Source organism: Acipenser ruthenus, chromosome 52 (genome assembly GCF_902713425.1).
Source record: "Acipenser ruthenus chromosome 52, fAciRut3.2 maternal haplotype, whole genome shotgun sequence".
NCBI lineage: Eukaryota > Metazoa > Chordata > Actinopteri > Acipenseriformes > Acipenseridae > Acipenser > Acipenser ruthenus.
In genome coordinates, this window is record NC_081240.1 from 3,138,187 (window position 1) to 3,210,275 (window position 72,089).

Sequence of the window (72,089 nt, forward strand, 5' to 3'; positions counted from 1 at the left end):
CATGTGTGTAGGTTTATTCAATCTACTTTATTTTGTAAAATTAATATTTCACTTCTCAATATTTAAAAGTTGCTATTTATCTTCTGTTAATTAGTAACATATAGCCCTAATTTACACTGACTCTTCCAATTAAATAATAACACTGATCAGGTGTTCACACTGTCTGTGAACAGCTGGTCAATATTAATGATTTGAGTGGGAGAAGGTGATAAACTATTAGAAACTATATATATATATATATATATATATATATATATATATATATATATATATATATATATATATAGATGGTATTTATTTATTTATTTATTTATTAAATTTGTTTAAAGCTATTATTGTATTGTCGTGCTGCCTCGAGATAATTAATAAACAGAATCAATTTGGCAAAGGTTTAGCGCTCAATTCACCTGTTGATTTCCTTCAGTACTGTTAAAGGCAACTTCAAAATCCTGTTGTGTCTCGCAGTGTTCGGGAATTACAGAGCCAGGTGGCAACCCTAATGGGAGGGTATTTGTGTTGTTAAGTGTTGCATTCCTACTTACCCCCAAAGTTTTCGGTTTCCTTTTCAGAAATATCTTGAAAATGTAATCTTCATCATCATCACCATCATTCTTCACAGCTTTCTTTAAGTGAATGTTGCCCAAGACAGGCCGGGGCACGCGATCCTCTGGCAGAGGGTGCATGTCGATAGCGATCTGAACCGTGGATGACATGACCGGAGACTAAATAAAAGGGAATGCTGCAATAATAATAATAATAATAATAATAATAATAATAATAATAATAATAATAATAATAATAACCTTATTTGTACTGTGATGTAGGACATGTCCTACTAATAAATGTTGTGTTGCAGAAAAACACGAAATAAAATCAGCAAACAACTTCAAACCTGATCGAATATCATACAGGTAGTATTCCTCAATAATTCATCAAATCAGAAAATGTAAAAAGCAGAAAGGAAAATAGTAATAATAAATATAACAATAATAACTTACAGCAGCCTTCAAATACAACTCCTCTTTTTTCCCTCTGGACACTTCTCACTGTTCCTTAAATGCGCTTTACTTGCTCTTATCCGCCCCCTATTTTTTTGCATTTAATCCTGTACTTCAGAGTACTGTAATCTGTCAAGTGTTATTTAATCTGTAGTATTTTGTATTTAATTATATCCTGATGTAACTATCACTGACACTGTTATCTGCTCCGTTACTGAATCGTATTTTGTCATACTTGTACTTTTTAGAACTGAAGTCATTGTATTTTATCTTGCTCTTAATTGTATTATTACTTGTACTGTGATTCTTGAAATGTTTTTTTGTTTACGACTGTAAGTCACCCTGGATAAGGGCTTCTGCTAAGAAATAAATAATAATAATAATAATAATAATAATAATAATAATAATAATAATAATAATAATAACTGGAAACACGCAGGAAATATAACCAGGGTGATTAATCGACCCGTGGATGTTTATTTGAGGCCCTCAAAATAAACGCATGGCAAACAATTACCGTCACATCTCGAGTTTATAGTAAGCTCTCTATAATTCATATCACATTAAACAGTATTTATTATCAGTTGAATTATAAGCTGAAAAATGGTATTAAACTCCAGGAGAGAGTTGGAATCGAATGATACACATTCTACAATTGCGTCAGTTTAAATCTTCAATTAGCAGTATTTCTAAACTCTACATAACTTACCAAATGATAAAGAAACGGTACCGCGTTCAAACACAGGAGTTCTTTATTCTCGGCAGGTGACAAGAAGTCTAAATTCGGGTACGTGCTGAAGAGCGGATATTGAAGGAGATGGAAACGTGCATTTAACCACAGACACAGCTGCAGCAGCGGTGCGTGGATTTTAAAATGATTTATTCTGACACAAACATGTATTTTCATATTATTATTATTATTGTTGTTGTTGTTGTTATTTCCAGTATAGATATTGTCATGCTCCATTGGAACCCGTTACCCAGTGAAACAGACAACAGCAAAGTAAGCCATACATGTTACCATAACAAATAAAATAAATCTGAGGTGTTAAACATTGCTCTACGTCTTTCATTTCAGCGAGCCGTTATAAGTGGATATATATATATATATATATATATATATATATATATATATATATATATATATATATATATATATATATATGAGCCAAATAGTGTCGCACGATTGTGGTAATGTGCAATATATTGCATGATATATATGATGGTTGAATACTCAGCAACAGGTTCTTATACAGTAATTAAACATGGCGGAAAAAATAAACTAGGCATGCGCACATGAATTTGCCTGCGCGCTGACTACAATTGCAACAATTTTCTTCCCAGGACACTATTTGGCATAACACCTGGAGACGGGAAATCAATTTCTTACATCGCGGGTCTCCTGACGAAATAGGACATACTTGCCAGGTCCTTGAAACTTGTAATACCTGCATTCACGCTATGCATGTGTAATACCTGCATTCACGCTATGCATTTGTAGTACCTGCATTCACGCTATGCATTTGTAATACCTGCATTCATGCTATGCATGTGTAATACCTGCATTCACGCTATGCATGTGTAATACCTGCATTCACGCTATGCATGTGTAATACCTGCATTCATGCTATGCATGTGTAATACCTGCATTCATGCTATGCATGTGTAATACCTGCATTCACGCTATACATTTGTAATACCTGCATTCACACTATGCATTTGTGATACCTGCATTCACGCTATGCATTTGTAATACCTGCATTCACACTATGCATTTGTAGTACCTGCATTCACGCTATGCATTTGTAGTACCTGCATTCACGCTATGCATTTGTAGTACCTGTATTCACGCTATGCATGTGTAATACCTGCATTCACGCTATGCATTTGTAGTACCTGCATTCACGCTATGCATGTGTGATACCTGCATTCACACTATGCATTTGTAGTACCTGTATTCACGCTATGCATGTGTAATACCTGCATTCACGCTATGCATTTGTAATACCTGTATTCACGCTATGCATGTGTAATACCTGCATTCACGCTATGCATTTGTAGTACCTGCATTCACGCTATGCATGTGTGATACCTGCATTCACACTATGCATTTGTAGTACCTGTATTCACGCTATGCATTTGTAATACCTGCATTCACGCTATGCATTTGTAATACCTGCATTCACGCTATGCATGTGTAATACCTGCATTCATGCTATGCATGTGTAATACCTGCATTCACGCTATACATTTGTAATACCTGCATTCACGCTATGCATTTGTAATACCTGCATTCACACTATGCATTTGTAGTACCTGCATTCACGCTATGCATGTGTAATACCTGCATTCACGCTATGCATTTGTAGTACCTGCATTCACGCTATGCATGTGTAATACCTGCATTCACGCTATGCATGTGTAATACCTGCATTCACACTATGCATTTGTAGAACCTGCATTCACGCTATGCATGTGTTATACCTGCATTCACGCTATGCATTTGTAATACCTGCATTCACACTATGCATTTGTAGAACCTGCATTCACGCTATGCATGTGTTATACCTGCATTCACGCTATGCATTTGTAGTACCTGCATTCACGCTATGCATGTGTAATACCTGCATTCACACTATGCATGTGTAATACCTGCATTCACACTATGCATTTGTAATACCTGCATTCACACTATGCATTTGTAGAACCTGCATTCACGCTATGCATGTGTTATACCTGCATTCACGCTATGCATTTGTAGTACCTGCATTCACGCTATGCATGTGTAATACCTGCATTCACACTATGCATGTGTTATACCTGCATTCACGCTATGCATGTGTTATACCTGCATTCACGCTATGCATTTGTAGTACCTGCATTCACGCTATGCATGTGTAATACCTGCATTCACACTATGCATGTGTTATACCTGCATTCACGCTATGCATGTGTAATACCTGTATTCACGCTATGCATTTGTAATACCTGCATTCACGCTATGCTTTTGTAATACCTGCATTCACGCTATGCATGTGTAATACCTGCATTCACACTATGCATGTGTAATACCTGCATTCACACTATGCATTTGTAGTACCTGCATTCACGCTATGCATGTGTAATACCTGCATTCACGCTATGCATGTGTAATACCTGCATTCACGCTATGCATTTGTAATACCTGCATTCACGCTATGCATTTGTAATACCTGCATTCACGCTATGCATTTGTGATACCTGCATTCACGCTATGCATGTGTAATACCTGCATTCACGCTATGCATGTGTAATACCTGCATTCACGCTATGCATTTGTAGTACCTGCATTCACGCTATGCATGTGTAATACCTGCATTCACGCTATGCATGTGTAATACCTGCATTCACGCTATGCATTTGTAGTACCTGCATTCACGCTATGCATTTGTAATACCTGCATTCACGCTATGCATGTGTAATACCTGCATTCACGCTATGCATTTGTAGTACCTGCATTCACGCTATGCATGTGTAATACCTGCATTCACGCTATGCATGTGTAATACCTGCATTCACACTATGCATTTGTAGAACCTGCATTCACGCTATGCATTTGTAGTACCTGCATTCACGCTATGCATGTGTAATACCTGCATTCACGCTATGCATGTGTAATACCTGCATTCACACTATGCATTTGTAGAACCTGCATTCACGCTATGCATGTGTTATACCTGCATTCACGCTATGCATTTGTAATACCTGCATTCACACTATGCATTTGTAGAACCTGCATTCACGCTATGCATGTGTTATACCTGCATTCACACTATGCATTTGTAGTACCTGCATTCACGCTATGCATGTGTAATACCTGCATTCACACTATGCATGTGTAATACCTGCATTCACACTATGCATTTGTAATACCTGCATTCACACTATGCATTTGTAGAACCTGCATTCACGCTATGCATGTGTTATACCTGCATTCACGCTATGCATTTGTAGTACCTGCATTCACGCTATGCATGTGTAATACCTGCATTCACACTATGCATGTGTTATACCTGCATTCACGCTATGCATGTGTTATACCTGCATTCACGCTATGCATTTGTAGTACCTGCATTCACGCTATGCATGTGTAATACCTGCATTCACACTATGCATGTGTTATACCTGCATTCACGCTATGCATGTGTAATACCTGTATTCACGCTATGCATTTGTAATACCTGCATTCACGCTATGCTTTTGTAATACCTGCATTCACGCTATGCATGTGTAATACCTGCATTCACACTATGCATGTGTAATACCTGCATTCACACTATGCATTTGTAGTACCTGCATTCACGCTATGCATGTGTAATACCTGCATTCACGCTATGCATGTGTAATACCTGCATTCACGCTATGCATTTGTAATACCTGCATTCACGCTATGCATTTGTAATACCTGCATTCACGCTATGCATTTGTGATACCTGCATTCACGCTATGCATGTGTAATACCTGCATTCACGCTATGCATGTGTAATACCTGCATTCACGCTATGCATTTGTAGTACCTGCATTCACGCTATGCATGTGTAATACCTGCATTCACGCTATGCATGTGTAATACCTGCATTCACGCTATGCATTTGTAATACCTGCATTCACGCTATGCATGTGTAATACCTGCATTCACGCTATGCATTTGGTTTAAACGATTTGAACATCTTTAAAACCCTAAAAGTTTGCACTTTATTTAATTTTTTTTTTAAATCGCTGCTTCTTCAAAGACTTGTTTTCAGTATTGCCTTCATTCCACTTAATGCATTCTCTCCAAAGTTGGACGAAAGTGTAATGTTGAAGTATCAGCACGGAGAGACCACTAATGTCTTACAATAAAATACCATTAAAAATATCCAATTCACCTTTACCAAAATGTGTTTCACAATAGCGAATGTGAGACCTATGAAATGATGGGCACTTTTAATCGCAAGGTAAACAGATTGCACGTTCTCAGAGCAGTGCGCTGCAGTGGAGCACATCGTGGTCTGAAGTCTCATCTTGGTCACACCCCAGGGGCCTCGTTCTGTAACCAAACCGTGAAACTGGTAAACATCAGCTGCAGTGTGGTTTACTTGTAATGTATTCTTAACCTTGTCTTCTAAAACCACAAACAGCCCTAGAGGAGCATTTCCTATATGAGTTCAAGAGCAGGTAGCTTTTTAATTTTTTTACATCTCCATTGAAATAATGTGACACTTAGGAGTGGTTCTGCGTTCTGTTTCCATATTCAGTTAATATCATTGTTCTCTGTGTTTTTACCTGTATTTGAGCTTGCCTAACTGCCCCAATGAACAGACATCCTCATTCTATTCAAATCATGTGACGATATGACCTTTTAACTCTGCCAGTCCACTTACTCTTCTTGGGTGCGTTCACGGAGATCATTCATAGAAGATCATTGGCTAAATTGGCATGATCTCCGTGAACGTACCCTTTATACTATATAATCAAATTTTAGAAAATAGTGGAAGAGAAAGCAAAAAGGATTGCTATTGTATGTAATCAATTGGACCAACACACTTTACCATGCTTTTGTAAAGTAATGCAATTCTAAAGACAGTTTAGCAGGGGATTTGCAGGGCCAGATCATTTTGATTGGATCCACCTTGTAATATTAAAAAGAAAATTAATTTGAGATCCACGTACAAAGAGATTGAAGTTTAATAGAATAAGTAATCCCAGCCAAGGCAGTAAGTAATTCATGTGAACCCTGTGTTTGTGGTCTTTTAAACCGAGGCATCGTGTGGCTTTGTGTATTTCTGAGCCCGACTCCTCCTTGTAGTTTACTTTGTAAGAGTGCAGCAGTGGATGCAACTTATTGCAGAGTGTCGAAGCTGAGCCTCTCAGAGCCACTCCTATGAGTCAGGTAAGGGGTCCTTGTGTTTGTGTTCAGTGTTATATGGGATTTAGGATGGAATCCAATTGCCTGTCATACTGGTATTTGTTAGCTGAATACAATTATTACTAGGAAATTATTGAAGAACCAAATTTGAAAGCTTAATTTTAAAAAAGCAATCTTTAATTCAATCATTAAAAAATACTTGTGTGGAAGAACATGCTGTTTTTATTGGGATATTTGGGTAAATCTGCCCGTTCACAGTATTTTTCAGTATGGACTATATGGGAATCTTGACTACAAGTGCCTATGGAAGTTGTTTCACAACTGATCTTTGTCACCACATTCTTATTTCATGTGTATCAAATCCTATGTAGGCCAGTTTTGCTCATTTTAAGGTTCCTACTTTGCATCGTTTTTATTGTAGCGCCATCTTTGAACAATATCACCTTCAATTTTCATGACCCCTCATCATGCTGAACAACAATACTGAAGACTGAAGTCTATTAAAGATGGTGCTCACATTAAAAACGATTTGTTTTATTGATTTTCAAAAAGAGAATAGATGTACAAAAACATTATTATGTATTTGTTTCTTCCAGTACAGCTTGGGACAAACTGTGCCTAACATCATAACGTTTTTTCATTATCATCGTCTGGAGAGACGCTGCCGCATCTCCACCGTGTTTTAGTGAAGCGCTTTGAGATATTGTAATGAAAGGCGCTATACAAAATACATGTATTATTATTATTATTATTATTATTATTATTATTATTATTATTATTATTATTATTATTATTTCATTAAGTTTATAAACATGAGTTTTTAAAAATCGATAACATGCAGTGCCGTTTCCGTCTATATTTCGAATGTTTGTACAGCATGGCTGCCTCAGTCGGTGATACAGCTGTATCGATCCTCGAACACGACTATGAGACCAGCCAGCAAGATGCCTCCCGGTATTTTCTGAAAACTGAGCCTCTAGGGGTAAGTCTGTCATGTTTCTGCACTGTAGAAAATTTAATAAATTGATTTATCCCTTTTAAAAGTGTCTACTTGTGAATGCATTGGATGGGCAGTTGCACATATTTATTATATGCATACCATCAGGATTAAAGATGTTGGTTCAAGACAGAAAGCAGTGGGAGACTTCATAGAGATGACAGACAGGAATCTAAGAAGAGTATACGCATATTCAGCATTAATAACAATCCATGTATTCATTATCATTAATGCTTCAATTCAAATAAAAGAACACCATACATAGTTAATGCCGTTATCAATGTAGTCTACCCTGACAACACTTTCTGGAATGTTCTGATGGGCTTGGATAGATTTCTAATAACTTTAAATCAATGACCTTAACTTAACAAATTATCAGGATCAAGATATTCCTTTTTAATACACATTGAAATGTATTGATATGTTTATTAAAAGTATTATTAAATAGAACCTACTTTCATCTGATTCCCCATGTTGATCCCAATTACAGATACATCATTGAGCAGCAATATTATTGAGAAAAAAAAAATTAATTTGACAAACTTCTAAGTGCCTGTGGGTGTATTTTATGAACAGTTTGGTAACCCTTTCAAATAATTTATGCAAATGCATAATTATTTCTGTCTGAATAACAGCTGCACTTCATTTGCTACAAAGGGAATGAATTCAGGTAAAAGAATCCATATGAATTAACAGGGCTGAATTAAATAAATTACTTCTGAACTCGGAGGAAGTGCAGAAGATATTCAGGAGACATTAGCAGCTCCTGAGTAAAGGCTTTGTAAATGGAGACTATTTGCTCATGAGGAAAGATATGTTTCCTGTTACAATCCAAGTGTTCTTTTTCATGATGCTCTTTTCTTTTGAAGGCTGTTCAGATAATGATTGGGATTGTAAATGCTGTACTGGGGGGTATAATGTATGCGCATGGACACACGGCCAGCACAATATTCGGCTGGACCAGCGCACTGGTAAGAATCACAGAAAGCACTGTTTCATTTTAGTTTTTAATCTTATGTACTGTATAGAGAATGCATGCAGTTTGTTTTCAAATGAAATCTTGTTTTCCGATCTGATTTAATTGGTCTGATCTGCATACTCCGGTAACTGCTCTGGCTTGCTAACGGTCATTGTAAATAGAGATGTAGTAGATGTAATAACTGCATGAGCGGATGATTGAGTTTCTCACAAGCTGTATTCTTGTTCTAGTTCATTATTTCCGGAGCTCTCTCTGTTGCTGCATGCAAAGCTGGAAACGTATGTCTTGTAAGTACATGGTTCTTTTATTTATTTATATATTATACCAAAAATGTTTTCTCGCCTTTTGGAGTTACTTAACGGAATGCTATTGTACACCAAGTGACCGGTGACTCCTAGGGGTTATAGCAGCAGCTCTGGATAGTTGGCTGTACCTTTGCAATAAACTGTTTGACTGGAGAATGCTCTGCTGTATTGAGAGTGCCTGTTATTGAGCTCGGCAGACACAGCGCGTTTACTCACGGGACCCATACACAAGTGAGTCCAGTTCTGTTAAGAGCGCGCGTTTTTTGTCGTTTTCGGCGTTTGGGGTATAAAGAAAGTAATTGTCTTACTCATAGATGTCGCATCCTAAAATACTTCATTTTGCCATTCATTGCACGAAACAGAAAAAGCGTTATTTTTTTGCAACAAAAAAAATGTGTTAAATGCATTTCATATGGTCATGGATTTCACACGAATACTTGTGCTTAAACTGTACTGTAATAGGTGCGTTCTATTTCTTAATTGTAAATTATTAACAATGCCTTGATGTATTGATTTAAAGTGAATTGGTTTGATTTTTAAGTTGATTTTTTCCTGCTGTTTGTATATTTCTACTGGATAATTTAAAAAGCACAGAGAAACGGGATTGAGAATTAACTGCATTTGGCACAATACATGTATAATTTCAACAGAGACAAGTTGAACACTTACAACAATTGCTTTTAATGAACTAAACCTTTGTTTTATTAAATTTGTCCATTCACATTTTAGGTGAGGGCGTCTTCATGCATGAACACCATCAGTTACATACTGGCAACAACTGCAATTGCCTACTTAATATATATTGTTTCTGATGACCCGATCCCATATTGCAGATCTGAATCTTCACCCGAATGCCAGAATGAAATCATTTTGAAGAAGGTAAGTCATGTTTTAGTACACACTAGTATTCTGAGACAGATGCATATTAGTTAGTCCAATATTCTGATTTAAAAAAAAAAAAAAAAGAAAGTTTGTTTTTGAAAAATAAAATGTTGGCGTTTGTCGGTGAATGCGTATGTGATGATCAATTAAGAAGTTAGTTTGCCGATTGCACCACTAATATTTGTGAAGAATATTTGCTTAAGATTATTTTTTTATTATTGTTTTTGCAGACTCTAAGAGGGATCGAGATTCTGATGCTTATTTTACACATTATGGAGCTTTTCCTTCTCCTAGCCACTTATAAGTCCTGTGTCGGGACAGCTTTGTTATACTGGTATGCTGTGTGTGTGTCTGTCTGTCCTGCTAGGGTTTCTGCCTGTCCTGCTTGGGTTTCTGCCTGTCCTGCTAGGGTTTCTGTCTGTCCTGCTTGGGTTTCTGTCTGTCCTGCTTGGGTTTCTGCCTGTCCTGCTTGGGTTTCTGCCTGTCCTGCTAGGGTTTCTGTCTGTCCTGCTTGGGTTTCTGCCTGTCCTGCTAGGGTTTCTGTCTGTCCTGCTTGGGTTTCTGCCTGTCCTGCTAGGGTTTCTGTCTGTCCTGCTTGGGTTTCTGCCTGTCCTGCTAGGGTTTCTGTCTGTCCTGCTTGGGTTTCTGCCTGTCCTGCTTGGGTTTCTGCCTGTCCTGCTTGGGTTTCTGCCTGTCCTGCTAGGGTTTCTGCCTGTCCTGCTTGGGTTTCTGCCTGTCCTGCTTGGGTTTCTGCCTGTCCTGCTTGGGTTTCTGCCTGTCCTGCTTGGGTTTCTGCCTGTCCTGGTTGCGTTTCTGTCTGTCCTGCTAGGGTTTCTGACAACCCCTCAATAGATTATGCTGAAATCTTGTCTAGTTTGATGCTTTTATAACCGATATTAACATCTGTCACTGAAGGAATACATTTAAATTGTAGCCGCTACGCCACTCCCCAATCTTAATAGGGAGAAAAGGAAAATCTTAATTAAGGTTCTTTTCTATAGCAGCATCACTTCCCAAACACAGAACCCAGAAGCCAAGTAAATGTATACAAAGTTTATTAACACAAAGGCAATTCCAGTTAAAAAACTATTTGAAATGTAGCAGCAATTGTCTAGAGTTAGCAGCAATAAATGCAATGTAGAATATGGTTTTAATATAGCAGCAATGATATTAATGTATAAAAATGGTTTCAAATAGCAGTAATCACAATGTCACAGCAATAACTACATATAGCAGCAATAGTCAAATTACAAGGTCCAGCCTTTAGTAGCAGTGTGATAACAGGGCAAAACAAAAATCAATAATCAAAAGTGGTGATTAACACAATCCAAACGTGCAAGTGAAAATAAAATAAAGAAAGAAACAACAAAACAAGTCTCATATACAACTTGTCCCAACAGGGAAATAACACAAAGCAAAATACATAAAGTGCACTTCTAGTAAAGTAATTAACTGCTATCAAGCTCTGGTACTTTAAACTATAGACTATCACGACTGCCCGTGGTCTGTTAAATGCACAATCAAACAACAATCACCTTCGAATTACTAGTTTAAAACACACACATCACTGCGGTTGCAACAACCATAACAATAGTTAAAAGATAGACAAAAGCACAAACACACAATACACCTTCCCTAATACGGAGCGTGGAGGCTAGAGCTTCAGCTGTAGATCTCGAGGTCACCCATAACACAACCGGCAAAAACAGAGAGAACGTCTCTATGCAATCACACGGAAGCGAGTTTTCGAACACTCATGACAAAACCACCCAATAATCCTGGCGTCTCCTGTTGCCTCCACACTCCGTTCACACACACCAAAAAAAAAACTCTCTAGCATAATGGTTGATTTGGTTTAAAAACAATTAACACTTAACAAGCTGCCGGTATGTTCTCAATTGGTACTTGTGTTCTTAAAGGCATAGCGTGCATGTACATTAAATAGGTTCTTCACTTTATTATAGCCTGTTACTGTGACTCTATATACCAGGGGTGCACAATTACGGTCCTGGAGGGCCGGTGTCCCTCCTGGCTTTTGTTCCAACCTTGCCCTAAATTACTTAATTGGACCAATTATTACCAATTATTGGTCTAATTAAGTAATTTAGAACACAGTTGGAACAAAAGCCAGGAGGGATCCGGCCCTCCAGGACCGGAATTGTGCACCCCTGCTATATACAATGCCCTTACACTTGAGTTCATTATCTGTACCAACAGAAAGTAATCAGACAAACTCTTTCCATGTCTTCAGTGCTGTACATGCACAGTAAATGAATACCTTGCTCAATAAATATAGACCCGCCCGATAGCTGCTCTCCAGCCGGTATGATGCCCTCATGTTGGTAATTTTGGAAATGGATTAATTAGAGTGGTTTTGAGTACGGTTCTCGAGCTCGGTTATGTAGTGTGGACAGGGCCTTTGTTAAACTAAAAAACAAATAGATAGTGTCTGCGTGTGCATCAGGCAGTGGTATGAAGACCTGTCCAGGCCTGTTTAAGGACTTTCTGTTTATGGAAGGCAGTGTCCTTCACACAGGACGAGTCAGGTAGACAAACACTTGTCTTTATCAGTGTTCTTGATGACGGCATTAATATCTAAAACTTTTGTTTGAAAGCTTGAAAATGCAATATTGATGAAGTGATCTTGGTGTGATGGGATGAGGGGCTTGTCATAGTCTAGATGTATTTTGTGTCGTGTTGTACAACAAAGCCTTTCAGTAGCCTTCAATAGAATCAGCTGGATGTGTGTGTGCACTGTAAGATACTCAAGCTTTCATGGCTTCTTATTCAGGTGTCAGGTCAGCCTCAAAAAAAAAAAAATCATAGGTATCTTGAAAATAACACTGTTGTTATAGAGGTGTTGTGATACATGCTTTACCATACCTCTCTGTGCTTTACAATCCTTCTCTATGCTTTACCAGACCTCTCTGTGCTTTGCAATGCTTCCCTATGCTTTACCACACCTCTCTGTGCTTTACAATGCTTCCATATGCTTTAACAGACCTCTCTGTGCTTTACAATGCTTCCCTATGCTTTACCAGACCTCTCTGTGCTTTACAATGCTTCCCTATGCTTTACCAGACCTCTCTGTGCTTTTACCATGATTTCACTGTGGTTTATTGCACTTTGCTAGACTTACTGTAGAAGACTGTCATACAGGTTAGTTTACAATAGTGTTTTATATATATATATATGCTTTACCATACCTTTCTGTGCTTTACAATACTTACCTGTGCTTTACCATGCTGTCACTGTGCTTCACTACACCTTGCTGTGCTTTTACTAAGGGACACTTTTATAAGAGTAAACTCTCTGTAAGGTAAAGAAGGCTGTCTAGTTGCTGCTATAGATTTATGAAACGTAGGCTAGATCAGCCAGAGTGTCTAAGAAGTAAGATGAGATTTTCTCTTATTTTTCGGGCAGTGCACATATGCTGTTGCTGGTGCCTCCTAATATACTCTTCTGATCAAGCTTCCTAACAGATATCTATAGCAGGCAACCAGAGCTGAAGATCAGCTCCTGAACTCTGAGTCAAAGCTGCTCAACACACAAACAATTGCATTGAGAACCTCTCAGAATGATTGCAAACATCACAGAAAGGAAGACGGTTCAGTCCCTTCTCTGTGCAGCTTTCTTTTTTCTTTCACCAAGGGGAAGCCACACCATTCATCTTGCATCTAATTAATGACCCAAACCCTTTTCTGGTGTACATATATCGTACAAAAAGATTTACACATGATCTACATTGTAACTATGCATAATAGCATTGTAATTATGTTTAAGTGCACATGTATTTACTAAGTAACTACTATTACTATGTAAATACACAGTAATTCGAGGCACCAAATGTAAAGTGTTACCCAATAATGCAATCTGTCTGTTACCATTTATAAAATATGTTTGCAATAAATGTTTGATTTCACATGTTCTGCTGGCTGTTTTTTTTTTTTCTCTCACTTTTCCCATCATGTACTATAAACACTGAACTGCCTGGACTTACAATAGAAGTACAGCCAAACGCTTTTAATATGACTTCACAAGGACTGAGCAAAAATGACTTTATCTGGAGTTCACCAATACCCTAACCAATAAAACACAAAGATTGATACTATTAGGTTTAGCATTAATTACAAGGTGTATTTGAAATACACAGTCAACAGTGGACATGTACAACACATTGTAAAAGTTGTTAAAACCCATAATAAAATATAAATTAGCAATGTACTGCATCTTAGACAATGACGACGTCCAAGATATATTGCAGGTGTGCAAATCACCAATAGTCATAAATCATAGACGTGCACTAGATCTGAGCACTGAAATGTGACAGCAACAAAAAAACAGTGTATGCAAAAAGAGTCATTCATTTTATACAGAAGTACAGACCAAAAGTGCGTCAGTGGAAGAGTGAAAAAGTGCACACATTTCTGTCAACTGAAGAGCATCCTCAGTGCTAGCACCACGTACTGTATTGAAACCATCCACTGAATTAGGAGCATGTTAAACACAAGCAAAAAGAGCATGGATATCAGTGTTTAATCAATTACAAGTTAATTGTACCAGGATCAATATAATACATACATTCTCATTATACCAGAATTAATATCAACCAATCAATGGGAATGAGTACAATAGGATGCATATTGCAAGTTAGTTATTACAGAAAACATGAAATTCCATTTCAATCACACTAACAGTGTAGCATCACAGTCCCACCTCTACAGGCTTGACATCATTGTTGTATGGCAGAGCATTTAAGATCTAGGTGTTCGCATGTACAAAATGCCTAGCCAAGGGTGAATGTTCATCCCTTCATCAAAATCAACTTTTATCTTAGCACTTTTGGTCTGTACTTCTGTATGAAATAAGTGACTATTTTTGCATTAACTTGGCATTTTAGCAAATTCTTTTTAATAATATAATAATAATAATCTGTATTTTCAATATATCGCCTTTCACATGAATAAAAATATTGACAAATATTAATTAATATGAAATACAAGAAAAGCAAGAAAAACACAGAACAGTGAACAAGGCAGAGAATAAAAGAAACATCATTTTAGCATAAAAATGCTACATTATAAAAGTGTGTTTTTAATCTTGTTTTAAAAGCAGTGACACTTGGTGCTTCCCTTACAGAGCTAGGAAGATCATTCCAGAGTTTTTTTCTGCCACATTTCATCGTGTTCAGTGTGCAGATCCAGTATATGTCTAATAAAACCCATAATAATATATAAACTACCTATATGGTAACAGTAACCTGCTTGATTTTTTTGAGAATGCAATATCGACAATGGATAATTGCAAAGCATATTTAGATTTCCAGAAAGCTTTTGACAAAGTCTCGCATAAAAGATTACTTCTCAAACTGAACGCAGTAGTGATTCAAGGAAATGCATGCACATAGATTAGGGAGTGGTTAACATGTAGAAAACAGAAAGTACTGATTAGAGGAGAAACCTAAAAATGGAGCGAGGTAACCAGTGGTGTACCACAGGGATCAATATTGGGTCCTCTGTTTTTCCTAATCTACATTAATGACTTAGATTCTGGTAAAGTAAGCAAACTTGTTAAATTTGCAGACTTCACAAAAATAGGAGGAGTGGCAAACACTGTTGCAGCAGCAAAGGTCATTCAAAATGATCTAGACAGCATTCAGAACTGGGCAGACACATGGCAAATGTCATTTAGTAGAGAAAAGTGTAAGGTACTGCACGCAGGCAATAAAAATTTGCATTATAAATATCATATGGGAGATACTAAAATTGAAAAAGGATTCTATGAAAAAGACCTAGAGTTGACTCAGAAATGTCTTCACCTACACAATGTGGGGAAGCTATAAAAAGGCCAACAAGATGCTCGGATATATTGTGAGAAGTGTTGAATTTAAATCAAGGGAAGTAATGTTAAAACTTTACAATGCATTAGTAAGATCTCATCTTGAATATTGTGTTCAGTTCTGGTCACCTCGCTACAAAAAGGATATTGCTGCTATAGAAAGAGTGCAAAGAAGAGCAACCAGAATTATTCCGGGTTTAAAAGGCATGTCATATGCAGACAGGCTTAAAGTATTGAATCTGGTAGTGGTTAGGGCTCTGGACTCTTGACCGGAGGGTCGTGGGTTCAATCCCCAGTGGGCGACACTGCTGCTGTACCCTTGAGCAAGGTACTTTACCTAGATTGCTCCAGTAGAAACCCAACTGTATAAATGGGTAATTGTATGTAAAAAAAATAATAATGTGATATCTTGTGTAACAATTGTAAGTCGCCCTGGATAAGGGCGTCTGCTAAGAAATAAATAATAATAATAATAATAATATTCAGTCTTTAATATTAATTAAAGAATATTAATATTAATTCATTCCCACTTTGGGGTTTACATTTGGGTGGAAAATTAGCTAAGGTGCTCAAGTGAATTGTAAAAACTGTCTGAACTATTGTGTAAAACTGTTTGTGTAAGAAAAAAATGGTTCTGGCTCATGTGTCTGGCATTACACTGCTTTGGAAGCATATGCTATGGGGTGGTCTTCTTGAAATAACACTGCCCCTACACTCTTGCTGGAAGCATCAACACTCAGTCTCTCCGGTTTTGTTTCAGCATTTCAGTCACCAGTCATTGTAACTCATTAGACCGCTTGTCTTGTTCTTCAGTCCAGCACCACTTTCAAGAAGTTTCCTCAAGGTGGGCAGTAACCATTGACAAAGTGGTTAATAGTGTGCAGGTGCAGGTGATTAAACAACAGACAGACAATTGTAATCCAGGTGAAAAGGTTTGTTTTTATTAGTTGTTTTTGTCCAGTGCCTGACGGCGAAACAAACAGGAAATAATAATGCTGGTAAGTAATACAGCGGCGTGTATTACTTACATTTATAATCCCCCAAGCTGGTCCCGAAATAATAGTCCTGTTCTTGTATCCCCACATTAAACACAAAACACATACACAAGTGCGGTTAGTGTGTGAATTAGTGATTGTGGTGCAATACAGTTTTACAGTGGTACAAGTGAAGTGCTGTTCCAGTTTTGTGCTGGCCTCTGGCAACAGCTCCAGAACGTGTTAGCCATGATTATTTCACCAACAGTACGAGTCCTTCCAGGTCAATGTAACAACCAAATCAAAGGAACAGATAGCATTGCTTCGACCCCTATTTGTACCGTCACTCATGACCCCTTGGTAAACGATTGCAGCTGCTTTTTATGATCTGCAGCTGCCACATAATTTCCCCTCCGGGTCACTGAGTTAATTATCAATAATTTGTTTAGTGGCTAATACTGTACTGAAGTATTATGGATAATCTTATCAGCAGCAGAATGAATGTCTGACAGTCAGAAAGCTCAAATAGATCAGCGCCACTGCTGGAGAGGTCTTGCTTTGTTCCCAGTTTATCCATAAACGTGGGTTTAGATAATCCTGATTGCGCTGGGTCCAACCCTAACTGTAACTGCAGTAAACTAAACTACTGTTGAGCTACTTCTAGCCATGCATTGAGGATGCCATATTAACAGAGAAGCATAATCTAAGGTAGGGATGTTAGTGTACTGAAGCTCTGTCTCTTTTCTACGTGACCGACTTCCTTTTACCTCTCGGAACGAAGTGTCAGGCCAAGTAGTCCAGAGTACTCTGTTCCCATTACTTAGCGCCCTCACAGGTCGAGAGGGAGATTTACCTCCAAGAATCATTGTCTTTTTGTCACAGTCGTCCATAATTACTTCTACGCCTTCTAGGTCCCCCAGCATTTGTGTTATTATTCTCTGGAAAATCACTGGTGTTAAATGAATGCCAAATGGCATCCGTTTGTAGCGATATCTTTCAACGGGGCAGCAGTGTGGAGTAGTGGTTAGGGCTCTGGACTCTTGACCGGAGGGTCATGGGTTCAATCCCTGGTGGGGACACTGCTGCTGTACCCTTGAGCAAGGTACTTTACCTAGATTGCTCCAGTAAAAACCCAACTGTATAAATGGGTAATTGTATGTAAAAATAATGTGATATCTTGTAATCATTGTAAGTCGCCCTGGATAAGGGCGTCTGCTAAGAAATAAATAATAATAATAATAATAATAATAATAATAAATGTGCATAGTTTTGAGGTTTCTTCATCCAGTTGTACTTGCCAGTAACCACACTGGGCATCAAGGGTGCTGAATACTGTGGCTTTCGCCATTCTTGCTGTAACTTCTTCAGTTGTTCTCATTGGATAATGTTCTCTCTCAATTGACGCGTTCAGACCTTTGGGATCCATGCATACTCGCACTTTCTCACGTTCTGGTTTCCATATTGTGACCATGCTGTTAACCCATGCACTTGGTTCTTCATCTCTTTCCATTACTCCCAATCGTTCCATTCTGTTTAACTCTTCATCTACTTTCTCTCGAAGCGCAGCTGGAATTTTCCGTGGGGCATGAACAACAGGTCTTGCATCCTGCTTCACTCTGATATGCTGCTCTCCTTCAAGGCACCCCAGTCCATGGAACACATCAGCACACTTTTCTTGCAATTCTTGACTGTTCAGATGTTTTATCGTTGTAACAGACCCATTTGTGCACATGGTTTTAGTCCCAGGACTGGCTGTACTCTCTTTTTTTCCCAGTTCTCCCAGCTATTCCCTTCCATCTTCATCGGCTCCGATGGCTTTAACCCTTCCATTTTTTTATGTGGATTTTTTTTATCCTTTTCTGGCACCATGTCATATTTACTGAGACACACACTGGAGCTGCGATAACACATAGGCCTGTTTATTTCCGCTGAACATTTTTTATTTCAGTGCCCTCTACTGGCACTACCCAGAACTGCAACTACATACAATACCAGATAATGTATATCAACCTTTATAAAATGGGTTGGGAGATATCTGTGTCCTGACTGGCTGATGGGCATTCCAAGCCATTGAATTATTACAGTACAACCAACAGGAAAAAACAAGTCCCAGCAACTAAGACTTTTTACAAACAGATATTATTGCGCCGAGCGTTTAAAAAAATAATTTTTAATTGGCCGCCATTTTTTCCCCAATAAAAACAAAATAATAATACAATGTCAGACTTCCTCCATGTCAATTCTAACTTGTTTGGTGACTCCAATTTCCACACATTTCTTGAGGATTTAGACCACAACAGTCAGAAAAAAATGAACCTGTGAGTACTACAAGACAGCTCTCTCTCTCAGTGCTGCTGAAATCAATACAATTGAAGCCAATAAAGAAGAGCGGAATACTAAAATAAAAACTAAAAAAAAAGTAACCGCTTGGGCTGTGTGGCTGTGTCCGTTTTAATGATTGGTCAGCACAAACAAAAAATAATATGGACTGGAAAACTGCATATAAGACTGAAATAAACACAGTTTTAAGAATTTTCTTTGCTGAAGTGATAACATCAGCTGGCACACAATATTCAGTTAGCCGCTACACAAGCTGGCGAACTCCTGATTTGTTTTTTAAATTCTCCCACAGTGAGACAATCTTGAACCTAATTTCAGACACCCACTTTAAAACAGCAAACAGCGTCTTCATTTACACGCAACAATAAGACAAGTCACAACATCACCCTGCTGGATCCCAAACACACAGGAAGTCGTGGAGTTACATCCTGTCCGAAGTACCGTCGTCAACTCGTAAACAAAAGGCAGAAACAAACTCCCCTATTCACCAAACAGTGCCACCTACTGGACAATGTGTTCAACTGTGTAACCAGCCATTTAGAACATAAGAACATAAGAAAGTTTACAAACGAGAGGAGGCCATTCGGCCCATCTTGCTCGTTTGGTTGTTAGTAGCTTATTGATCCTAGAATCTCATCAAGCAGCTTCTTGAAGGATCCCAGGGTGTCAGCTTCAACAACATTACTGGGGAGTTGGTTCCAGACCCTCACAATTCTCTGTGTAAAAAAGCGCCTCCTATTTTCTGTTCTGAATGCCCCTTTATCTAATCTCCATTTGTGACCCCTGGTCCTTGTTTCTGGATTTTGAATGCTTGAATCAGATCACCACGTAGTCTTCTTTGTTCAAGACTGAATATATTCAATTCTTTGAGCCTGTCTGCATACAACATACCTTTTAAACCCAGGATAATTCTGGTTGCTTTTCTTTGCACTCTTTCTAGAGCAGCAATATCCTTTTTGTAAATTTAATTTAGAAAACTTTACATTCCCTGGTACAGTCAACTTCATGAGACAAATACTAAAAATATTCTATATTTAATTTAATTTATTTGAATTTATTTAATTTATTATTAAAAAAAATATTTGTTTATCTATTAAATCTATTGGAACTATTACATTTATTTGGAACTCATTCATTCAGTGCTGTCAGTCCCTGTAAGCACTGCAATCTCAAATTAACGAGGAGCCCGAGCAATTAAAAAGTTGTAATTTGTTTTTAAATCAAACATTCTCTTGCATAAACGCAGGAACTGCAATGGACTAACATTCTTGGTTCAGATTTGTTTTTTGTTAAAAGCTTCTTACAGCCAGTTAATAATAATAATAATAATAAAAAGACAGATCTAAAAGATGTATCCTTGTTCCCTGTACAGTGCACGTCACTTTATGAGGTTTCACATCACTGCTGAAGAAATGTACGACAGCTACCCATTGTATCCCACTCATAAACCACGCTTCTTATTAGGATTTATTTTTCGGCACATTAAAAGAGCGATGTGTTCTTTTATTTTGGCTTTGAATAGCATAAGCACTTAATATCTATGTTTTATCTTCAATAAACAGCATACAGGATTGTAATAAATTAGCACGATTCCCACAAAAAGTCTAGGATAATTACACCCCCTTAGTGTTTTACCTTTTTATTATTCCATCAAGATGCACTGTGCAATGTAGATAAGGTGACCAGATTTGTTAAGTCTTTAAACTGGGACAGTATGGAAACACTGTGAATAACTTCCAGCTTCCAAGCTATGGAGAAGCTCCAGGGTTTGTATTTTCACTTTGGATTTGTTTGATCTAATCTCATATTGAAAGTGAATGCAGAGGCTCATGGTGATATTCACAGTGGAATCTTTTACTTTGAGAAACTTTTTTGGTGAATAAATGATCTTATTGTCATTGTAAAGTCATTTCTACACAAGTATAATTATTACATTACACAGTAGCAATTCAATAATAACACATTCTATTGCTATTGCTGATTACTGCTGCAAATCTAGTCCATTGTCTGCCTAAAAAACGGCATCTTATCTCTCTGATTTCCACTTTCCATCTCGCTCTATCTCTATCTCTGTGCTATCCTCCAGTGTCCAATCTGCAAACCAGGCCCTTCCTGTATGAAAACATTACATATCTCAATATTTCTGTTTATTAAATGGAATTTATTAAATGGAATGTTACTTCATGGAATCTATTTTTTTCAAGACATTGAATTTCTTACTATTTAATATTACATGATATTTGATATTTGTTCTGTGTGTGTGTGTGTGTGTGTGTGTGTGTGTGTGTGTGTATATATATATATATATATATATATATATATATATATATATATATATATATATATATATATACTGTATATATTCAGTTTCTGTTTGGATCATTAGTGTGCCATGATTAATATATACTAGGAGCCACTTTCCACTAACTATTACTGTTAAAGGTGATGAAATGTGTTACATATCCTATCTTTTGACTGTGTGCAATAAACGAAGCCCACTAATCAGTTTTTCTGAGTTTTATTTTTAGAAGCTGCCCTGATTGCAGAAACAGGAGTTTCCCTGTGAAGTAGTTCAGTATGGTAAATAGTAATCAAGGTAGGCATACAGAAATACTTTACCGCGTCTACTTAAACATATACACATACAAATTAGTTTCAAAATGCTGTTGTGAAAAAAAAATGCATGGCAAGCGCTCCTTGGGAAAAATCTAAACACCAAGCTGGTCCCTGCATTGAAAAAGTCTTTTATTTTTTTATTTAAAAAAATTGAGGGGCGGTGGCATACCCTGGTAGCCAATGAAACATGTCAAAAATATGACAAGCACAGAACTGCCAACGAGCTAAGATCTATATTAAAAACATTAGCCAATCAACCGGCGGCTCACGTTGGCTGGCCGCAAACGACAGCCAATGACGTGTCTAGAATGTAAATTTCAAATAACCCGCCATCTTGTAAGTTGTTGAAGTGGAAAAGTTGCAGTTTAGTTTTTGGGACGGTGAATTAGGTGAGTGATTTACATTTTAAATCTTATAAGACACACAGGAAAAGGATCAAAATGTGTTTTATTTTGTATTGTTTCTTTCCAACGAATAACGGGGTTACATTTTGTTGGGGCCTGGTTTACTTAAACGTCTTAGTTTTGGCAAATAAACGTAGCGTGTTTGTAAACAACATGCATTCACCGTTATTATCTAATTAAATCTACCTTTTAAAATAAACTAACTACATTTTAGTAGCAGTTTCTTAATATGCAAGGCTATTTATGTCTTATACTGTAGCGTATAGTTTGTAGATAAAAAAAAATATTTGTTTTATCACACACTAATCCATTTAAAATGACATTGTTGTACTCTTTAAAACTATACGCGGTATATGTATGGTATTTACAGTATGAATACAAATTGGTTTTACGATCCTCTAGTTCCAGGTTAGGCCCTTTTAACGGTACATTGTACATAACTACTGTAAGTGTACAAATTAATATTATATATATTATTAATAATTGTTCCATTGGCATTGTATACACTGCCCTATCTCTGTAGGGTTCAGTTCGTCTCTGTTGGGTGTGAAATCGGCGTTGTCTGCGTTGTTCCAGAGGGCTCTATTTTAGGTCCTCTGTTTTCGGTACCTTTAGGTGACATTATCCGCAGACATGGGGTGAATTTCCATTGTTACGCTGATGATGCTCGGCTATATTTGTCTTGAAATCCAGGAGATACTTATGCTGGGGTTTTATTGGCTGCGTGCCTTGCTTACAATCATCAAGTTAAGTTGGATGTCTCAGAAATTGTTAATGTTGAATTCTGATGATGAAAAAAAAAAAAAGCTTATGCTACAGTAGTGGACTCTAGTTAGACATTGGCAGCCCTCATGGAAGTAAGACGTCTATTGCAAAGCAGTTTCACGTATTCCAGGTTTAACTACTAGCTTGATCAGCCCCGGTATGTATAGGTAACAAGCAGGTGTGTCTTGAAGTTATAGTATTATTATTATTATTATTATTATTATTATTTATTTCTTAGCTGACGCCCTTATCCAGGGCGACTTACAATTGTTACAAGATATCACATTATTTTTACATACAATTACCCATTTATAAACTTGGGTTTTTACTGAAGCAATCTAGGTAAAGTACCTTGCTCAAGGGTACAGCAGCAGTGTCCCCATCGGGGATTGAACCCACGACCCTCCGGTCAAGAGTCCAGAGCCCTAAGCACTACGCCACACTGCTATGCAACGCGAGTCTTATTTTCATCCCTGTAATTTTTTGATGTGTAAATTATTTTGTAAAGAAATAAACCATTTTTGCCACCAAGTACATTTCAAGCAGTTTGTGTGAAATAAGAGTATCCCAGTGCTGTTGTATGTTGAATGCCTACAAGGTGAACTCACACTTTTTTTTTTTTTCAGTAGTAGGAATGGAGCCGCCGGTGTCAAGATTTGCCAGTCGGTTTCGCAAGGATGCCAGCGTGGAGCTGCTGCGGGTGAAGATGGCCCGCAGACGCTCACAGTCTCAGAAAGAGAACAGGGAGCTTGCAATCGCAAAGAGCAGGGGGCTGGCGCTGCAGGACCCCAACATCTCCACTGTGAGGGAGAGTGAACTGTCTGTCCTGGAGGCTGAGGAGGCTTTCCAGGAGACGCGCTCCGTGCTGCGCAGTGAGTTTGTGGGAGTGGGCAGTGCTGATCAGGGGGCTGTCGAAGCCTCAGTGTTAGCTTCTTTTCTGAAGTGTAAATGTGATCCTTAGATAAGGGTTGTTGGATAGTTTAACTTCCTAAATGTTTAAACTTCAGGATTAAAACCCGTTTTTAAAGAATCCTTCAAGAAGCTGCTTGTTGAGATTCTGGGATCAATAAGCTACTAACAACAAAATGAGCAAGATGGCCCGAATGGCCTCCTCGTTTGTAAACTTTTTTTATGTTCTTATTGGGAAAAGACTTCATCTAAGAGTTGATTTAACCTTCCACTGTACACGTGAAATGTTTTGACAACGGTCAAAAGAAATGAGCACTTGGAAAACATTTAAACTGTATTAATAACTGTGAACACCCCTACCTTAGATTATGCTTGTCTGTTAATATGGCATCCTGAATGCATGGCTAGAAGTAGCTCAAGAGTAGTTTAGTTTACTGCAGTTACAGTTAGGGTTGGACCAAAGACTTCTTATCGGCTAATAACTGTCAGCGCAGTCAGGGTTATCTAAACCCACGCTTATGAATAAACCGGGAACAAAGCAAGACCTCTCTAGCAGTGGCGCTGATCTATTTGAGCTTTCTGACTGTCAGACATTCATTCTGCTGAGACTATGATTATCCATAATACTTCAGTACAATAGTAGCCACTAAACAAATTATTGATATTATGATAATTAACGCTTAAGTGTCGGTTGGGCAAAAGCTGAGAAATAAACCTATGCCTACTGTTGTAGGTATGAATTAATGAGTATGCCAAAATGAGAATTCACATTTAGAGAGGAGGGAGGAATACAGTAATTGGTATGCAGAACATGGGTGTTAAAAATCAATACATAAATAAATGTTACTGAATGCAGTTTGTTGTGGTAAAGTCCTGGCCTACTTTACGTTGCAGAACCTGCAGCCCTAGCAGGTGTCAGCAAAGCTGTGGTGGAGCGCAAACAGATGCTGGAGCGCTACAAAGAGGCCAAGGTGCTGCAGAAGATGAAGGAGCAGAGGGAGAAGGCCAAGAAGGGAGTCTTCAAGGTGGGGGTGTTCAAACCGGACCCCCAGTTCTTCCTGCCGTCTGTGCTAGGCCAACCCAACACCCGTGCACAGCACAAAGTCAAGGTAAGGCTTGCTTAGCCTGGGCATTGACCAAGTTACCTCTAGCCAATATAAATTCAGGTCAGAAACCGGGAGCAGAGGCACTTAAATGGGCTAAAGAGATTGCCAAGTCAAATATGTTTAGTAATCCAGTGGCTCCCGAGTGGCGCATCCGGTAAAGGCGCTCTGCGTGGAGTGCAGGATGCGCTCTTTAGCCCTGTAGTCTGGCTGGGCGCCTGCGGGCTTGCCTGTAAGCTGCCCGAGAACTGCGTTGTCCTCCGACGCTGTAGCTCTTGGGTGGCTGCATGGTGAGTCCGCAGTGTGAAAAAAAAAAAAGCGGTCGGCTGACGGCACACGCTTCGGAGGACAGCGTGTGTTCGTCTTCGCTCTCCCGAGTCAGCGCAGGGGTGGTAGCGGCGAGCTGAGCCTAAGAAATAATTTGCCATTCTAAATTGGGAGAAAATAATACAAAATAACTGGCAACGACTAAATAAAAAAAAAAAAAAAATTTTTAAAAAAAAAAGTTTAGTAATCCTTAGTACAGGGGTTGTATGGGTCATGGAATTTCTGAAAAGTCAGGGGAAAAATATTATATGCTTTCCAGACCTTAAGTTAGGGAATTTTCATGAATTCTAGTTGTGGTCGTGGAATGTCAGGGAAAATCAAATGGGAGGCGAGCTTACTACATAAATTGCGTGCAGTATAGTTATAGGAGGCAGCAGTGTGGAGTAGTGGTTAGGGCTCTGGACTCTTGACTAGAGGGTCATGGGTTCAAATCCCGGTGGGGACACTGCTGCTGTACCCTTGAGCAAGGTATGTTACCTAGATTGCTCCAGTAAAAACCCAACTGTATAAATGGGTAATTGTATGTCAAAATAATGTGATATCTTGTAACAATTGTAAGTCGCACTGGATAAGGGCGTCTGCTAAGAAATAAATAATAATAATAGCGGACTTCCGATTCGCCCCCTGTTTTAATGCCTTTGATCTTGAAGCCTGTTATTTCCCGCTATTCATGTTATGTGATTTTTTTTTTTTCCGGCATACAGTAGTAAGAATGAGGTAGAAATATTGAGCTTGTTGGTTTTCTGATGTAATGCTTCCACGGTTACCTGTAAACCATGACTTTCATTGGTTAGTACGTAATATTAACATGTTGGGTGAGAACGAGGTCTGCCTTATTTGTCATTCGATTGTTGCCATCGACTAAGCAAACATATTTTTTACATTGATCGGATTTATGCACGTAATAAATTATGCCTGAAAAGTGCAGGTTAAATTAACTTTGTCTGAGTGACGAAAGGTACGAATCATGGGTGGCCCGAGCAGACAGGCGCACCAAGTGTGTTGTGTGGCACAAAGGTAGATTTGTCCAACATGAGCGAGGGAGCGTTAGCAACCACGCTAAGAGCAGAAAACATCAATCTCTTTTGCAATGGCGAAATACAAAAAACTCAAAACATGGACATAACCATGTTTCTGAGTAAAAGCGTAAGTGTGATTCAAGGGCCAAGGAGTCAGGCAAAGTAGTCACAGCCGCGAACGGTCTCTCCACACCTGGGCCTTGGGGTGTCGACAAATCAGACATTGGAAGCCAAGATTCTCTAGTGCTTGAAAATTATTCAGTCACATTGGCCCTTCAAGTCGTCAGTCTACAGGTAGGTCTATGTAATTTGTACGATGGGGTACATTTTTTTTGTTTTGTTGAAACAAATTACCACTTTTTATTCAAATCCAGGTCGCACTTTACACACGGTCATCATTAAATTTAATTCAATTAAATTGAGTACAGAATAGTGCAAGTCAAAGGACAGTACTGTATTGTAGTTACTGAAACCAGAAAGCAGACTTAAGACTGTCTTAGCCTGGCAGTCTGAATATGAAGAGCAGTTATGACAAAGACTCTGAGCAAGATCAGTGACTATTTTAAACCAGCTCTCTGCCTCTGAACAACGCTGATTATGTACAGTATATATTTTGACCGTTGTTGGGAGGGACGTTCTATTATTTGTATTGCATTTTTTGAGTTTTCAATTAATAGCGCAGGGATTTCTCAAACAGTAAACTCAATTTTGGCTAATCCATGTGTTTCAGTAATTTAGGCTCAAATCAGCCCCAATCTGGATTCTAGGGCATGCTTCGATCAATTTATAATTGTTTAGAATAGTTAACATTTAAGTTATCATAGCGGACTTGAACAGGAGCTATACAGTACACAGTAATTGCCGGTAGTCATAGCCTACAATACTGGTTTATTGAAACGAGTACACGGCAAACTTCACGTGCATTTTTTGATAGCTAAAGCTTTGAAAGACAAATTGTGTACTGTAGAAAACAGAGTGCCGGAGTATGGGGCTTATGAATGCTGACTGAGTTTGAGTAAAACACGTCTGAATCAAAACTTGCAGAGCAGAAATGCAGCGCATTGTCATTTTGCTGCACAGTATAATCACCCCAAGTGCAGCCTCTCTGTGTTGTGTAGCAGTATGTATAGTCATTTAGGTTCAAGTTTAAATGTCTAGTGTTTGGCGATAGCAAGCTTTATTTTGTCATGGTACAAATACCAATAAAACATCTGCTTTAGATGTTTTGTGACAGGTGCCAGATTGCAGGTGCAGTGATGACAAGCAAGTGTGAGAAATAGTCGCCTTGTTTAAGATAAATTAGAGCCTGCAGTCTTTTCTCTTTTTCCGGTCTTGACACTTAGTTTATAAAGCTTTTGAAGGATCATTTAAGAAAGCAGTAAATTATAGCTACAGAATTGATGTCTGACGCTAATTAAGAGAATGAAAATTACACAAGTTACACACATAGTGAAGAAAAGTCTAGAACCGAAAAAGGGAGACAAACATAATAAATGAACTAACACACTGGTACTTTATTTACCGGTAGCTTTTTACGGTAATTGAGAAAAAAACCAATTTTGTTTATTTTAAAAGTAGTGCTTTCCTTTACTCAGTTTACTTTACAATAGCATTTCACAAGACAGAGTGAGTATTTTATGGATTGATCCAGAATTCTCTGATTTCTGGAACGTGGTCATAATCCAAAAAGTCATTTCAGTTCCCTGCAGTGATTTTATTTAATCTGTTTACTTGATCTGTTAATTAGAATGCATTAACCAGCAGCGTAACATTTTCAGTTTTGTTGTATTTTCTTTACCCCATGTGTTCCTTTTTGTTCTGCTTTGTTAGTGTCTGATAGACCAAATCCTGCCACTCATCCCTATTTCAGTCATGTGGAATATGTCCCTTGATGTGTAAAATGGTCATGGAAATAAGTAGGTCATGCAATTCTTTGAAGTGTACGAACCCTGTTAGTAACATCGTAAGCTTACTATTGGTAAAAGTTTATGTTTTTAAGCAATATCGCGATCATTTCCTGATTCTATTTACCATCAGCTGAACAAAGTTTATTTTATACGTTACAGTTTTTCTAACAAACTGCAGCTCCTCATTGTTTTGAGCAAATGGTAGATCTTAATACACTAATACATGCTATGGTAGTATAATGTTTTAACTTTTTAGGGTGTTTTAAAATTCTGATTGTCATAAAAAATAAATAAAAAAGTAAACAAACATTAAATTGCTGTACCTTTTTTCAGTGTTAAAATAAATTCCAAAGTTAAATCATTCCGTGAAAGTGTTTTTTTTTTGTTTTTTTTTTGTTTACCGTGATATTAAAGTTACCACAGTATTTTTTTGATGGTTATGTTACCGTGCACATTTTAATGGCTGCCCTTCCGCAGTGTGGAATGGGTTACCGCTGGGATGTTGAGCCACTGGGATCTTTAGGGTTTGACCCCCCCCTTTTTTTAATATAAATATTGCTTTTATATTAAATTTATATTTAGACAGTATAAAGACTGCAGACTCCCTTATAACCAGCAAAAGTCTTGACTGCTTCGAAGGTGAGTGCCCTGGTTTAAGTCTTTTGCACCCCTGACTCTCTGTGTGTTTGTTTCCCTGCTGTGTTTACAGGATCCTCCAGCTCCAGTGTGCGCAAATAGAGTAAACACACGATCAATGGCAAAGAAGCCAGACCCTCCAAAAAAGGTACCAGTGCAGGGCTTGTTCACAAATACTGTTAGCTTGGTTTTTAACCCTTGTCTGTAATGTGTCCAAAATGTGAGTTGCCTACAGGAAGTCTTTCCACTTTTAATGGAACTGCCATACTCCCGTCATATTTTTCCTACCTAACATTTAAAGGTCGGAAATTACCTTAATTGCTGAAACGGGCTACAGTAGGTGATGTATGTAGAAAAGCTAAAAAACCTGACAGTTTCAATGACAAGTCAACGCTTTTCTTCTTGCAGGGTGTTGTCAGCCAGCCATTGGAAGCTCCAGTAAGGAAGGCCACAGTGCTAACACGAGGCCAGAAACAAGCGGCAGCAGCAGCGCCCCCTGCTTCCACAACACACAGAGGTAAGACTGAGGAAAAGAGCTGTGCTCTGCAGCACCCCTCTATACACAACACAGATATGAGACTGAGGAATGGTGCTGTGTACTGCAGCACCCCCTGCTTCCACAACACACAGAGGTAAGACTGAGGAAAAGAGCTGTGCTCTGCAGCACCCCTCTATACACAACACAGATATGAGACTGAGGAATGGTGCTGTGTACTGCAGCACCCCCTGCTTCCACAACACACAGAGGTAAGACTGAGGAAAAGAGCTGTGCTCTGCAGCACCCCTCTATACACAACACAGATATGAGACTGAGGAATGGTGCTGTGTACTGCAGCACCCCCTGCTTCCACAACACACAGAGGTAAGACTGAGGAAAAGAGCTGTGCTCTGCAGCACCCCTCTATACACAACACAGATATGAGACTGAGGAATGGTGCTGTGTACTGCAGCACCCCCTGCTTCCACAACACACAGAGGTAAGACTGAGGAAAAGAGCTGTGCTCTGCAGCACCCCTCTATACACAACACAGATATGAGACTGAGGAATGGTGCTGTGTACTGCAGCACCCCCTGCTTCCACAACACACAGAGGTAAGACTGAGGAAAAGAGCTGTGCTCTGCAGCACCCCTCTATACACAACACAGATATGAGACTGAGGAATGGTGCTGTGTACTGCAGCACCCCCTGCTTCCACAACACACAGAGGTAAGACTGAGGAAAAGAGCTGTGCTCTGCAGCACCCCTCTATACACAACACAGATATGAGACTGAGGAATGGTGCTGTGTACTGCAGCACCCCCTGCTTCCACAACACACAGAGGTAAGACTGAGGAAAAGAGCTGTGCTCTGCAGCACCCCTCTATACACAACACAGATATGAGACTGAGGAATGGTGCTGTGTACTGCAGCACCCCCTGCTTCCACAACACACAGAGGTAAGACTGAGGAAAAGAGCTGTGCTCTGCAGCACCCCTCTATACACAACACAGATATGAGACTGAGGAATGGTGCTGTGTACTGCAGCACCCCCTGCTTCCACAACACACAGAGGTAAGACTGAGGAAAAGAGCTGTGCTCTGCAGCACCCCTCTATACACAACACAGATATGAGACTGAGGAATGGTGCTGTGTACTGCAGCACCCCCTGCTTCCACAACACACAGAGGTAAGACTGAGGAAAAGAGCTGTGCTCTGCAGCAACCCTCTTTACACAACACAGATATGAGACTGAGGAATGGTGCTGTGTACTGCAGCACCCCCTGCTTCCACAACACAGATATGAGACTGAGGAACAGAGCTGTGCTCTGCAGCACCCCTCTATACACAACACAGATCTGAGACTGAGGAACAGGGCTGTATACCTCGGTGAAACAGTCCAACAGCGGCACCTCCACGCAACCCTGCCATGCTGCTATTACAGAGGTAAATGCTAGACTCTCAGGAGGTGTTGGAATAAGGTGCTCTTCTGCTACTGCATGTAACACAAGCTTGTATAGAGCAGTGGTTTTCAACCTTTTCATCTCAAGTACCAGTATTTCCAGCAGGGACCACCAGTGTACCAGTAACTATGTGCAACTTAAACAGCTTGTAAAGCCAAGACCTACCCCATTACAACCAGGGGCTGTATTTTTGGAAGTCTTCTTAGGACAAAACTTAAAGTTCATAAGAGAATAGTTAAGCTCTTCCTAAGATTGTTCTTAAGTTCCATTCTTAAATTTGTCCTAATCTTTCTTAATTTAAGAACTTCTTAAATATTGTCTTAAGAAAAAAAAATCCTGAGTAATAGAGGCCTAAGGCTGGTAAACTGAGTCTAAAATACATTTTATTGTGATTTAGCTAAACACACTTTTACATTAATTATATGTATCTATTTATTTGTATACATATAACAGTGTATTACTAAAATAAATAAACCACACCAATCAATCCTTGTTTGCATAAATATTAACATGAATGCAGGCTTCTGTTCATCCAAGCAATTTATTTTGATCCTCTTATACATTTGGGCAAATCTAAACAGAAATAAAATGCCTATCAATAATTGTCGGTGATAGGCTTTAACTAAATGGGGATGCTGTGATTCGTGTTCTTGTAACTCAGCTTAATAGAAATACAGCTTTAAAAATATATATATATATAATATCTCTCGTGGCCCCCCAACTCCAAACAGCAGCACGGAGCCCCCCCCTTTTTTTTTTTTTTTTTTTTTTTTCTTTTAACTGATCGAAAATCGTTCTACCTGGGGAGTCTGCTCGCTGATTTGGTTTCCAAAAACGGAGATAACCCTGGTGACTAGTTTGTAGTGCAGTGAATAGATCATGGTCTTCTTAAGGGTAAAAACAGTCCCTGATGACTAAAAACCTTATAAATTAAAATGTATAATGACAATTGATGCTTAGGCCATAGTTATAAGCAAAGAATTTAATAAGTTCGTCCCTCCTCCTAGCACTGACCATTGGCTGCCATGGGTATTTATCAGGGACATGCAATACCTACCCTACAAAAATAATTAACAGTAATATATACTGATTTATTATTATTATTATTATTATTATGCATTTTACTTTTTGTAACTGCCTATAAAAGCAAAACAAAGGTAATACGTAAGTTGTGATTAGCTAGCTGCAGTAAAAGGCAAGGTCATTTCGCTGCATTTTTAAATCCCTGAAGTGATGCTGACTCTCATCTCACTCACCCGTTTGTCTTCTCTGCCTCTTCTAAGATCAACCACAGGGCCTCCATTCTACAAAAAGTTGCAATATTTTAAATAAAACCATTCATGCACATCTCATCAATATGTAATACACAGGCTGTGTGGTCCAGTGGTTAAAGAAAAGGGTTTGTAACAAGGAGGTCCCCGGTTCAAATCCCACCTCAGCCACTGACTCATTGTGTGACCTGAGCAAGTCACTTGTCCGTCTTTCGGGTGAGATGTAATTGTAAGTGACTGCAGCTGATGCATAGTTCACACACCCTAGTCTCTGTAAGTCACCTTGGATAAAGGCGTCTGCTAAATGAACAAATAATAATAATATTTTCATTACTTGATATTAAGGGTATCATAAATTAATCCTTAATGGTGAAATTTTTAGTTATAGCAGGTCTGTATTAACTGGTTATGAAATCTTAAAATACCAACATACCCATAATGAAAAACAACTATTTGGGAATTCATAAGATTCACAATAATTATTTCTTTATTAAACTATTAAAACCTTGGCAGGTATATTCTTCTGCATACCTGCCAAGAGCTACTTATTTTAAGACAAGGATTTAATTCTCTTTTTGAAGACAATTTTTTTAAGTTTGTTCAGAAAGTTATGAAGATTCCTAAGGAATAGCAGTTAACTTTTTTCTTAAGTCCAAAGTTTAAAAAATCTTAAATCCAACTTTCTTTTCTTAAGAACATTTCAAGAATATGGCCCTAGGTTTGTTGTGTCTGTACTCACTTGTTTGTTGCTCATTCTGCTGAATGGTTAATCTATGCAGCTGATGACTAATTAACTCTGCATGCTGCAGCTCCCGTGCTCATGTTAGTGAAGTCCTGATCTGACAGCATGTAACACAGACCGCTCTTATGATTTACATCAGTTTGTTTTTTCAGTAAAAACAAGTTTTAAATTGCAGTGGGTTTGTTCGTTCTGCTATATTTACGATATTAAATACACCACAGCAAGCACATATTTTCATTTAGTGAATGGCTGCAGTACATAGTATGCTTCCTAATTACAGTCCCAAGTATTTTTGTGCGTTCTGGTTTCACATTTTTTTAAATGGTAAGTTTGAGGAAAAAAACTTGTTTTCCCTGCAACAGCTGACCCTGCTTGAGTACAAAACTCGCACTACATTACTGTTTTTCATTATGGTGACGGTACTCTTAAATTACTGTGCCTGCTTCTTTGGCTGAAGAGAATTATCCAACTGGGGAATCTGCTGCGCAATTAAATCATCCTTGAACTCCCGACGGTGAACAATGTGACTTATGTCTGGGATGCAAGATGCAACAGACGAAAAAATATATGTTCATGTTGACTCAGAACTTTATTTAGGCACGCTACCTTCAAGGTCACAGCGTCTATACTGCAGCGGTCTTGAAGGAAAAATGATGACTGTTTGTGTCGGTGGTTGTTTATACCCTTGGGGAGGGCATGACTACGTCACAAGCACTATGTGCATCTTTGTTATATCTATTCAGGTTAGATGGTATTAAAGGATTAATACCTATGAGGTAATGGTTACATTTCTATTTCAGAGAACCAGGGTTCTGGTAATAACCCAACGTTATTCTTCATTCAAGAACCACTTGGTGAACTACAATAAGCTCTGTTGTGCTTTTGGTCACAATACATACCTTTAGTATGATCCAGGTTATATAAAGAAAGTATGATGAACTGTTACACCCCTAGTATTGAGAGGGCTGTTTTACATGTATTTGATACTTTCCACTTCCTGTGTCCTAGCAGTGCCTCAGCCAGCCCTGACCAGAGCTCCCGTCACTAGAGCCTCCAAACCCAGTGCCGCTCCTGTGACCGTGAAGACCAGGACCTCGCACCGAGCTGCCACAGGTACAGCAATTTCGGAGATGCAAATGAGGTTGATTCACATGTAATTTTGTGCATGGCGACTTCATATGGGGACAGATTTAAAAATAAAATAAAAAACTCTTCTAGTCTTTATATGGGGACATATGGAAGATTAAAATGCATAGTACCCTCATGAGGGTGCAAACTACTACTAAAGGGGACCTGAGATTATGTACAGGCATCGTATATTGAGGTAGTCCACACCTCCTAACTTCCAGTCGTGGTATTTGTGCCAACAATTGTCATAAATTGAATCAAGTAAACCTTCGACTAAGGTAGTATTAAGAAACTTTAAAAACCAAAACAAATATGTAACTGGTCCCTGTAGAGGTGTTTTTGTTAGCAGAGTTCTCTGGAAAGCTTGTACAAGAAGCAATGCAAGTGGAATTGCCGTTGGCGTACACCAGTAACAATTTGATCCCTTTCAGCTAAAGGGCAGACTAAAGAGACAGAGCTGAAAAAGAAACCAGTGAAGGATCCACAAGTTCCAGAAGAGGTAATCTTATGATATTCCCATTCTATGCATTTTACTTGCTGTCCTTATTTACAGTGTGTTTATTGCTTTCTTCTGCACTGTTACCAAAATGCTCTACATCACCTAGATTGATGCATATACCCCAAGCCAGTGGTTTTCAAACTGGGGGGTGTGCCCCTCACATAGGGGGCATAATGTATACTTTTTTGGGGGGGGGTGAGACTGTGTTCAGAATTTTTTTAAAGCAAATCTTACTGCTGACTCCCCCTGGCATGTCAGTTTGTAGATGGCGCTGTGCATCTGACTGGTGCCTTTTAAGCTTGCGTGTAATTAGACGAAGTCTGGTGATGTAGGTTTATAGGCTTACTAAGTGATGTGCATATTTAGTAAGAGTTGGACACAATCTGTACGCTATTTGCAGTGTTAAGTTTGCTCTTATTAATATGGATCAGTGGCTGGTTCGTGCAAAAGAACCATTCCAGCCTTGTTGAATGAACTTCCTGGGGTGACCATATACCTCCAGGCTCACTAGTTTTGAGACGGTTGAGGTTTTGTGATGCAAGTCGCAGTCCATTCTGCTTACAGCCCTACATCTTTCAAAGAAATAACATCTCAATGCTTTGGGATGACAACCGCAGACAAAATGAAAAGTTTTCAGTCCTTCACAAACTACCTGGCTCTATATTTAACAGATGCACTGAACCTCATTTTAATGCTGTAGCAGCCCTGATGCCCTGTATCCATTTACACCTGCACGCTTTCTTTTGCGGCTGAAGGCATGTTGAGAGTCTTGCTGTGTATAATTTGTTCGTAGAGTCGCACGGTTCCTGTGCCAAAGCTGAAGAGTGACGCAGTGGAGATGGGAGAACATGTCCTCAAGACCTGCCGTCAGACTTCAGAAAGAGAAACGCCAGCCAGTGTGCCTGCAGAGCAGAGCTCCGCGCCAGTGGAGAGCCAGCAGCCCCCCTCCTTCGCTCCCGACAACTACGTGTTCCAGCCGCCAGCATGGATCACTGCACACTGTCTCACTCCCATGAGCCCCTGCAGTGCCAGTGCCTTCCTGGTGCCCACCTTCCGCTGGAGCCCAGTGCAGAGGAGCAAGAGGTAACACGCCAGCCCCCTGAACTTGTTACACCTCGGCTCAAAACACAAGGGAGCATTCCAGCTTCTGCTCTTGGTGTGGGAGAAGTTAACTGCCCATGACATGTTGCCTTGATCTGGCTGGCTGGATCTGAGCATTTCAATTAATCAATTTAATTCTAGTATTTTGGCATTTCAATGTTCTTGCACTCATCCAGTGGCCATGTGGTTTGACATAATCACAAATCTGGAAAGCCTGAGAATTAACCATGTCTAGTATAAATGTTTGCTACCCTTGGTGTTTTGTGCTGTATATACTAAATTAAATTCAGTGGCAAATGTCAGCTAGAAGTCTTTCTCGCTGCTGAAATTAGTTTTGATTTCTTGTATCCCTGGGAGAGGTGGATTCCACCTTCAAATGGTAAAATTTGAGTGAGATCATTGAGACAATTAAGAGGAATGTGTGCATGTGGATTTTGCATGTATTGGTCATTTTGGCTTAGAGGTATGAATGGTTCAAGTCTCATAAGCAAGGAAGAAACCTTTAATTTCAGATGAATGGGAATAGCTGATATCCAAGCACAATACATATGGAGAGGAGCATGAATTTGTACTATAAATCACATTGGTTCATTTAAAAATTCTATCAATGTCACCAAAAGCATTAACTAGAATGTTGTCTACGTGACCTTTTCTGTACGTTTTTACTTTTTAGACCTTCATAAATACTTAAAAAAATTATATATATATATATATATATATATATATATATATATATATATATATATATATATATATATATATATATATATATATATAAAAAAAATAAATATGTTTGTGCGTGTGTTATGGACAAAATATCACAATTAATTGATTTGCCTGTGACTGTCAACTCAAGATTCCTTATTTCTTGCAGTTCACCACCTCTTTGTTTTCTCTCCCCCTCACCAGTGGCAGCTGCCAACCTACTGCAGTCACTGACTTCAGGAATGAAGTGCTCAGGCCTGACTGCAAGGCACATGAGCCTTCCAACTCCACAGCTCCCCCTGAGGAGACCCCTGACAGCGAGAGGCTTGATGTTGCCCCACAGTCTCCAGATAACTATCTGCATTCTTCTAAGAGTGAGAATCTAGCTCCCAGTCCCACAGCAGAGTCTGGGAATAGTATTCCAGACATGTTTTCTCCCAGAAAAGATGACCAGGAGATGGTAGATTGTCCCCTGAAAGAATATCAAGATATGCAGACTTCTTCAAGAAAGGAGGATCCGGCATTTGGGAGTTCGCCCAGGAAAGATGACCAGGAGATGACGTCTTCTCCCGTGAAGAATGAACAAGCAGTTCTGGGCTCTGCAAGGAAGTTGGGAGATGCTCCCCTGAAAGTTGACCAAGAGGTGGCAGGTTCTCCCAGGAAATGTGATCAAGACATGGAGGTGTCTTCTCCGATCAAAGCTGACTACCAGAAGATGTCTTCTCCAAGGAAAGATGACCAAGAAATGGCAGGTGACAATTCCGTTGTGTTTTGTCCCCATAATAAAGATGACCATACATTGGAAGAGACTTCCAGCAAGGTTGACCAAGCCCTAAGCTGTCCCAATAAAGATGACCAAACACAAGCCGTTTCTCCCAGTAGAGAGAGCCAAGCAGGGTTTGCTTCTTCCAGTCAACAGGATCAGTCTGTTCCAGCCCCAGGAGGAGAGCGTGAGGCCCGGAACGCTGCTTCCTGGGGAACGCAGGGACAACCTGCTGAGCCGCCACACGATGTGCCCTATTTCAGGTCAGTAACCTCCATGCTGTAAGTGGGTTTCATCGAAGCATTAGTAACATTGGGTATTCCAAGACTGGTGCTAATCTGGGTCTGCAAAAAAAGACATAATGTGTACTTCGTTTTAACCATTTACTAAATGTTTGACCTACACTCTTGCTTTATCAGTTGCACATTTTTTTGGAACCTTCTGGATTTTTTACTGAAATAGTAAGCACTGCTGGTTCAGCAATGCAGTTTAATTACCTGCATTTTTAGGTTTTCAGGGTAGCATCACGACCCATGCTGTTGCAAGCAGGAAAGAGACCCAGAGACAGAAAGCTGCAGTTTAAGCGCATGTGGACATTTATTAAACAAACAGGCACGAGGGCAAAAATAAGACTAAACAAAGCCATTTCTCTGTCAGGCTGGGTATTCGCCTTTACTGACCAAGCTCTCAAACAATACAAAAATCCAAGCACACTCATCCCCAAACTCCTCCACCAGACACAGGATGTCTCCTTCCTTTTTATACATGTGGCCACTCCCCAGTTAGCACCAGTTACCTAATTGGGGAATGGCCACACCTGTGATTGCTGGCAGGGATAGATTTAACCCCATCCCTGCCAATCTTGCATTCCCCCTACACACACTATTTATAGCAGCAGGGCTTCTGCCCTGCCACAAGGTCATTCATTACTCTATCAGGGTTTCCCAATCCTGGTCCTGGGGACCCCTGGGTCTACCAGTTTCCATGCAACTAAGCTCTCAATTAATTAACGGGACCCTTAATTGAACTGAATTTGCTTAGACTTTTTTTTATTGTTTTCAGCTCTTAAACTTGCAGAGTTCAAGTTACTTATAAAATGTAATAGCTAACTTTTAAATCTAAAAACAATTAAAGATCTAATTAAGCAAATTAGCAGTCCAATTAAGGGTCTAGTTAAGTAATTGAGAGTTTAGCTGGAATGAAAAACTAGCAGACACAGGGGTTCCCCAGGACCAGGGTTGGGAAACATCGCTACAGAGGATCCATTGACCACACTAGTTTAGCTGTTTACAGAACACTTGTGTATTTATTACATTAATTATTTTTTCCAGTGTTTTGAGTTTTGAGTTTTTGTGTTCTGTTACTTAATGTTATTTATAATCTGATTGTGGCAGTTGTATGTGTGACATGCTATACAAATGTGTTGTGGTTTTGTTCTCTTTTTTTCCTGCTATGTACTGTACAGTGCCTTGTGATTTTATTTATTTTTTGTTTAAAGTGTTTTTATAAATAAATAAATTAAATAAATAAAAAGCTTGTAGACACACAATGATACTTGTGATGGGCTGCATTGTAGTGCAATGAGAGAGCGTGTTCATTGATTATGGAGGGATCATGCTGGCTGGATAGTGCAGGCTTTGCTGTCAGTGGAATGTGACGGCTGTGTGTTTCTCCACAGAGGTGCTATAGAGAAGGAGACGGAGAGACTGACTTTCCTGTCTGAACAGTGGCAGTCCAGGACTGAGGAGGCAGGGATCCCTGAGGAGAGTGAGTGTCCCCAGTGTGCATGAGCTGGTCTCCAGCCCAGACTGCTAAACTTCTCAGATTCTCTGCATTGTCATTTTAAATGTCTTATTAGGAACATGAGGAAATGTTGCATTCCTACAGGCTCATGAAATACAGCTTTTTCAGCGTCCAAACTTAGATTCGATCCTCTAGAAGTGGACAATGACCTTGGAGTGGCATTCCCCCCCCCCCAAGATGAACCAAATCAATATGTTAACTCTGACTGGCGTAAGGCCAATATCGAGTCATTGGTGACATTAAAAAAAAAAAAAGAAAAGGCAATAGATTTCAGTGTAAAGTAGTGGTGCAATCAGCAACCTTATTTTCTTATTTGATCGCATAGGCATTTATCAACGATAATTGATGCATTGATCTTTATTTTCAAAATAAAGAACAAACATTAGGTTTTTAATCAGAAGATCCATATCCAAAAACACTGTTGTGCATAAGTTAGACACAACATTCAAATTAGAACACAAAGGACTAAATAATAATAATTATTATGTTATAAAATAATATGTGTGCGTACGCATCAGATGTCCCTTTAACATTGCAGTAATAATAAAAAAATACTGTATTTTAACAGAAATCATTTCTATCTGAACTATGGTGTCATTACTGGTAACATTTTATGTCCAATGTCCACATTTGAGGAGGAGGAGGAGGAGGAGGAGGAGGAGGGGGGGGGGGGGTTTCGGGGGTTGGTTAATCTGCCTTATTGATCCGTCACTAATCAAATATATTGGACTTCATGCAGGGCAGAATTGATTTCAGGTATTCATTTTTTTTTAATTTTTATTTTGAGTAACATACTTTAGTTATTTCTATAAGTGGAAACCCAGATTTGACTACCTTACCGAAGGCAGCATTAGGTAGTGCTAACTGGTGTCTTTAAAAGCTTAAGTACATGTTTTATCATTTAAGTGCTAAGCAGGTGCTGCTAGCATCCGCACTCTTCCCTACTGGTACAAACACTGAAGTGACAGAGTGAGTTTCTTTGCAGTTCAAGACCTGATGAGGACCACAGTGGGGCAGGCACGGCTGCTGATGGCTGAACGGTTCAAGCAGTTTGCTGGGCTGGTTGATGACTGCGAGTTCAAGAGGGGAGAGAAGGAGACGACGTGCACTGATCTGGAGGGATTCTGGGATATGGTCTACTTCCAAGTGAGCTGGAACTATTTTCAATGGATATTTAGAGCCCCGTGTTTTCTGCAAATATTAAAAAAAACGAAATGCAAATAAAATGAAAAATCTTTATGAAAATACTTTTAAATAAATCCTTGCAATCGTAGTTAAGGGAAACAGAAGCTGTGAGTAGCACTTGCGCAGATGTATAATTTAGAGCGAGTCATTAACTGTTTATTCCTTTTTTTGGGGGGGGGGGGGTATGGCTTGTTTTGCTTATTTTGTATTGGTATGCAAATTATTTTATTTAAAGTGGTGCAAACTTTGCACTGGAGCAAATGCTGTTTTGGATGAATTTGAATGAATGAATGAATCTGCTATGCTTAGTGTTATAAATACTGAAACCCCCAAGCTTGTTGTATACACCCTGCTTCAGTGCAAAGGGATTGAAATGCAATTCCTGTCGTTTTTTTGCAATTGACAGCCCCACAATAGCAGAGCAATGTAAATATATATTATCTTAATGTATTTTTAGAGGGCATAGGCAGTATTTACTATAAATAGTGAGTGGAAGGACTGTACATTCTCATTACTGCCACTAATGAGAAATTATGGTTTTCCAAAATGTTTAATAAATATGTATAGTTAAAACATGATGTATACTATTGATAAACATCACAGAGTTGTTTTATTAATGTGTATCTTGTAATAAAACAAATTGTGAAAAATAAAACATTATAAAAAATAATTTCACGGGGTTCTAGATATTAGTCGCAGTGCAGCGAAGAATACTGTGTGTGTGGAGAAGACTGAATGGAAAGCAAAAAAATAACGAAAGCCCTGTGAAATTCTATGAAATTCTATGTTCCTGTGAAGTTTTATTTTTCACATTTCGTTTTAAACACTAAATGTTTTTATTAGATACACATTAATAAAATAACTCAATTGATGTATATAAATGAAACAAAGTATACATGTTTTAACTATACATATTTATTAAACATTATCCATTTTAACAGACCTAGAATAGAACAATAATTTAGTTACCATAATTTCTCCTTAGCAACAGTAATGTACATGAAGTCCCCCAATATTTAACTCCCTATTTACAGTAAATACTGCCCATGCCCTCCTAAAAATACTTTTACTGCACAATGGACATCAAATCGGCATGAAGGATCATTCAGAATGTTGTACAATTCAGCATTAACGCAAAGCAGGTTACTGTAAGAATTTGGATATTTTACACATGTATTCATAAGGAGCTTCAATCTAGCACAAATATTCAAATGAAGAATTAAATGCAAGCATGCAACAGAACTCTCTTCTTTCTTCATGGTTTATCGTCTGTCACAACCAGTGAATACTTTGGGGGGGGGGGGGGGTTCACGGTTAACAGGAAACCACAGGGTACATGAGACAAGAAATCATGGTACTGGATAAACTGCCATTCTGGCCCAAACAGCATGTCGGTAACATCTACAGAGCCATCAAAAGTATTCTGAACTGCATCTTTCACACTGTCGCTTCATTTCATGTACCTCAACACTAAATTATATTTCATCTTCCCCTAGCAGTGGCACGTTCACAATACACTCCTTCAACATATTTTTATACACTGATGCCTGAGTGGCCATCGCCAGTGGATTAAACAGAGACATTTTTGCAGCGTTTTGTTATGCACGGTTTGGCATTTTAGAAACAAAAGTCTCTTCCACCAATTTGATTTCCTAAATGACTCGCTCCAAATTCTACATTTGCGCAAGTGCTAGTCAGAGCTTCCGTTTCCTTTCAGACCAGGTCTGTGGTAACGGCTGAGTCTTGAAAAATACAATTTCAAGTGTTTCAAAATAAAAAAAAAATTGTATAAACCTCCCAATTTTAAAAATGCTGTTCAATGTTTGCTTTATAATTTGCTTTATATTTGCATTTAGTTTTTTTCATTTTCTAGATTGTATTTAGTTTTTTTTTTAGTTTTTTTTTTTTTGTGCTATTTTCGTATTTGCAAAAAACACGGGGCTCTATAAACAACTTTGCACTGAGGCCAGCAATTATTTCACAAGCATATTTTGTGATCATGTTTAGCCAAAATTCTAAAGGACTAACAGTTTGGTAATTCTTTTTGTGTGTTTTAACCATTAAACTCCAATGACAGAGAAATCTGTGTCCAAACCTTTTCCCCTTTTGGTATGGTTTTGTTTCTTTAGTAGTGTTTCTGTATGCTATATCTACAGTTCTGTGAAGCCCTGCCTATGTTACATTAAGTATTGGATAGTCTAACAGTGCCCCCTCCCTGGCAGGTGGAAGATGTCAATAAGAAGTTTACCAACCTGACTGAACTGCAAGAGAGCGGATGGCAGCAGATCAGCCACTTCCAGCCCAGAGCTAAGAAGGCTGTCAAGGTAGGAGCTTCCTGTGCACACTCTAGCAAACTCAGGGCTCTGGTTCGAGCAGCTCATGTAACTGGGTGAGCCATACCAGTTTGACTGTAGTGCAATCTTGTATCCGTGAAAAGTGGTGTCCAACTATTCAAAAACTAAAGTTGGGCCTTACTGTGTAGGTACACCTTTTCGGTTAATATCTTCATTTTGTAGTTATTTACACGTCAAGGAGAAAATAAATGAGGTGTGAAGGACATTTCTACAGTCCACAGTCCTATCTCAGATTGTACAGTCCACACTCCTATGTCAGATTCCCAGTTATCAGTCTCATGCAATGGAGTCATAATGGCTTTTTTTACACTTTAGAATAGAAATGTATTATACCCTTGACAAATGTGCTTATGGTCAAAAACCAGTGTATTGAAGCTGTGTGGTTCCCACTCGCCCCCAATTAGAAGGCAGCGCCCCCCTCGAAAGCTGGGAAGGCAGAGGGGCCGAGTGTCACGGCTGCAAGGAGCAGATTGGCCGCAGTGAAGGCAGCGATGAAGGCTCGGAAACAAGAGGCGGAGCTCCAGAGAAAGGTGGCAGAGGAGGAGCCCAAGCAGACCATGCCTGTTGTTGTGTTTGATGCCGGGTTCTTTAAAGTGGAGAGCCCTGCCAAACTGCAGCCAGGTGAGACGCGCCGAGATACTTACTTATTTAAATGATATGTATTGAAGGCAAATACAATGTTCAACACAATTTTATAGCTGTGTAGCATTTGTTCTTTTGTAAGAAGACTTTTTGTAAACCAAAGGGACAAGAGATTATTGTGATCTCAATGTTAGTCTGTCAGTAAAGGATCAGCGCTTTTTCTATCTGGTTTTTGTTCCTCTTCCTGTAGATAACTCATTTGTGTCCTTTTTTTATAATTTAATTTGATGTGGTACCTGGTCTGTTTTACTCCTTACTGATTTAGTTTAATTCATTTAGCAGTTTTCTTTTGTACAAATGTATAAATGTAGACTAGTTATGTAAAGACACAATTTCTAAATGTTTTTATTTTCTCGTGTGAGTTGGCCTACATTGCAGTAAATTGTGACTGATACTTTCGTTAAGGGCCTTGAGTTTCAACAATAGTTTCCCATTTTGCAGCAGGTGGTGTATGGTGGGAGCCTTGGTAAAATGTGTGTTTTATTTATTTATTTTTTTCCTCTCTTGATAAAGGTAAGAGGATCTCAAGATGCAGTACAGCCCATAGCTGTGCCACTCCTCTGCGCGCTGTTTCTGCTGAGGGGCCCGACTCCTCCAGGACCACTGGCTCTCCCTTACACAATGTGCTCCAGACCCCTGAGAGACCCTGCTCTCCCCCAGCCCTTAATCCCCCCTGCTCTCCTGACCACACACAAGAGATGAACCACAGGTAAGGGCTTTGACCACACCAGATCACTAGTGCGGAATGCCATTTAATGCACACCTGCTCCCTAAGCTGGGGGGCAAGTTGTCTGCAGTTTCAGTCATTCTAGAGCCTGTCTAAAGGGTTTTAAACTTCTGTATGGACATGCAATCCTGTTCAGAACAGTCAGGTAACGGTCTAGCTGATATTGACTGAAGATGTAATTGCTCTCCAACCCAGAGGCTCTATTTTTATTTAAGATATTGGTGTTTTAGACTGGCTTTTATGTCCTTTTTCTATTTTCCAGTGCTCACACCAGAGTTGCTGCACAAGATGTGTTATCCAGGACACCCAATACAGAAAATGTAAGTGAATAAACCACAAATGTGTGAAGTGATGAAGGGGCATGTAAAGTCATAACATTTCTGTCTCCTCAACAACAGAAGGGAGACTGCATTTAATTTGTTTCCCCTTGTCCAATTAAATTACATGGAACAGGGATGGCAATAAGACTCCTACTGCATAGCAGTTTCCCCTATTCCTGGTTTTAAATTGTGCTTTATTAGCCCCAGTGTGTCCTGGTAAAACCAGAAATGGAGTGAACTGCTATGCAATGGGAGCTTTATTTCTATCCCTGGTATAAAGTTTAAACCGACAGTCTTTCTTTTAGCAGGAGTTCCAGGTGTTTGACTTTGAGAAGTACCTGCAGCCCATGGCGAGGTTATCGGAGTCCCCTGCTACCTGCCTCGCCCCCTGGGACAGCGTGGCCCCCCTGCAGAGCCTGGGGGACGCCATGGATATGTCTTCTCCAGGACTTCAACTGCAGGACGTGGAGATGGACAGCCCTGTGCCCCCCACGCAGCTAGAGGAGCCGGGACACACCCGCACAGGTACTCGCAGCACAGTCTGAGGTGTTTGTGTACATTTGTATTCAATCATGTCTTGTTCTCAACTTTCTCATAGTTGGTGTTTTCCCAAGATCTGGGTGACGTGTATGATTTGGAAAAAGTGTTGGCCATTTTGTAATTATTTTGCTGTGAACTGTGCCTTAATCACCTAGCTAATACAAGTTTGTAATGAACAAAACAACCTCCTCACTCTCTCAAGCATGTCAGCAGATTTAAGTTTTGTTACTTTTTTACTTGCCAAATAAAAGCTTTTGTGTTGATTTACACCAATGAGATATAGTGGAAGTCCTGTACATGTGTGCATATATTTAAATAACTTCTCCAATTGTTTTGGAACCTGGTATAAGTACATGATTTGAGGATATATATATATATATATATATATATATATATATATAAATTATTTTTATATAAAAAAAGAAATTTAAAAAAATGGCTGTCAGTCTTATAAATTCTACTCTTGATGTACAACAGTAGGTGATGCCGATCCCTCCAAATTTAGAGTGGAATTTATTTACATATCTTTTTTGTACCCACAGTTCATACACCCTGCAATGATGTCATTAAGAACTTGGAGACTGTTGCCCCCATTTCTTCTGTAAGTTTTGCTCTTATTTTTTTTACCACTTTATTTAAAATAAAAAAAAAGCCAGTGAATGTCATGCTAAGCAAAGTCACAGTATGACATTGGCAAGCTATTACTGTAAGAAACAGTCCACTGGACAAGCATTGGGGCTTGTGCTTTCGGTTGCAGACCATGGTGCAGGCAGAAAGGCACGCCCAGCAAAACATTCCCTTTGTAGCACTGACACACTGCCTGCCTGTCGCAATTGTATTGTATCCCAAGCAAGCCATGCCTTTACCGTTGGAATGTCATTAACCGCTTTACAAGAGCATAGAAATATCTCTCTCTTTCTCTCTCTGCAGCCCCAAGTTGCTGCGTTTCTACCCTTCACACCAATGATCATAAACCCTGCCCGCCAGTCACTCGCACTGCAGGACCTCATGATGTTTACCCCTCCCAGCAGCTAGGTGGAGAGACTCGAGGGATGGGAGGGGCGTGTAAAATATGTTGTAAACCAGTTTTAAAAAAAAAAAAAAAAAAAAAAAAATGTAAAGCAATTTTGTATTGCATGTTAAACCAAAAGAAAAATCTGTTTTTAGTTTTTTTTTTTAGTTTTTTTTTTATTGTCACATGCCCATTTCAGATGTTGAAAGTAATTGAGTAATAAAATGGCATTTATACCTGATGCAGTGGTCATTGTCTGCCAGAACCTGAAAATACAAGCCCAGCAAAACCTGCTCACTGGTCATCTGTTCTGCAAGCCTGAGATGTAGCGTGAATCAGATAGATATCATTATTACAATTACCAGTTACATTCTTCTCTAACTTGGACATCTTCAAAAAGAGAAAGATGAGAAAGATACGTACAACATATTGAAATGTTGGGCAGCTGCCTTATTGTGTTTTATGCATAATATCATCCTACAAAGGAAATTAATGAATGGAGGGAGGGAGTGAGGTACACCAATCCAGGAGGGCGAGACGGGTGGATAATAGACTTAAGAGACTGACGGCACAGAGAGCTAAGTATAGTTCTCATCAAAACTTTAGAGAGGATGCAGCAGTTCCATCTGGTTTCAAGATAAAACTAAGTGTAAACATGAAGACTAACGAAGCAGAAAGATTAAATGTAAATCAGATATTGAAAGGACTTTAAGATAATACAGGAAGCTAAATTGACATCGGCAAGATGAATTCGAGAAATAAAAAATGAAATAGATAGTTATAAATTTCATGTTCCCTCCATCAGAAATGACAGTTACTTCGTAAAGTAAAAAACCTTGAGAACAAAAAAAAAACTCAACAAAAAGTTAATGAAATTACACAAGTGAATAGATCAACCAGGATTACAAAATAGAATAGGTCTAGAAAAAAAAAAAATTCAAATCGAAACAAATCTGAATAAGGAAAACACTGCTGAAACACTTTCGATTACATTGCTTGAGCAATGTGAGTAAAAGTTATGACGGTTACAACATAGTTCAAATAGAGACGGATGGGAACTGTTTCTTTAGATGTTTAGGTGTGGTTTTATACGGTTCACAATGACCATCGAACAATTAAACAATGTAATAGAACTAATGGAAAGCAACATAAAACGATCAGTGACCCATATTGAAAAAATGAAATTAAGTGACGGGAGTATAGATTCTCTGGCTGCAGAGGCAGAAGTTCTAGCAGTGTAGACCTCCTAAATAGGCTCATACATGTATACATAGACTTAAAGAATAAGGATTGTTTTACATATGAAGGCACAATATAAACTATTAAAAATAAGAAAAAATAAGAGTGATCCAATTTTGATACAACAGAAAACATTTCTCTTTTATTTAAAGACCCATGAAACCGGAAGAAAATCTGAATATTGTGGCATAATTAAAGATAATCAAAATAAATCTAAAACAGTAAAAATACACCAGTTTTAAAGTAAATAATAAAATGCAAAATAGAGAATTAAACATGGATAGGACAGAGAATTCAAAATAAAGATAGGAGATCCAAAAATGGAAATGGTACCAAATACACTAGATAAGACAGAAGACATAGTATTTAATTTATCAAGTAAAACTTTAACCACATCCCAAAAAGCGGTACTGAGTAAAGGACTTAAGTTTATACTGACCACAAAATACACTGATAAAGATAAACTGGCCACCCAATTAAAGGAGTGGGAGAAATGCACGAGATGAGCAGAACATTTTTTCAATGAAATTCTCTCGGATTCAGAGGATAATTATGAGCATGGGATTAAGGTTATAATAGTACAAGCACTTGGACTCTTCTGGATGAAAGAGATAAATGGTTAGATATGTATATTGAAGTAGTTAAACAAGAAATTATAATCGGACTAAAGAAAAAAATGTCAACTTAATTTAACCAATATTGAAGAATAATCTATGACTGAGTTGTTAAATGATGATGATATAAGACCAGCAGATAAAGGCTCAGGAATAGTGATAATGAACACAGGTGACTGTATGAAATCTGTAGAATGTGAATTAAATAATACATATACATATGAAGAAGTTAAAAGCAATAAGATCAATAAATCGGTAAAAGAGGTTAAGGAAATTGCGGAGAGACTATACAATAAAGGCATTATATCAAAAGAATTAAAAAAATACATGCAGCCACATAACGCAAGAACAGGCCTAGCAAGAGGAAATCCTAAATTGCACAAAGACAATCACCCTATGTGATATGATAGTCAGCACGATAGATAATCCAACACACAATAGCTGAAATAGCAGAAAAACAGCTTAGGTCACACGTTGAGAAATTACCAAGCTATGTTAAGGATACAACGCAATTTTTAAAAAGACTAATCACTAAAGCACAACCTTCCAAAGAATACAATTTTCTTTTGCATGGATGTAAATCCTTGTATCCAAGTGTCCCTCATAAAGAAACTTTAGAAGCTTGTCAAAAAGCACCTGATTATTATTTATTTCTTAGCAGACGCCCTTATCCACGACGACTTACAATTGTTACAAGATATCACATTATACAGATATCACTTCTTTTTTTTTTTTTACATACAATTACCCATTTATACCGTTTATTTTTACTGGAGCAATCCAGGTAAAATACTTTGCACAAGTGTCCCCAACCTGGGATTGAACCCACACCCCTCCGGTCAAGAGTCCAGAGCCCTAGACTAGATAAGTCAGTACCAATAGCAGAGGTGCTGAACATAATCAACGTAGTTTTAGAAAAGTTATTTTACATTTGTTGATGAGAATTACAAACAAAATGATGGTACAGCAGTGTGGAGTAGTGGTTAGGGCTCTGGACTCTTGACTGGAGGGTCATGGGTTCAATCCCCAGTGCGGGACACTGCTGCTGTACCCTTGAGCAAGGTACTTTACCTAGATTGCTCCAGTAAAAACCCAACTGTATAAATGGGTAATTGTATGTAAAAATAATGTGAAAACAATAATGTAATTGTATGTAAAAATAATGTGATATCTTGTAATAATTGTAAGTCGCCCTGGATAAGGGCGTCTGCTAAGAAATAAATAATAATAATAATAATAATAATAATAATAATAATACAGCAATAGGATCTAAATTAGGAATGCATTTTACCAGTACATACATGGGGAAATGGGAAGAACAATCACCTAAAAAATTGGAAAGGGAACCTTTAGAATACATTCAGTTTGTAGATTATTGGGGGGGTTTGGACACTTGGAGAAGAATCTCTTTTCCAGTTTCATAAAATGGCAAATTAAATACACAGCAATATTAAGGTGGACCTTCGATGGTCAAGAAAAGAAATAGAATTTTTAGATACCATAGTGAAACTTGAAGAAGGTTCAATTGAGACTGACCTCTTCTGTAAACCTACTGACATGCACCAGTATTTACACATGTCCTCTGCACATCCGATACATACTAAAAGGGCAATCCCAAAGGGTCTAGGAATAAGAATACAAAGAATATGCTCTAAAGAAGGTGACTATGTAAAACAAAGAAATGTATTAAAAACAAATCTTAAAAAAAGAGGATTGTCCCATTAATAATGACTTACTCTAAACTTTTACATAATATTTCTAAGATAGTTTGGAAACACTTGCAGTTTCTACATAATTCAGAAAAATTGAAAAAAGTATTTAAGTCCCCAGTTGAAGCATAAAGCTAATTTAGGTGATATTTTAGTTCACAGTAAACCTAAAAGAATAATTGACAGAATAGGTTCTACCAATACTTGCACTAGTACATGTAAAGTATGTAAATACATGGACAAAAGTAAAAATATAATTAAACATGAGAACAACACATAACATGAGAACAACACATCCACTAAAAACGAATACCTACTGTAAAAATAGCAATGTTTATGGAATAGCCTAATAGAATATGAAATATAATATGTTAGAGAGACTGGAACAACTTTATATAAAATAATTCAGAACCACCTTTCATAAATAAGAAAAAAAAAAAAAATGAATGAACCAATAGTACAGCACTTCACCAGTCAAGGACGTGACATAAATGATGTAAAGTTTGTAGTATTAGAACAGCTAAAATTAGACATACAGAAGAATAAACGAAAGTAAATTGATAAATAGACTGAACATGAATATAAATACTCTAATGTTTTGATTCAAACACCTGCTCCCTTGAGAAAGATATGTAAAACATATTGAAATGCTGAGCTCTTTGAGCTAATTATATATGTAATTTATAAATGTATGTGTCTATCTATTCGTGCTGTCTGTTGCTGGGAGGGAGTGGCTTGTGAGTCGATGCTATAGTAGGGTAGCATGGACCAAGACCTTTAAAGGAAATCTGATTTTATGCACAGAAAATGATGAAAATTTTAAATGAAAGAAGTACCGTATTCCTTCGAATTTGAGACACGCTTTTTTAACCATTTTATGCTTCTCAGAAATAGCCTGCATCTCAAATTCGAATACAGTATAGTGAAGCGTGTATTAAAATCGCCAACAAAAGACGTGGCTACCCGAGTACACAAACAGCAAAGTAACTGACTGCCGAGAAAAGACAACAAAGCCGCCTTTCCGAAATACACAAGCAGCAAAGACAAACCAAGCATGCTGAGGAATTTCATGAGAAACATTTACAATTTCAGCATTTCTAACAAACAGAACCAGCTTGGACAGATTGGAAATGTTGATCAGACCCCTGTATTTTGACATGCCAAGCAATACCACAGTGCTGTCGTGGTTGCTGGTTTATATGTTGCTTGATGCTGTGGAGTGTTCCCTATCAAGTACGAAATGTAACCATTACCGAATGGGTGTTTACCTGTAAAGATCCCAGATGTGTACCGTACCACGGGTACCGTACTGACCCAGTGTAAGTCACCGCATGTGTACCGTACCAAGGGTACCGTACTGACCCGGTGCAAGTCACTGCATGTGTACCGTACCAAGGGTACCGTACTGACCCGGTGCAAGTCACCACATGTGTACCGTACCAAGGGTACCGTACTGACCCGGTGCAAGTCACCGCATGTGTACCGTACCAAGGATACCGTACTGACCCGGTGCAAGTCACCGCATGTGTACCGTACCAAGGGTACCGTACTGACCCGGTGCAAGTCACCGCATGTGTACCGTACCCAAGTTACTGTAGCACCGAGGCTGTTCAGTTTATGTTTTAATTTTCTGGGCAGTTTTCCGTACTGTATACTGCCCTGTTACATTCTGTACATCGGTGCTGCTGCTGAGTAGACTGAGGCAGTACTGTAGTAGTACATTACTCTTCAGCGGTGCTTGGGTAGACTGAGGTAACAGGTTTTCACTGCACTGCTGTTGCATCATGCCGATTTCCTGTGACATATGCAAGGTCAGTGTCCCAGTGGAGGATAAGCACGACAGGTGCTCTTCCTGCCTAGGGCCAGAGCATGCAATACAGGCACTCGCTGACTGCAGCTTCTGCACGTTTTGTGCAACTTTTTCTAAGCACACACTAGAAAAAAGCGTGCGTCTCTCAGCTCTGAAGAGATGTCCATTCCTCTTGGGCAGGGCCCTTCCCCATCGCCTGCTAAAGACGTGTCTGCGTCCTCTGCAGATGGCTCGGTGCCAAGGCAGAGTAGGAAAACTACCCGAGGCAAGAGCCCACGTAAGAAGCCGCCCTTACGGTCTTCATCTTCCTCTGCCTCCGCTTCTCCTTCTCCGCCTCCTCCTAAAAAGAGTAAGAGTCACCATTCTAAGAGATCAGCTGACTGAACAAATGGAGAAACTCTGGGCAGCTGTTTCCCATCAGGGCACAGCGCTTGCTGAGCTGCTGCGTGAGTGCACTGCTCCGCCTGCCCCGCCCCTATTACCTTGGAACAACATGGGGCTTTAAGTACAGACTGGCACCACGACAATATGCTGTCCATCGCCGCCTCTCATGAGGCTGCCGGCCCAGAGTTCCCCTCTGAGAAGACAGACTCTGACAGCCCATTACCAGTTCATGTATCCCTATCGGCAGAGCTGTTGTCATTAATTAATAGGGTCACTGCAAAATTGCAAGTGCCCTGGCCTGCAGATGGGACAAGGAAATGGTCCATCTTTGTCTCAGTGTGCCCAGATATTATTTTTGAAGTCCATGTCGTCATGGGATGGCCCTGCTACAGCACTGGCTGTTTCCTGGTCAATGGGTTGTTTATACAGCCTGCATGACTCAGACTGGGGTTGGCTCACTTTCATCCTGTAGACGCTGCAATTGCCTCGCTGGTGCAGGCGCCTACACTAGCGCTCTTGAGCAAGGACGCTGTCACAGGCGGTTCTGGCACGTCCTTTTTGTGCTAGAAGTCATCAAATCCTTTTGCATGGAAGGCCTTGGTTGCAAGGGTGTACGGTTCTTTGATGGACCCAGATTCAGTTAAAATGTTTTTGCCCACTGACGATGGGAATGAAAATGCAGAGATGGGAGCCCTGCTAACAAGATTTAAGTTTTTTTGCAGGTGTCAGGTTTTTAAAGACTGTCACCCACACCTGTGAGCAGAAACTGACTCACTGAGAGCAGAAACTGACCCAAGACTGTCACAGCTACTGGAACCAGGCTGATCTTTGGGAGACCAATTGAACATTTGTGAAACTGCAACAAATATTGTAATGACTGTAATGTGTTTTAGAAAATATTTTTAGCAGATGTGCACAGGCCTGTCATGGTGTTTGCAGAACCAGTCCGAGCTGAGCCTGGCGCAGAGTTCGAATCCTGTTGAGAATGTGCTGAGTTATTGGATGATTTAAACTAACCTGTATTGATTGAAATAATATGATATACTCTTTGTCAATAATTATAGTGATGCTGTATATGTTCCTTTCAAAAAGATCTGTATACTCAGTAGAAAACAATGGATAGTTGTGTGCAGTCTATGAAAGCACCTGCTAGAAGGAGTTAAACTTGGCAGGCTCTTATCATAAGGCCTTGTTAACACATTCCAGTTTTATGAGAAAAAGTAGCTTCTTTCGATACTTAACTTTCTTTGCTTCATGACTCATATTAATCGACACCAAAAAATTGGCAAAAGGCTAGGATGTCTTAAAACCTGCTTCAACTGGATTTTGTATGAACAGAGAAAGGGGTCAGACTTAATTCAGTAAAATAATATTAGCAACTGTTATACTGAAGTAACTGAATTAGAAATACATGTTATAAAATAATTTAAAGTTAAACTGTTATACAAATAACAGTATTATTGTTGAAAGAACACATTCTTAATAATACATATACTTGTATTATATTATAGCAAGGATTCTGTGAACTTTGGTCCACCTGACTTTTCAGAAAAAGGAGAAGTTGGAAAAAGAGAGCGATGACATCATGTTTCAATGTTTTTTGGCAAGAAGTTATATTCAATCAGTTTTGAAAAAGGAGTTGAACAGATCCTTCTAGAATGTATCAATAACTTAAAGATAAGAAATGTCAAGGCTGAGTGATGATTAGATTTACTTGGGACTGATGTATTCAATGGAGGGAAAATCCTATAAAAATCAAGGTAAAACACCAGTCAAGCATCGCTCAACTTGCTTGACAAGCTGATGTGATCCATGGTCTGAGGATCTCTGAAAAACTGATTGCTGTTTGGTCATATTCACAAGTCTCTGCCTTTTGAAGACAGTTCTTATTTTTCAATATATCCTACACTACACTTCCATATACTGGAAGGTAAGCATATATTTGAATTTAATATCTCTTATATTGATGCATTGCTATAAGGTATAGAAATTATGTTTTAGTCTTAGAGTGATATATATTGAATGTCCTAGAATTTAGCAGAGGGCGTTTTTAGCTTTTTGCATTTTATAGCCTAAGAGCTACATATATGATAACCATATTTGTATTACTGTATTGAAGTACTAATGTTGTAAACCTGTAAAGCACTGGATCGCCCAGATTGCTTATTACTTGGGATTTTTGGTGGTCTGCGCAACCAACCAATCAAATTTTTAACATAAGCATTTAATAAACCGAAAAGAGCACTACTACTGCTCTGATTTGTTAAAACTTCAAATTAAATGAGTCTGTGTGATTTTCTTTATTATTAAAAAGTCATCTGGATACGTTGCAAGCCCAGTGTACCAACAATCCACTACAGGAGTTTGAAACATCTTTATGTCCTCCTGAACATCTCCCCTGAGTTTAAGAGTGTGCTCAGAGCATATACATAAATAAAAAGTGTACGTTGCGGATAATTCTTGACAACGCTACCTGCCCTAACAAACAGTGTCGGGTCTCGGAAAACATTCTGAAGTGGGCTTACTCAGCCGGTGTGTTCGCCGCACGCCTGGGTGGCTATAACAGTACATTGGTACCCTACCAGACATGTTTATTGAAGGCTCTGTGAGAGTCATAGACCCTCACCACAGCAGCTAGAGGAGCTGCGCTTGGTGAATAAAAACCTGCTCTGTATCTCCAAACTGAACGGACAGGCTGTGGGCAGGAATCTTGCTGCTTTGGTAGCTGCAGAAGACAGTTTTGGCTTTCCCAGGCACGAGTTTCTGACAGGGATAAAGCACAGCTGTTAGATGCCCCCATTACACTGGAGCATACCTTTGGTCCTGCGGTGGATGAGATGCTGCAGCACTCTCACCGTGCCCGGGAGTCCACAAAGGAACTGGTGCGTCTGCTTCCCAAGCGACCACCACAGGTGCATAAACCAGTGGCAAACTGGCGCCCAAGGCCTCCGCAGCCCCAGAGACTGGCACAGCCAGAGGGGCTTCTCATAACTGGCCTGCGGCTGCACACCGTGGCAGCTTTAACAAGTTCCACCGTCAGCCGCAGAAGCAAAGACCTCAGGCTAAGCCACAAGCCCAGGGTTCCTTTTCAGAGAACCACCTGGAGTATTGGCATCAGTGCACCGCGGACATCTGGATGCTTTCTACTGTACAGATCGGCTATTCTCTCCAATTCAAGCACAGTCCCCCTCCCTTTTCCCTACAACATTAGTCACAGACCCACGAGACGCTGCAGTACTGTCTCGGGAGGTGACAGCTCTGCTACAAAAGCAAGCTATTTGCACGGTACAACCCCTCCACCTGATGGAAGGGTACTACTCCAGGTACTTCCTAGTGCCCAAGCAGGATGGTGGCCTCAGACCAATCCTCAACCTCTGGCAGGTCAACCTGTATCTGAGATTTAAAGGACGCATATTTCCACATCCCCATAACGCCAGGGCGCAGGAGGTACCTGCGGTTTGCTTTCCAAGGAACAGTGTAAGAGTTCTGTGTGCTGCCATTTGGCCTCTCTCTAGCTCCCGTGTCTTTTCAAAGTACATGGAAGCTATCCTGGCCCCATTGAGACTCAGTGGCATCAGAGTGCTCAATTACCTTGACGACTGGCTCATTTGTGCCCAGCACAGGCAGAGGCCCACACGGAACTCGTCACCAGCCATCTTCATCGGTGGGCCTGACGGTGAATCGTGCAAAGAGCCAGCTCACACCTATGCAGATATTCTCCTGTCTAGGAGTGCAATTGGACTCCAACTCCATGCTGTCCACTCTGTAGGACAACATAGTGCAGACAATAGCAGCCTGTTTGAAGCTTTTTCAGCTTAATACAGCACTTACAGTAGTGACGTTCCAGAGACTTCTGGGCTTGATGGCAGCAACTTCCCAGACCCTTCCTTTGGGTCTCCTCCACATGTGCCCTTTCCAAGCCTGGTTCAGCAACAGGGTTTTTCAGCCCTGTCTAAAGGTGCACTCTTGGTGGGCACAGCCTGCCCATCTACGTCTAGGCGTAACACTGGGCAACGTCACCAGAAGAGAGGTCGTCACCAGAAGAGAGGTCATCACCACAGACACGTCCAGCCACGGCTGAGGCACTGCGTGGAACGGCAGGGGTGCACGGGGGATATGGAACCCCCCCCGGGCAGGGTCACCACATAAATCTTTTGGAGCTGCAGGCAGTTTATCTGGTCCTGCAGAATTTTTTTACAGGAGGTTCAAGGGAGACACGTGCTTGTCCGGACAGACAACACTATCAGGTCTCCCAGTCTCCATCGTGTGGCCCTCAAGCTGTTGCTCTGGGCACACAAATGCCTCCTCTCACTGCGGGCGGTACACCTGCCTGGGGTGGTAAACTGAGTGGCGGACCTCCTTTCCAAGAGAGTTCCCAGCGCCTCAGGGTGGCGGCTTCACCCCGAGGTGGTGAGCCTCATTTGGGACAGCTGCGGGAGAGCAGAAATAGATCTTTGTCTCCCAGGAATCGACCCACTGCCCCCTTTGGTTCTCCATAACAGGAGACGGGGACACGCTGGCAATAGATGCCTTGGCACACCAGTGGCTGAGGCAACTGTGTATGGCTTCCCACCGCTCGCTATGCTCCTGCTGTGTCTAGAAAAAATCAGGCAGGACTGGGCCAGGGTGCTATTAGTAGCCCCTTACTGGCCCAGGAGACTTTGGTTTTCAACTCTGATGCAGCTCCTGAGAAACCAGCCTTGGAGCCTGCCCAATTGCCGCGATCTGCAGGGAACCTTATGGCACCCCTTATGGCAATTAAGCCGTCTGGGTCTGTCCAGTAGGGTCATTGACACCCTGCAAGATGCCAGAGCAGCGTCCACACGTTCCCAGTATGAGTACAAGTGGGGCGTCTTTCAGACGTGGTGTCTGCCTCATGGGTTTGACCCCACGATTTGTTCCATGGCAGTAATACTGCAATTTTTGCAGGACCCGTTTGATGAGGGGAAATCCCCATCCATGTTAAAGGTCTATCTGGCAGTCATTTCAGCCTGCCATGTCAAAATTGGCTCGGTCTCCCCAGGAGCTCACTTCCTGGCGGGACAATTTTTGAAAGGAGCTTGATGGCTTTGGCCATCTCTGAAGGATATTGTTCCTCGCTGGAGGCTTAACATAGTGCTTGAGACACTCATGAAGCCTCCATTTGAGCCCTTACATTCAGCTGAGCTGAAATTTTTGTCACTTAATGCAGCTTTCTTGCTTGCAATCACCTCCACTAAGCAAGTGAGTGAGATGCAGGCATTTTCAATTGCAAAAGTCAGCTTAATTTTTTCAGAAGTCAGGACAAAGGTTATGCTTCTTACCAATCCTGCTTTTTTGCCTAAAACCATCTCTGCATTCCACATCAACCAGTTTGTGGAATTGGAGGCTTTCCATCTACCTCCTTTCCAGTCTGACAGGGAGCGACAGCTCCATACGCTGTGTCCTGTGTGGGCACTAGCTTATGTGGACAGGACACAAAGTTGGAGGCGGTCCGAACAGTTTTTTGTCTGTTATGGGGCTGTCCCATGGGCAAGCCCTGTCTAAACAGAAGCTATCAAAATGGATAACAGACAGTCAGGACGGCCTATGAGCGAGCCAACTTGCACCCTCCAGAAAAGCTCACTGCCCATTCCACCAGGGGCATGGCAACTTCGTGGGCTTTGTTCCGGGTGCATCTGACGATGACATTTGCAATGCAGTGGTTTAAATCCAATCAATTGAATTTAAAACAAGAACAAAGACAAAGTTTTTTTTTCTCAGAAACAAAGAGCCATACAGTAGAGGGTAAAGCAAAAATACAAACAAATGAAAAGTGTCCAGCCTGTTTCAAATGAAAAGTGCCCACCCTGTTTCACCCCCATGTGGTTTATTGTTTGAAAACATACCTAAAAATAAGATTTTTTCATAATTCCTTTCTGTAGTACTGGTTCAATAAAATCTAAATTCCAAGCACTGTGGATTACAGGTTATTTAGAGTGTTGGCTACAGACTTTGTCAACTGAATTCATTTAAAACCGAGTGCTTGGGTAGGTACACACTGTTTAGAGAAGTCTCCTCTGTGAAGACAAGTGCTTTTTTATGAGGTGCTTGGGTAGGTACACACTGTTTAGAGAAGTCTCCTCTGTGAAGACAAGTGCTTTTTTATGAGGTGCTTGGGTAGGTACACACTGTTTAGAGAAGTCTCCTCTGTGAAGACAAGTGCTTTTTTATGAGGTGCTTGGGTAGATACACACTGTTTAGAGAAGTCTCCTCTGTGAAAACGAGTGCTTTTTTATGAGATGATTGGGAAGGCAACAGGCCTCCAGATCTCCCCCAGGGTTAAAGTGGAGTCGAGCACTGATTAGATACCTGGCAGTGTTCTTGGGAGGGGAAGGGGTGGCTACAGAGAACTGCCATGGAAAAAATACCCAGAGCTCTATGCCAAAGATCATCACAATTATAGATACAGATTTGAAAAAGAATATATATGGGAGTCCATTTCGAAGGAACTGGATAAGCCTGTTATGTATGATGTATGTGTTGAATAACGTCAGAGAAGACACTTGTTATTTCCACATCATGTTGACAAATATGTACCAGTCTTGATCATAGTTTTGTCAATTGTAATTTTTTAGTTGTATAAATCTGTCAGTTTTAAAACCTGTTGCATCGCCTCTGTGTCACTTCGGTGTGTATGGTCAATCCAGAAAAAGAGTAGGGGATCTCAAGGGGAGAGTTCTGCACACCATTGTGGATGTGAACTCTTTTCTCAGTATTATTCACTCACAGGCAGATGATGTGTGTGTTTTGTCAGCAGGGAGAAACTGTTTTCTTTCCTGTCCAAGGCTGCAGTCTCTGATGATTGTACTGGAAGATCTGGTTAATAATTAAAAAATGAAAATCTCCCATGTTGTTTTCAATCTATGGGGTTAATTATTCTAAGGGGGATAAGTGAAGAGCTAAATTGGCTAATGTTCTCTTTGGTCAAGCTAAACTAGCAATTTTAAAAAGCAGAAAAGGTGCTGCGAGTGCTGAGTTGAGTGCTGGTGGTGTGTCTGCTGGTGCTGATGTATCTGTGTTTATTGAGGGGTGTGTTGAGTGCTGGTGTATCTGTGTTAATTGAGGGGTGTGTTGAGTGCTGGTGTATCTGTGTTTATTGAGGGGTGTGTTGAGTGCTGGTGTATCTGTGTTTATTGAGGGGTGTGTTGAGTGCTGGTGTATCTGTGTTTATTGAGGGGAGTGTTGAGTGCTGATATATCTCTGTTTATTGAGGGGTGTGTTGAGTGCTAGTGTATCTGTGTTTATTGAGGGGAGTGTTGAGTGCTGATATATCTCTGTTTATTGAGGGGTGTGTTGAGTGCTGGTGTATCTGTGTTTATTGAGGGGTATGATGAGTGCTGGTGTATCTGTGTTTATTGAGGGGTGTGTTGAGTGCTGATGTATCTGTGTTTATTGAGGGGAGTGTTGAGTGCTGGTGTATCTGTGTTTATTGAGGGGAGTGTTGAGTGCTGATATATCTCTGTTTATTGAGGGGTGTGTTGAGTGCTGGTGTATCTCTGTTTATTGAGGGGAGTGTTGAGTGCTGATATATCTCTGTTTATTGAGGGGTGTGTTGAGTGCTGATGTATCTGTGTTTATTGAGGGGAGTGTTGAGTGCTGGTGTATCTGTGTTTATTGAGGGGAGTGTTGAGTGCTGATATATCTGTGTTTATTGAGGGGTGTGTTGAGTGCTGATATATCTGTGTTTATTGAGGGGTGTGTTGAGTGCTGGTGTATCTGTTTATTGAGGGGTGTGTTGAGTGCTGATAGGTCTGTGTATATTGAGGGGTATGATGAGTGCTGGTGTATCTGTGTTTATTGAGGGGTGTGTTGAGTGCTGATGTATCTGTGTTTATTGAGGGGAGTGTTGAGTGCTGGTGTATCTCTGTTTATTGAGGGGTGTGTTGAGTGCTGATATATCTGTGTTTATTGAGTGCTGATATATCTGTTTGTAGAGTGCTGATATATCTGTGTTTATTGAGTGCTGATATATCTGTGTTTATTGAGGGGTGTGTTGAGTGCTGATATATCTGTGTTTATTGAGTGCTGATATATCTGTTTGTTGAGTGCTGATATATCTGTGTTTATTGAGGGGAGTGTTAAGTGCTGGTATATCCGTGTTTATTGAGGGGTGTGTTGAGTGCTGATATATCTCTGTTTATTGAGGGGTGTGTTGAGTGCTGGTGTATCTGTGTTTATTGAGGGGAGTGTTGAGTGCTGGTGTATCTGTGTTTATTGAGGGGTGTGTTGAGTGCTGATATATCTGTGTTTATTGAGTGCTGATATATCTGTTTGTAGAGTGCTGATATATCTGTGTTTATTGAGGGGAGTGTTAAGTGCTGGTATATCCGTGTTTATTGAGGGGTGTGTTGAGTGCTGATATATCTCTGTTTATTGAGGGGTGTGTTGAGTGCTGGTGTATCTGTGTTTATTGAGGGGAGTGTTGAGTGCTGGTGTATCTGTGTTTATTAAGGGGAGTGTTGAGTGCTGGTGTATCTGTGTTTATTGAGGGGAGAGTTGAGTGCTGGTGTATCTGTGTTTATTGAGGGGTATGATGAGTGCTGGTGTATCTGTGTTTATTGAGGGGTGTGTTGAGTGCTGATGTATCTGTGTTTATTGAGGGGAGTGTTGAGTGCTGGTGTATCTGTGTTTATTGGGGGGTGTGTTGAGTGCTGGTGTATCTGTGTTTATTGAGGGGTTTGTTGAGTGCTGGTGTATCTGTGTTTATTGAGGGGTATGATGAGTGCTGGTGTATCTGTGTTTATTGAGGGGTGTGTTGAGTGCTGATATATCTGTGTTTATTGAGTGCTGATATATCTGTTTGTTGAGTGCTGATATATCTGTGTTTATTGAGGGGAGTGTTAAGTGCTGGTGTATCTGTGTTTATTGAGGGGAGAGTTGAGTGCTGGTGTATCTGTGTTTATTGAGGGGTATGATGAGTGCTGGTGTATCTGTGTTTATTGAGGGGTGTGTTGAGTGCTGATGTATCTGTGTTTATTGAGGGGAGTGTTGAGTGCTGGTGTATCTGTGTTTATTGAGGGGTGTGTTGAGTGCTGGTGTATCTGTGTTTATTGAGGGGTGTGTTGAGTGCTGGTGTATCTGTGTTTATTGAGGGGTGTGTTGAGTGCTGATGTATCTGTGTTTATTGAGGGGAGTGTTGAGTGCTGGTGTATCTGTGTTTATTGAGGGGTGTGTTGAGTGCTGATATATCTGTGTTTATTGAGTGCTGATATATCTGTTTGTTGAGTGCTGATATATCTGTGTTTATTGAGGGGTGTGTTGAGTGCTGATATATCTGTGTTTATTGAGGGGTGTGTTGAGTGCTGGTGTATCTGTGTTTATTGAGGGGAGTGTTGAGTGCTGGTGTATCTGTGTTTATTGAGGGGAGTGTTGAGTGCTGGTGTATCTGTGTTTATTGAGGGGTATGATGAGTGCTGGTGTATCTCTGCTTATTGAGGGGTGTGTTGAGTGCTGATGTATCTGTGTTTATTGAGGGGTGTGTTGAGTGCTGGTGTATCTGTGTTTATTAAGGGGTGTGTTGAGTGCTGGTGTATCTGTGTTTATTGAGGGGTATGATGAGTGCTGGTGTATCTCTGTTTATTGAGGGGAGTGTTTAGTGCTGATGTATCTGTGTTTATTGAGGGGTGTGTTGAGTGCTGGTGTATCTGTTTATTGAGGGGTGTGTTGAGTGCTGATATGTCTGTGTATATTGAGGGGTATGATGAGTGCTGGTGTATCTCTGTTTATTGAGGGGTGTGTTGAGTGCTGATGTATCTGTGTTTATTGAGGGGAGTGTTGAGTGCTGGTGTATCTGTGTTTATTGAGGGGTGTGTTGAGTGCTGATATATCTGTGTTTATTGAGGGGAGTGTTAAGTGCGGGTGTATCTGTGTTTATTGAGGGGTGTGTTGAGTGCTGATATATCTCTGTTTATTGAGGGGTGTGTTGAGTGCTGGTGTATCTGTTTATTGAGGGGTGTGTTGAGTGCTGATATATCTGTGTATATTGAGGGGTGTGTTGAGTGCTGATATATCTGTGTTTATTGAGGGGAGTGTTAAGTGCGGGTGTATCTGTGTTTATTGAGGGGTGTGTTGAGTGCTGATATATCTCTGTTTATTGAGGGGTGTGTTGAGTGCTGGTGTATCTGTTTATTGAGGGGTGTGTTGAGTGCTGATATATCTGTGTATATTGAGGGGTGTGTTGAGTGCTGATGTATCTGTGTTTATTGAGGGGTGTGTTGAGTGCTGGTGTATCTGTGTTTATTGAGGGGTGTGTTGAGTGCTGGTGTATCTTTTATTGAGGGGTGTGTTGAGTGCTGATATATCTGTGTATATTGAGGGGTGTGTTGAGTGCTGATATATCTGTGTTTATTGAGGGGTGTGTTGAGTGCTGGTGTATCTGTGTTTATTGAGGGGTGTGTTGAGTGCTGGTGTATCTGTTTATTGAGGGGTGTGTTGAGTGCTGATATATCTGTATATTGAGGGGTGTGTTGAGTGCTGATGTATCTGTGTTTATTGAGGGGTGTCTTGAGTGCTGGTGTATCTGTGTTTATTGAGGGGAGTGTTGAGTGCTGGTGTTTCTGTGTTTATTGAGGGGAGTGTTGAGTGCTGGTATATCTCTGTTTATTGAGGGGTGTGTTGAGTGCTGGTGTATCTGTGTTTATTGAGGGGTATGATGAGTGCTCGTGTATCTGTGTTTATTGAGGGGTGTGTTGAGTGCTGGTGTATCTGTGTTTATTGAGGGGAGTGTTGAGTGCTGGTGTATCTGTGTTTATTGAGGGGAGTGTTGAGTGCTGGTGTATCTGTGTTTATTGAGGGGAGTGTTGAGTGCTTGTGTATCTGTGTTTATTGAGGGGTGTGTTGAGTGCTGGTGTATCAGTTTATTTAGGGGTGTGTTGAGTGCTGATATATCTGTGTATATTGAGGGGTGTGTTGAGTGCTGATGTATCTGTGTTTATTGAGGGGTGTGTTGAGTGCTGGTGTATCTGTGTTTATTGAGGGGTGTGTTGAGTGCTGGTGTATCTGTTTATTAAGGGGTGTGTTGAGTGCTGATATATCTGTGTATATTGAGGGGTGTGTTGAGTGCTGATGTATCCGTGTTTATTGAGGGGTGTGTTGAGTGCTGGTGTATCTGTGTTTATTGAGGGGTGTGTTGAGTGCTGGTGTATCTTTTTATTGAGGGGTGTGTTGAGTGCTGATATATCTGTTTATTGAGGGGAGTGTTGAGTTCTGGTGTATCCGTGTTTATTGAGGGGAGTGTTGAGTGCTGGTGTATCTGTGTTTATTGAGGGGTGTGTTGAGTGCTGGTGTATCTGTGTTTATTGAGGGGTGTGTTGAGTGCTGATATATCTCTGTTTATTGAGGGGTGTGTTGAGTGCTGGTGTATCTGTGTTTATTGAGGGGAGTGTTGAGTGCTGGTGTATCTGTGTTTATTGAGGGGAGTGTTGAGTGCTGGTGTATCTGTGTTTATTGAGGGGAGAGTTGAGTTCTGGTGTATCTGTGTTTATTGAGGGGAGTGTTGAGTGCTGGTGTATCTGTGTTTATTGAGGGGTGTGTTGAGTGCTGATGTATCTGTGTTTATTGAGGGGAGTGTTGGGTGCTGGTGTATCTGTGTTTATTGAGGGGTGTGTTGAGTGCTGGTGTATCTGTGTTTATTGAGGGGTGTGTTGAGTGCTATATCTGTTTGTTGAGTGCTGATATATCTGTGTTTATTGAGGGGAGTGTTAAGTGCGGGTGTATCTGTGTTTATTGAGGGGTGTGTTGAGTGCTGATATATCTCTGTTTATTGAGGGGTGTGTTGAGTGCTGGTGTATCTGTGTTTATTGAGGGGTGTGTTGAGTGCTGGTGTTTCTGTGTTTATTGAGGGGAGTGTTGAGTGCTGGTGTATCTGTTTATTGAGGGGTGTGTTGAGTGCTGATATATCTGTGTATATTGAGGGGTGTGTTGAGTGCTGATATATCTGTGTTTATTGGGGGGAGTGTTAAGTGCGGGTGTATCTGTGTTTATTGAGGGGTGTTTTGAGTGCTGATATATCTGTGTATATTGAGGGGTGTGTTGAGTGCTGATATATCTCTGTTTATTGAGGGGAGTGTTGAGTGCTGGTGTATCTGTGTTTATTGAGGGGTGTGTTGAGTGCTGGTGTATCTGTTTATTGAGGGGTGTGTTGAGTGCTGATATATCTGTGTATATTGAGGGGTGTGTTGAGTGCTGATGTATCTGTGTTTATTGAGGGGTGTGTTGAGTGCTGGTGTATCTGTGTTTATTGAGGGGTGTGTTGAGTGCTGGTGTATCTGTTTATTGAGGGGTGTGTTGACTGCTGGTGTATCTGTGTTTATTTAGGGGTGTGTTGAGTGCTGATATATCTGTGTATATTGAGGGGTGTGTTGAGTGCTGATGTATCTGTATTTATTGAGGGGTGTGTTGAGTGCTGGTGTATCTGTGTTTATTGAGGGGTGTGTTGAGTGCTGGTGTATCTGTTTATTGAGGGGTGTGTTGAGTGCTGATATATCTGTGTATATTGAGGGGTGTGTTGAGTGCTGATGTATCTGTATTTATTGAGGGGAGTGTTGAGTGCTGGTGTATCTGTGTTTAATGAGGGGTGTGTTGAGTGCTGGTGTATCAGTTTATTTAGGGGTGTGTTGAGTGCTGATATATCTGTGTATATTGAGGGGTGTGTTGAGTGCTGATATATCTCTGTTTATTGAGGGGAGTGTTGAGTGCTGGTGTATCTGTGTTTATTGAGGGGTGTGTTGAGTGCTGGTGTATCAGTTTATTTAGGGGTGTGTTGAGTGCTGATATATCTGTGTATATTGAGGGGTGTGTTGAGTGCTGATGTATCTGTATTTATTGAGGGGTGTGTTGAGTGCTGGTGTATCTGTGTTTATTGAGGGGTGTGTTGAGTGCTGGTGTATCTGTGTTTATTGAGGGGAGTGTTGAGTGCTGATATATCTCTGTTTATTGAGGGGTGTGTTGAGTGCTGGTGTATCTGTGTTTATTGAGGGGTATGATGAGTGCTGGTGTATCTGTGTTTATTGAGGGGTGTGTTGAGTGCTGATGTATCTGTGTTTATTGAGGGGAGTGTTGAGTGCTGGTGTATCTGTGTTTATTGAGGGGAGTGTTGAGTGCTGATATATCTCTGTTTATTGAGGGGTGTGTTGAGTGCTGGTGTATCTGTGTTTATTGAGGGGAGTGTTGAGTGCTGATATATCTCTGTTTATTGAGGGGTGTGTTGAGTGCTGGTGTATCTGTGTTTATTGAGGGGTATGATGAGTGCTGGTGTATCTGTGTTTATTGAGGGGTGTGTTGAGTGCTGATGTATCTGTGTTTATTGAGGGGAGTGTTGAGTGCTGGTGTATCTGTGTTTATTGAGGGGAGTGTTGAGTGCTGATATATCTGTGTTTATTGAGGGGTGTGTTGAGTGCTGATATATCTGTGTTTATTGAGGGGTGTGTTGAGTGCTGGTGTATCTGTTTATTGAGGGGTGTGTTGAGTGCTGATATGTCTGTGTATATTGAGGGGTATGATGAGTGCTGGTGTATCTGTGTTTATTGAGGGGTGTGTTGAGTGCTGATGTATCTGTGTTTATTGAGGGGAGTGTTGAGTGCTGGTGTATCTCTGTTTATTGAGGGGTGTGTTGAGTGCTGATATATCTGTGTTTATTGAGTGCTGATATATCTGTTTGTAGAGTGCTGATATATCTGTGTTTATTGAGTGCTGATATATCTGTGTTTATTGAGGGGTGTGTTGAGTGCTGATATATCTGTGTTTATTGAGTGCTGATATATCTGTTTGTTGAGTGCTGATATATCTGTGTTTATTGAGGGGAGTGTTAAGTGCTGGTATATCCGTGTTTATTGAGGGGTGTGTTGAGTGCTGATATATCTCTGTTTATTGAGGGGTGTGTTGAGTGCTGGTGTATCTGTGTTTATTGAGGGGAGTGTTGAGTGCTGGTGTATCTGTGTTTATTGAGGGGTGTGTTGAGTGCTGATATATCTGTGTATATTGAGGGGTGTGTTGAGTGCTGATGTATCTGTATTTATTGAGGGGTGTGTTGAGTGCTGGTGTATCTGTGTTTATTGAGGGGTGTGTTGAGTGCTGGTGTATCTGTGTTTATTGAGGGGAGTGTTGAGTGCTGATATATCTCTGTTTATTGAGGGGTGTGTTGAGTGCTGGTGTATCTGTGTTTATTGAGGGGTATGATGAGTGCTGGTGTATCTGTGTTTATTGAGGGGTGTGTTGAGTGCTGATGTATCTGTGTTTATTGAGGGGAGTGTTGAGTGCTGGTGTATCTGTGTTTATTGAGGGGAGTGTTGAGTGCTGATATATCTCTGTTTATTGAGGGGTGTGTTGAGTGCTGGTGTATCTGTGTTTATTGAGGGGAGTGTTGAGTGCTGATATATCTCTGTTTATTGAGGGGTGTGTTGATTGCTGGTGTATCTGTGTTTATTGAGGGGTATGATGAGTGCTGGTGTATCTGTGTTTATTGAGGGGTGTGTTGAGTGCTGATGTATCTGTGTTTATTGAGGGGAGTGTTGAGTGCTGGTGTATCTGTGTTTATTGAGGGGAGTGTTGAGTGCTGATATATCTGTGTTTATTGAGGGGTGTGTTGAGTGCTGATATATCTGTGTTTATTGAGGGGTGTGTTGAGTGCTGGTGTATCTGTTTATTGAGGGGCGTGTTGAGTGCTGATATGTCTGTGTATATTGAGGGGTATGATGAGTGCTGGTGTATCTGTGTTTATTGAGGGGTGTGTTGAGTGCTGATGTATCTGTGTTTATTGAGGGGAGTGTTGAGTGCTGGTGTATCTCTGTTTATTGAGGGGTGTGTTGAGTGCTGATATATCTGTGTTTATTGAGTGCTGATATATCTGTTTGTAGAGTGCTGATATATCTGTGTTTATTGAGTGCTGATATATCTGTGTTTATTGAGGGGTGTGTTGAGTGCTGATATATCTGTGTTTATTGAGTGCTGATATATCTGTTTGTTGAGTGCTGATATATCTGTGTTTATTGAGGGGAGTGTTAAGTGCTGGTATATCCGTGTTTATTGAGGGGTGTGTTGAGTGCTGATATATCTCTGTTTATTGAGGGGTGTGTTGAGTGCTGGTGTATCTGTGTTTATTGAGGGGAGTGTTGAGTGCTGGTGTATCTGTGTTTATTAAGGGGAGTGTTGAGTGCTGGTGTATCTGTGTTTATTGAGGGGAGAGTTGAGTGCTGGTGTATCTGTGTTTATTGAGGGGTATGATGAGTGCTGGTGTATCTGTGTTTATTGAGGGGTGTGTTGAGTGCTGATGTATCTGTGTTTATTGAGGGGAGTGTTGAGTACTGGTGTATCTGTGTTTATTGGGGGGTGTGTTGAGTGCTGGTGTATCTGTGTTTATTGAGGGGTGTGTTGAGTGCTGGTGTATCTGTGTTTATTGAGGGGTATGATGAGTGCTGGTGTATCTGTGTTTATTGAGGGGTGTGTTGAGTGCTGATATATCTGTGTTTATTGAGTGCTGATATATCTGTTTGTTGAGTGCTGATATATCTGTGTTTATTGAGGGGAGTGTTAAGTGCTGGTGTATCTGTGTTTATTGAGGGGAGAGTTGAGCGCTGGTGTATCTGTGTTTATTGAGGGGTATGATGAGTGCTGGTGTATCTGTGTTTATTGAGGGGTGTGTTGAGTGCTGATGTATCTGTGTTTATTGAGGGGAGTGTTGAGTGCTGGTGTATCTGTGTTTATTGAGGGGTGTGTTGAGTGCTGGTGTATCTGTGTTTATTGAGGGGTGTGTTGAGTGCTGGTGTATCTGTGTTTATTGAGGGGTGTGTTGAGTGCTGATGTATCTGTGTTTATTGAGGGGAGTGTTGAGTGCTGGTGTATCTGTGTTTATTGAGGGGTGTGTTGAGTGCTGATATATCTGTGTTTATTGAGTGCTGATATATCTGTTTGTTGAGTGCTGATATATCTGTGTTTATTGAGGGGTGTGTTGAGTGCTGATATATCTGTGTTTATTGAGGGGTGTGTTGAGTGCTGGTGTATCTGTGTTTATTGAGGGGAGTGTTGAGTGCTGGTGTATCTGTGTTTATTGAGGGGAGTGTTGAGTGCTGATATATCTGTGTTTATTGAGGGGAGAGTTGAGTGCTGGTGTATCTGTGTTTATTGAGGGGAGTGTTGAGTGCTGATGTATCTGTGTTTATTGAGGGGTGTGTTGAGTGCTGGTGTATCTGTGTTTATTGAAGGGTATGATGAGTGCTGGTGTATCTGTGTTTATTGAGGGGTGTGTTGAGTGCTGATGTATCTGTGTTTATTGAGGGGAGTGTTGAGTGCTGGTGTATCTGTGTTTATTGAGGGGTGTGTTGAGTGCTGGTGTATCTGTGTTTATTGAGGGGTATGATGAGTGCTGGTGTATCTCTGTTTATTGAGGGGTGTGTTGAGTGCTGATGTATCTGTGTTTATTGAGGGGTGTGTTGAGTGCTGGTGTATCTGTGTTTATTGAGGGGTGTGTTGAGTGCTGGTGTATCTGTGTTTATTGAGGGGTATGATGAGTGCTGGTGTATCTCTGTTTATTGAGGGGAGTGTTGAGTGCTGATGTATCTGTGTTTATTGAGGGGTGTGTTGAGTGCTGGTGTATCTGTTTATTGAGGGGTGTGTTGAGTGCTGATATGTCTGTGTATATTGAGGGGTATGATGAGTGCTGGTGTATCTCTGTTTATTGAGGGGTGTGTTGAGTGCTGATGTATCTGTGTTTATTGAGGGGAGTGTTGAGTGCTGGTGTATCTGTGTTTATTGAGGGGTGTGTTGAGTGCTGATATATCTGTGTTTATTGAGGGGAGTGTTAAGTGCGGGTGTATCTGTGTTTATTGAGGGGTGTGTTGAGTGCTGATATATCTCTGTTTATTGAGGGGTGTGTTGAGTGCTGGTGTATCTGTTTATTGAGGGGTGTGTTGAGTGCTGATATATCTGTGTATATTGAGGGGTGTGTTGAGTGCTGATATATCTGTGTTTATTGAGGGGAGTGTTAAGTGCGGGTGTATCTGTGTTTATTGAGGGGTGTGTTGAGTGCTGATATATCTCTGTTTATTGAGGGGTGTGTTGAGTGCTGGTGTATCTGTTTATTGAGGGGTGTGTTGAGTGCTGATATATCTGTGTATATTGAGGGGTGTGTTCAGTGCTGATGTATCTGTGTTTATTGAGGGGTGTGTTGAGTGCTGGTGTATCTGTGTTTATTGAGGGGTGTGTTGAGTGCTGGTGTATCTTTTATTGAGGGGTGTGTTGAGTGCTGATATATCTGTGTATATTGAGGGGTGTGTTGAGTGCTGATATATCTGTGTTTATTGAGGGGTGTGTTGAGTGCTGGTGTATCTGTGTTTATTGAGGGGTGTGTTGAGTGCTGGTGTATCTGTTTATTGAGGGGTGTGTTGAGTGCTGATATATCTGTGTATATTGAGGGGTGTGTTGAGTGCTGATGTATCTCTGTTTATTGAGGGGTGTCTTGAGTGCTGGTGTATCTGTGTTTATTGAGGGGAGTGTTGAGTGCTGGTGTTTCTGTGTTTATTGAGGGGAGTGTTGAGTGCTGGTATATCTCTGTTTATTGAGGGGTGTGTTGAGTGCTGGTGTATCTGTGTTTATTGAGGGGTATGATGAGTGCTGGTGTATCTGTGTTTATTGAGGGGTGTGTTGAGTGCTGGTGTATCTGTGTTTATTGAGGGGAGTGTTGAGTGCTGGTGTATCTGTGTTTATTGAGGGGGGTGTTGAGTGCTGGTGTATCTGTTTATTGACGGGTGTGTTGAGTGCTGATATATCTGTGTATATTGATGGGTGTGTTGAGTGCTGATATATCTGTGTTTATTGGGGGGAGTCTTAAGTGCGGGTGTATCTGTGTTTATTGAGGGGTGTGTTGAGTGCTGATATATCTGTGTATATTGAGGGGTGTGTTGAGTGCTGATATATCTCTGTTTATTGAGGGGAGTGTTGAGTGCTTGTGTATCTGTGTTTATTGAGGGGTGTGTTGAGTGCTGGTGTATCAGTTTATTTAGGGGTGTGTTGAGTGCTGATATATCTGTGTATATTGAGGGGTGTGTTGAGTGCTGATGTATCTGTGTTTATTGAGGGGTGTGTTGAGTGCTGGTGTATCTGTGTTTATTGAGGGGTGTGTTGAGTGCTGGTGTATCTGTTTATTGAGGGGTGTGTTGAGTGCTGATATATCTGTGTATATTGAGGGGTGTGTTGAGTGCTGATGTATCCGTGTTTATTGAGGGGTGTGTTGAGTGCTGATGTATCTGTGTTTACTGAGGGGTGTGTTGAGTGCTGGTGTATCTGTGTTTATTGAGGGGTGTGTTGAGTGCTGGTGTATCTCTGTTTATTGAGGGGTGTGTTGAGTGCTGATGTATCTGTGTTTATTGAGGGGTGTGTTGAGTGCTGGTGTTTCTGTGTTTATTGAGGGGAGTGTTGAGTGCTGGTATATCTCTGTTTATTGAGGGGTGTGTTGAGTGCTGGTGTATCTGTGTTTATTGAGGGGTATGATGAGTGCTGGTGTATCTGTGTTTATTGAGGGGTGTGTTGAGTGCTGGTGTATCTGTGTTTATTGAGGGGAGTGTTGAGTGCTGGTGTATCTGTGTTTATTGAGGGGGGTGTTGAGTGCTGGTGTATCTGTTTATTGACGGGTGTGTTGAGTGCTGATATATCTGTGTATATTGATGGGTGTGTTGAGTGCTGATATATCTGTGTATATTGAGGGGTGTGTTGAGTGCTGATGTATCCGTGTTTATTGAGGGGTGTGTTGAGTGCTGATGTATCTGTGTTTACTGAGGGGTGTGTTGAGTGCTGGTGTATCTGTGTTTATTGAGGGGTGTGTTGAGTGCTGGTGTATCTCTGTTTATTGAGGGGTGTGTTGAGTGCTGATGTATCTGTGTTTATTGAGGGGTGTGTTGAGTGCTGGTGTGTATCTGTGTTAATTGAGTGCTGATGTATCTGTGTTTATTGAGGGGTGTGTTGAGTGCTAATATATCTGTGTTTATTGAGGGGAGTGTTAAGTGCGGGTGTATCTGTGTTTATTGAGGGGTGTGTTGAGTGCTGATATATCTGTGTATATTGAGGGGTGTGTTGAGTGCTGATATATCACTGTTTATTGAGGGGAGTGTTGAGTGCTGATGTATCTGTGTTTATTGAGGGGTGTGTTGAGTGCTGGTGTATCTGTTTATTGAGGGGTGTGTTGAGTGCTGATATGTCTGTGTATATTGAGGGGTGTGTTGAGTGCTGATGTATCTGTGTTTATTGAGGGGTGTGTTGAGTGCTGATGTATCTGTGTTTATTGAGGGGTGTGTTGAGTGCTGGTGTATCTGTGTTTATTGAGGGGTGTGTTGAGTGCTGGTGTATCTGTGTTTATTGAGGGGTGTGTTGAGTGCTGATGTATCTGTGTTTATTGAGGGGTGTGTTGAGTGCTGGTGTATCTGTATTAATTGAGTGCTGATGTATCTGTGTTTATTGAGGGGAGTGTTGAGTGCTGGTGTATCTGTGTTTATTGAGGGGAGTGTTTACTGCTGGTGTATCTGTGTTTATTGAGGGGAGTGTTGAGTGCTGGTGTATCTGTGTTTATTGAGGGGTGTGTTGAGTGCTGGTGTATCTGTGTTTATTGAGGGGAGTGTTGAGTGCTGGTGTATGTGTTTATTGAGGGGTGTGTTGAGTGCTGGTGTATCTGTGTTTATTAAGGGGAGTGTTGAGTGCTGGTGTATCTGTGTTTATTGAGGGGAGTGTTGAGTGCTGGTGTATCTGTGTTTATTGAGGGGAGAGTTGAGTGCTGGTGTATCTGTGTTTATTGAGGGGAGTGTTGAGTGCTGATGTATCTCTGTTTATTGAGGGGTGTGTTGAGTGCTGATGTATCTGTGTTTATTGAGGGGAGTGTTGAGTGCTGGTGTATCTGTGTTTATTGAGGGGTGTGTTGAGTGCTGGTGTATCTGTGCTTAATGAGGGGTGTGATGAGTGCTGGTGTATCTGTGTTTATTGAGGGGTGTGTTGAGTGCTGATATATCTGTGTTTATTGAGGGGAGTGTTGAGTGCTGGTGTATCTGTGTTTATTGAGGGGTGTGTTGAGTGGTGGTGTATCTGTGTTTATTGAGGGGTGTGTTGAGTGCTATATCTGTTTGTTGAGTGCTGATATATCTGTGTTTATTGAGGGGAGTGTTAAGTGCGGGTGTATCTGTGTTTATTGAGGGGTGTGTTGAGTGCTGATATATCTCTGTTTATTGATGGGTGTGTTGAGTGCTGGTGTATCTGTGTTTATTGAGGGGTGTGTTGAGTGCTGGTGTATCTGTGTTTATTGAGGGGAGTGTTGAGTGCTGGTGTATCTGTGTTTATTGAGGGGTGTGTTGAGTGCTGGTGTATCTGTGTTTATTGAGGGGAGTGTTGAGTGCTGATGTATCTGTGTTTATTGAGGGGTGTGTTGAGTGCTGGTGTGTATCTGTGTTAATTGAGTGCTGATGTATCTGTGTTTATTGAGGGGTGTGTTGAGTGCTGATATATCTGTGTTTATTGAGGGGAGTGTTAAGTGTGGGTGTATCTGTGTTTATTGAGGGGTGTGTTGAGTGCTGATATATCTGTGTATATTGAGGGGTGTGTTGAGTGCTGATATATCTCTGTTTATTGAGGGGAGTGTTGAGTGCTGGTGTATCTGTGTTTATTGAGGGGTGTGTTGAGTGCTGGTGTATCTGTTTATTGAGGGGTGTGTTGAGTGCTGATAT

At 40.3% G+C, this 72,089-nt stretch overlaps 2 protein-coding genes and 1 long non-coding RNA gene across 8 annotated transcripts in view; 2 read left to right on the plus strand and 1 right to left on the minus strand.

Moving 5' to 3' along the window:
• The window catches only part of LOC131723009 (membrane-spanning 4-domains subfamily A member 4D-like), a 7,765-nt gene extending 7,067 nt beyond the window's left edge, over positions 1–698 (minus strand). For both annotated transcript variants that reach the window (XM_059016262.1, XM_059016261.1), the window contains exon 1: positions 543–698. In XM_059016262.1, coding sequence (XP_058872245.1) covers positions 543–683 — 141 coding nt within the window. In that variant the 5' untranslated portion in view covers positions 684–698. The remainder of the gene's footprint in view (positions 1–542) is intronic.
• An 8,072-nt stretch (positions 699–8,770) lies between these two features.
• On the plus strand, positions 8,771–10,444 carry LOC131722927 (uncharacterized). The gene is made up of 4 exons (XR_009320055.1): positions 8,771–8,853; positions 9,092–9,148; positions 9,896–10,045; positions 10,279–10,444. It is a non-coding gene; the product is annotated as an uncharacterized LOC131722927 (long non-coding RNA).
• An 11,650-nt stretch (positions 10,445–22,094) lies between these two features.
• LOC117433154 (disks large-associated protein 5-like) lies at positions 22,095–45,860 on the plus strand. Of its 5 annotated transcripts, none has more exons than XM_059016084.1 (18): positions 22,095–22,205; positions 23,612–23,857; positions 24,789–25,003; positions 28,960–29,034; positions 29,295–29,403; positions 33,849–33,953; positions 34,400–34,467; positions 35,261–35,550; positions 36,478–37,299; positions 38,715–38,803; positions 39,825–39,985; positions 42,247–42,348; positions 42,783–42,999; positions 43,534–43,729; positions 44,010–44,067; positions 44,373–44,592; positions 45,150–45,208; positions 45,538–45,860. In XM_059016084.1, exons 2-18 carry the CDS (start codon positions 23,620–23,622, stop codon positions 45,640–45,642), a joined length of 3,129 nt encoding a protein of 1,042 aa, XP_058872067.1. In that variant the 5' UTR covers positions 22,095–22,205; positions 23,612–23,619; the 3' UTR covers positions 45,643–45,860. The 5 variants fall into 5 exon arrangements, with proteins under 5 accessions (XP_058872067.1, XP_058872068.1, XP_058872070.1 ...); XM_059016085.1 differs by having other exon boundaries at positions 44,376–44,592; XM_059016087.1 differs by having other exon boundaries at positions 33,852–33,953.
• The last annotated feature ends 26,229 nt before the right edge of the window (positions 45,861–72,089 follow it).

What these genes read in the sequence shown, in the direction of transcription:
- LOC117433154 (XM_059016084.1), top strand. Translation starts at nt 23,620, where the DNA reads ATGGAGCCGCCGGTGTCAAGATTTGCCAGTCGGTTTCGCAAGGATGCC. An exon ending in CTCGCACCGAGCTGCCACAG is followed by an intron (nt 33,954 to 34,399) that starts GTACAGCAATTT and finishes GATCCCTTTCAG; the next exon opens with CTAAAGGGCAGACTAAAGAG. An exon ending in CTGTTGCCCCCATTTCTTCT is followed by an intron (nt 45,209 to 45,537) that starts GTAAGTTTTGCT and finishes CTCTCTCTGCAG; the next exon opens with CCCCAAGTTGCTGCGTTTCT.